The following is a 72089-nucleotide window of genomic DNA, read 5'->3' on the forward strand; positions in this document are numbered from 1 at the left end:
AAAGAAAGGGTGGTAACAGCAATGCAGCCACTTCTTATGGTTCTACTATGAGTGGCAAAACTTTTGTTCCCAATGCTTTTGTTGGCAGCACATCGTTGGGCAATTCTGGTGACAAGGGCAAAAAGAAGATGTGTTGCCATTATTGTAAAGCTAATGATCACTTGATCAAGTTGTGTCCTAAGTTGAAGGCCAAAGAGGCTAAGAAGAAAGAGGGTGGTTCCACTGCAAATGCTGGTTCCACTACAAATGCAGCCATTGTTGAGTCTTCTGTGAAAGGAGATTGTGTTGTTGATGTTCATGCAGAATGGGATTTTAGTGCAGAGTGCACTTACAATCCTATTGTCCATGATGCATGCATGCCAGTTGCTGCAGATTCACATGTATGGTACTTTGTGAAGGTTGTATTTTGGGTAAGATACAGCGTTCTAAGTTTCCAAAGGATGGTTCAGTTCGGGCCACATGCAGGTTGCAGCTTGTGCATAGTGATGTTTGTGGGCCCATGCAAACTCCGTCCTTGGGCAATTACCTTTACTTCGTGACTTTCATTGATGATTACTCCAAGCATGCATGGGTATTTTCGCTTAAAGCAAAGTCCGAAGTTTTTATGTGCTTCAAACAATTTCTGGCTATGGTTGAAAATGTCTCGAAATGTACTATGGGCACCCTCCGTTCCAATCGAGGGGAGGAGTATATGTCTCATGAATTCAATGCATTTTTGGCTAGTCGTGGGATAAAACACCAATGTACAGTGGCTTATACACCTCAGCAAAATGGTGTTGTTGAGAGGAAAAACAGGTCACTTACGGAAATGGCACGATGTATGGTCGAAAGTCAAGCTTTGCCGTTTTCTTTTTGGCTTGAGGCCATCATGTGTGCCACTTATGTACTAAACAGGTGTCCTACGAAGCATGGCATGATAGAAAGCCTTCTATTGAGCACATGCGTGTTTTTGGATGTTTGGCATATGCTTTGGTGCCACAAATATAGCGCAGAAAATTGGATGATAAGGCTGTCAAATGTATTTTTGTTCGTTATAGTGCTGAAAGCAAAGGTTACAGGTTGTATCATCCGCAAACAAAACGAATTTTGTTTTCACGAGATGTAGTGTTTGTGGAAGATTATGTTCAGTCCTTGCTGTCATGTACTAGAGACAGTAATGTAAGCTCACAGGACATTTATGACACCTTGTTGCCTCTTTTCAATGGTGGAAATACGAATGTAAGTTCCAATGAGGCAAATGTACAGCCTATGGGGGTTTCTAAAAATGTTCCAGATCCGTCTGTTACTGAAGCAGATGTACATGATGTACTTGATGAGGAAAGGGCTTAAAATGAGCAGGCTAGAGGTATGCCAAAATGGCTGGTGCACACTTTGCGTGACAATAAATTGTTTGCACCTTTGTCTAGTCGTACTCGTTCAGGCTCTCGCCATGCATCTTATGCATCAGATTCTTATGCTTTGGCTGTGTCTAGCTTACATGATGTTGAGGAGCCTCTGTCTTTTGATGAACCACAGAAATCAAAAAATTGGATGGCTGCCATGCAATCGGAATATGATGCACTTATAGAAAATGGCACATGGACTTTATGTGTTTTGCCTCCTGGGAAAAAGGCCATTGGTACGAAGTGGGTTTACAAGTTGAAACGCAAGCCGGATGGTGAGATCGATCGCCATAAGGCTCGACTTGTTGCAAAGGGTTATGCACAGGAAAAAAGCATAGATTATGAAGAGACTTTTGCTTCCACTTGTCGTATGACTACTGTGCGTTTTCTATGTGCATTGGTAGCTCATTTTGGTTGGGATGTACATCAATCAAACATTGTTACTGCTTTCTTAAGTGGTGATATATTTGAGGAAGTTTATGTAACGTAGCCTCGCGGTTTTGTCAAGAAAGGACAAGAGGACAAAGTGTGCAAATGTAAGAAAGCTTTGTATGGGTTGAAGCAATCTTCTTGTGCTGGGTATGAGAAAGCTGATACTTATTTGGTCAAACAAAGATTTCGTAACAGTCCAACAGAAAGCACATTGTATGTAAAGCGTGAGGGTGATGTACTTCTCATTGTGGTTCTTTATGCAGATGATTTGCTGGCCACTGGACCAAATGAGAGACATATTGTTGAATTTAAGGCTGATTTGAATGCTACTTTCAAGATGAAAGATTTGGGGTTGCTGCATCATTATTTGGGCATACAGTTTAAACAATGTGATGGTGGTATTACCTTGTGTCAGAAAAGTTACATAGAGACATCGCTATGTAAGTTTGGACTTGAGGATTGCAAACCTATTGCCACTCCCATGGAAACACGTTTGAAGTTGAGTCTACATGATGCTAGCGATCCTGCTGTTGTCACTCTTTACCAAACTGCTGTAGGCTGCCTCATTTATGTATGCAACACGAGGCAAGATATTCAGTTTGCAGTCTCACAGGTCAACAGATTTATGCATAGCACAGGGTCTAAGAATTGGCAGGCTGTCAAGAGGATTTTTCGCTACCTTAGTGGCACTTTGCATCTTGGCTTTTTTTATCCCAAGGGGGGATCATTGCCGCCAGACTTACATGCTTTTTCGGACTCAGATTGGACTGGTTGTTTTGACACGCGAGTGTCCACAATTGGTTTTTGTTTCATGCTTGGCAGTTCATGTATATCATGGTTGAGCAAAAAGCAACCTATTGTGGCCACTTCGAGTTGTGAGGCTAAGTACAGGGCAGTCAGTCTTCACAGCTACAGTTGAGTGTGTATGGCTCAGACGCCTTATGGTCTATTTGGGTGTTGGACGAGACATTGCCAACAATATCTACACTGACAGTCAGAGCGCATTGGCAGTTGCGAGGAACCCAAATTTTCATGCTCGCACAAAGCACATTGAGGTACATTATCACTATGTTAGGGAGAGGCTCTCAGCAGGAGAGATCAGCTTGCTTATGTGCCAACACAGAACAACCTTACAGATCTTTTCACAAAGACATTGTCTCGTGAGAAGCTTGAAGCTTTCCGCAAAGCTTTGGGCTTACTCCCCTTTGTGGACTGATCATGTCCTCGGGACACGGCACTTCCCTTCACTCATGTGCTAGCTCTCGTTCACCGCATTACTCCAGGGGGGGATTTGTTACCATACACATGTGGTAGTGATGTGTGTAAACACACTAAGACCACTAGGGCTAATTTTTCCTCTTTAGGAGGTTTTTTTTCGAGCATTGTAAATACGCCCATCACTCTAGGGTTATCTATCTTTCCATTGCACACTAACACACTCTCTATTGTATGCCTTGAACTTCTTTCGTTTTCTCCAAGCTGTGTGCGTTTCTCTACAACCCTAATTCCAACAAAGAGGGGTTCACTATGTATAAATTATGTATATCACATGCGTTGAGAAAAAATTTCAAAAGTCTTTATCTGCGAGTTTTAGAGAAATAAAGCACCCTTTTTCTATTCAATTTATAAACTTTTTTACCAATTCTATTTTACGAATCCCTTCTATATGTGTGAATGTGAAAAAAAATAGAATTAATCAACTCCTACTACACTCACATGATAGTCACATAAATATAGTGCAACTCACTACCATACTTTTGTATGGCACTTTTGCATGACATAAACTTTACATTTAACATCTTCACTTTACACAACTGTAAAATGAGATTATTTAACTATTCACATTACTTTTGTGTAGCTTGACACAAATATTGTCATCTGCCTTGGACAATTGGACGACACCCGTACACAATTATTAGGTCGATAGTGCAATTCAATTTTTATGGTTTGTTGATGCTTTTTATGATTTTTGAGTTTACCAATGCTTACTTAAGTTTAGTTTAGCTACATGTTTTTCTCGCTAGTATATGTTCAATCTCAATCATATCTATATATCAAATAGAGACACTTCTTTCCTCATAGTTGAGCAATAGAGGTAACCTATCATCACATATGCAATTCACTTTAAACGTTCGTCAATGCACTTTGTACTTGTTTACTTCAATGCTAGATGCTTAATGTCAACCTCTGTATTTCTTGTTAGATGCTAGATGATTGATGTCAACCTACGTATGTCTTGTTCTAGATATTCTATAGCAACGCCCACTGAGCAAGACTAGGTGCTTTTTAAGTGCATGTTTACTTTTTTTTGGCTTATGTGGATGGCGCAGATTGCCTCCCTGGGGACTTTTTTTAATACCCCTTGGTAAATATTCCTCCACACGCAAGCAATGTTGTCCACCGTCCAGACTTCGATTGAAATCCGAGGGAGTAGCATTGACCTTGTCTAGGGACATATTCAGACGGCTCTCTCATTCTATGAGAATTCAGCTATGCAGTGTTAGCGTTCCATGGAATCACTTAAGACGCTGTGCACATGTCCAAAATCTTCCACCGCGTGCCTCACAATAACCCACTGAACAGCTCTTCGTAGCTCCTGACAATTCCCTCAGAGAGAGACACACACACACACAGAGAGAGAGAGAGAGAGAGAGAGAGAGAGAGATCTGAGATCAAGACCCATTGAACATTGAATCAAGAGATATTTCTGATTCTCTTTTTCCCAGCAGTCAATCTGCGCTGGACAGATTACAGCATACATGCAGGAATTCAGGCTTTCACATTTGACATTGAAAGTATGTCAAATGTGAGGTGAACCGGCTTGACTTGGCCAACCATTGCGACAGAAACTTTATCACGAGAGCAGCGGCTCTGCCATCAATATGGGACTTTCACCGTAAGTGATTCTTTGGTTAATCGTCTCGTTTTTTAGTAGGCTTCCTCAGCTGTGAAAAATAACATGCACCCTTTCGATTAGTGGTACGACCTTTCACCACTTCAAACATCATATCAATTGGCACCCTTGGATCTCATCATAAATTCAAGCCTCGGTTTGGATTGACATTGGCAAGAAGAAAACACTGAATCATTTGATTGATAAAACTGATGTGCTTTCTTCTGGGGTTGTTGGCATCAAGAACGTTTTCAACGTAGGCAGAAATTTCTTGGCAGGAGAATTTTGCACCGGTCTCTCTTTTTGAGACAAGATCTTTCTAGCTGGAGAAGACCTGGTGGTGCCTGCCAGCTGAGAGAGCAATTTTCTTTCCTCTGCATAAATGCATGCACAACTTGAATTAATATTCAATCTTTGAATGATTGAAGTAAAATATTTGGCAGCCCATTAATTACCTCGCCGTATCTCAAGTTCCTGTTGTAGTTCTTCCTTCCACAGCCTTTGTCGCTCGAATGAGTTAAGAGAGCTGTCCAAGCATGGCATAGTTGCAATTTTGTAGTTTTCAAGACAATAAAGCTTACATGGAATTTTAACTCATACCTTGGACTACGCAAGGGCTGTTGAGTTTCTAGCAGCAACCTTTTCAGTTCATTCAGCCTTGGGGATTCCGAACTCACAGTTGCCTCACTTTCGCGGCTGCAAGCTATGGATAGTGCACTGCGGCAACTCTTTTTGCTTGACGACCGACTACTACTTGGAGCAGCCAATAGGGACTCTGACACAAACTTTGTACTATCAGCAATGAGATCTGCCTTTTCCTGCATAATGATATCTCCTCTTTTCTCAGTATGCCTTCCTCCAACATTCCAAAAGCTCTTAAACTCCACATATAGGGGTGTTTGCAGCCTCTTTAACTCCAAGGCCTGCAAAATTACAACCCAGTCCTACTTTAATATGTAGGTACACTTTGATACAGAACTGGAACATTGATTATGATCACTCAAAAATAACATGAATGCCAATTGCAAATGCTTTTGGTCCATACAGGCTGGAAAACACTTAATACCTTCTCATGTAAAAAGGCCTTTATCTTTGATTCTGTAACTTCATCATCGTCACCATCATTTTCTGCAGGAATGCACTGAAATGAAAAATCAGCATCTTTTCTATAAGAATCTGATAATATGGTAGGAACCAGGATGTTTTCATCCCTCCTGTTTTCCTTAAGTTCTGGGCTGGAAAGGTTGCACCATCCATCATCCACATCAGGGAACTCATGCATAGGGATGGAACTGGAGGGTTCTGACACGGGGTTGTAGATAGATTGGCATTCCCATCCAGAGACCTTGGAGGGTCCATGACATGCTGACTTGAAGCTCTAGAAACACAATCGTTTTAAATCATGGGCAGACCAACCCAGTGAAGCAATCATCCGCATAAAAAATTGTAACAACTTGGTTACCTTTTCCACATAGCTATCACAATCTAAATTTGCAAAGCAATTCAAGTCCAAATCACAAGACTCCTGAGAGAAGTCTCCTTTGACTGACCGGAACTCCAATGAGTTGAACTGGTCCATGGAAGACTTTCGAGAAACCAATTGAGATCGCTTTATGCCCGACTTCTCCTCCACAGGATTTTGTGACCTGTTTTATTACTGAGATGCTAAAATCAGAAGCTACAAAGATTTCAATGAAGTCAGCCAATCCAAATTTACTGGGCAAAGCAGAAACTTACAAAGGTCTCTTTTTGCAGTTCTGAAAGATTTGAGAATGATCTGTCCCTTGAGTATCCTGTTCACACCAAGCCATGAACATTGTTTTGGGTACCTGTGTTCATGAACACATGAGCAAAGAGAAAGCAAAGCGTTCATCATGAAGTACCTGGCTTGGCCTAGATGCATTGTCCGTTCTGATGAAAGCATGCTGCATATAGAACAGTCAACCCATGGGTATCGTTCATTTTAGAATCAAACATCTGCACAATGAACTTTTTACCTCAAGAAGTTCTGACGCTGTGGACCGAAGATGTGGCTCCCTGTATGAAGCAATTAATGTCAACAAACAAGCCAGAAACTTTTTTGTCTAAATCTTATCATCTCAAACATAGATTGTAAGCACAGAAGGTGTCCTCAAAAGTTGGCTGGGACTTACTTCCGTAAGCATTTGCGAAGAAAATCTTGCGCTTCACGAGAAAGATGCTCTGGAATCGGTGGATGGGATTTTGTGGTTCCAATATGAAAGAGTGCAGCCACCTGCTTGCCCATTGCAACAATAAATTACTACAGCATGAGGATTTGCATGCATGCAACTGCCGTCTCATGAGACAGCCAGGATGATAAGAGCAGGTCCTGAATCATTTTGATGTTAAGAGATACAGCCAAGTCTTGCCCAAACACAAGGCAAATCAGAAACAGCCAAACAAGGGGAAGACGACTAAAACTCAAGGGCTTGAAAAGCAATAGCCAAACAAGGCAGCAGATAAACAGAAGACAACAGCCAGACAAGCCAATCACAAGGGATGTGGCATACGCATGGATGGGAGACGCTCAATCGAGGGTCGGGGACCCTGGGATATTCCCCCTGCATCTGGTAACGTGGCCGTTTGCAGAATTTTTCAATTATTTTGCCCCTTCTACAGTTTTTGGCTCCTTGGGGCTCAAATGAATTCCACACATTCTCAACATAAGGCAGGTCCTTCCTCCCATTGTCTCACTGAACCGTGTGTGTGTTTTAAGTGTTAATCCCCGTCGCAGGTTTCCTTTGCAAGTTCTCTCTGTGTGTCTAAAGTAAAGAATTTCGGGTGAAAGCCAGAGCCTACCACCCCACGCACCGGTTTCAAGGTTCCGTTGCCGGGACATAAATCACTTTTTCCTCAAGAAGTCAGCCTCGGTTGTTTTGGGTAAAGACACAGTACAGAAACGCGGGATTACACTATGGCCAACAAAAAGGAAGGGCATTATGGAAGAGGGTTCCTCTTCGAAGGACAAAGAGGAAATTCCTATGGTGTTCGAGATTGGCGAGTTCACGGCCACGACTGTCTGTACCTCTTTTTGATGTGAATGTTCCTCCAGTACAAGGCTTTATGACTGGGCAACTTGAGGATGTTGCGTTCAGGACTCAGTTAGTTGCCACGGTGAATGTGTTTTCACAACTGGTGCAAAACCCAAGGTTTATGGAGTTCTTGCAAGCGCCACCAGTGCCACAGCAAAATAGGCAACCTGCACCGCGACCAGAGCTTGTTGAAGCAAGCCCAAGTACTCCATGCGCCCCAACAGGATAGGGAGCACTCGAATGTTGCGGAGTCGGGGGCTCCAAAGCAGGTTCCTCCCGCCCTTGAACAGGTGGTTAGAACGCCTATTTTACAGGCTATGCCAGTTCAACCCACCACCTTTCAGAGCCCGCATACTGTCTTTAATGGACAGGGAACTGGTTACCAGGCGATACATCCAGTTTTTCCACCACCTACGATACATCTTGGGTATTTCGGGGGTGGATCTGTGTTCCAGATATGGCTGGTTATGTGCTTGGAAGCAAGCCGTACATGCCAGGAACAGTGTTTGGGGGTATGCAAGGCATGATGCCAAACCCCATGTATGGTAGCATCGGCATGCAGCAAGGCTTTCAGAGCAACACGGGCCAGTTTGGGGTGCCACAGGGTCATTTTGGCATGGCTGGTTTATCTGGACAGCAGCCAGATATGGCACCTATGACGCAAAATGTCAATGGCCAAGACGCGCCGATGATTCCTACTACAGAGCCCATGTTGCAGACAATTCCCTATGACAATTTGGGGGCACTGGAAAAGCTGAAAGCTTAAAAAGAAGGTGGTGCAGCTATAAAGTTTAGCACTTTCAGCGGCTTCGAGGATAAGGCAAAGGCTCTTACTTTCCTCCAGCAATTTGATATAGCTTATGCAGGAGGGAATTTTATAGGTCAGGAAAGCTGCCACTTTCTTGAAAGACAATGCACTTACATGGTGGACGACATTGTTAATGCAAGGACAAGCATCCGCCACTTGGGTCTACTTCAAACAAATGTTTGCATCTACTTGGCTGTCAAATGAATTTGCAGCCGACGTCACGACAGATTGGCACAAACTCACTGCGGCTACTTGCAAGAGCCTACAGCAGTACGATTGGAGGTTTTGTAAAGCATTACCCTCAGTAACCTCCTACAAATTTGTGACATTGACAGAGCAAATAGAGAAGTATTGTTGTGGGTTGCCTAAAGGGCTTTGGGACTATTGTACCAAGAACAGAGTGGCTACCCTCACCCAACTCATGGAAGTTGCTTACACTGGTCTTGCCTTGTTGAAAGGTGAGGACAGTGGGTTTCCGAGCAACGAAAAAGGAGGGCAGCAAAAGAAAAATTCAGCGAAGAAGCCCCTTGTGAAAATCGCTCCTGAAGCGTCACAGGGGTCAGAAAAGGCTAATAAGGATAAGGACTCAGCCAGGACTTCTGGAGCGCAGGCAAAGAAACAGAAAGGAAGCCTTTTGTGTGTAAGTCGCTCGAGGAAAAGAAGGTCTTAATGGCTGAAAACAAATGCTTTATATGCGAGCAGCCTGGTCACTTTGCTACCAATTGTCCACAAAGGAAAAGACCAGCTGACTTGAATGATAAAGCGGACCAGAAACGCAAGAAGCCTAAACCCACGGCAGGTTTGGTGCCAGATATGGTGGGTGACAGGCCCAATACAGATGCCAACGAGTTATACAAAGCATGGGGTAAAGTTAGAGATCAGACGGCACTCATCTTCTTTGATCCAAGTGCCAAAGCAAACTTCATCTCACCAGAGTTAGCTATGAAGCTGGGTATCAGAGCTGAAGAGATGGGGTACACGGTAGAGGCAGGGTTGACATGTTCTGGCCACTCAGAGTGTGTTACTTGTCACAAAGTGATGACGTGGCTGCCTGAAACCCTAATTCTGTTGAAACCGTAACCCTAAAATCAAAAACCCTAATTCTGCTCTAACCCTAATCTTAACCCTACCCCTGATTTGTTGACGTGGCGAGCTAACACGAGGCTTGCTATACAGACACGAGGCTTGCTGTACGGACACCAACGTAATTTACGAAAAGCTGGGCAGATTTTGGCTTTAGCTTTTACTCAACGCAAGAGATGAGAGAGAGAGAAGCTTTTGCTTTTATATAAGCATAGAAGAATGAGAGAGAAAAAGCTTCTGCTTTATTTTAAAAGCTTTTGATTGGACAGATTTTTGGAACTTGCTTTAATTATAAGCAAGCAAGAGAAAGAGCCTTTGCTTTATTTACGGGCTTTTGATTTTCAGCTTTTAGGGCTCTGCTTTTGGCATCCCTTGTAACTTTAAATCTGTGAGCAGGCCTCTGTAACAAACTGCTGACGTGTCGACCTACTAAAGAACGGAGCTACCGGCCGAGGGGCCTAAACCCTAAGAAGAACAAGTAACAGAAGAAGTGTCACAAAGTGATGACGTGGTTGCCCGAGAGCAGAAACGCTAACCCTAATTTCTGCCAAAAACCCTAACTGCTGAAACCCTAATTCTGAAAACCCTAACCCTAAAACCTGCAAACCCTAAAACCCTAAAACTTGCAAACCCTAATTCTGCAAAAACCCTAACCCTAACCCTAAGGGCAGCAAGGAGATTTCCAAAAATTGCGCTGTCTGATGATGTGGCAGGCTGTACGGATTTCTATGATTTACGCCGGCAAATTTTTGGCTTTGCTTTTGGACCATAAGCTTTTGAGTTTTAAAGGCTTCTTACTGTAACTGCTTTTCAGGCTAAGGGCCTTTAAATATGAGGCTAGGGCTCATTCTCTCGCATGCTTCCTCGCAAAGGTGCAGAGTTTGAGTATCGGCTTGTACTGTGTTGATGCAATATAAAGAAATACTGAAAGGGGCGCCAAGGTTTGGGGCCAATACTCTCAGGGGTGGAATTCCGCCACTCAGTGTCTCGTGTTGTCTCTCTCTCTCTTTCAATTCAGTTGCTATTTGAAGTGCTTAAAGTTGTTCAGTCGTTCTTTTCTATTGGCACGTAGTGCCCGCCTTGTGACAGTGGTGCAAGTTTCAGGATGGAAAGTCAATCAACTTTTCGAGCTCGACTAATGTCGAGATTGCTTTTTAAAGTTTGAAATCTGTTTGAGAACTTGTTTGGTGATCCTGTTTGGAATTTGTTTTAAAATGGATGGTATCTGTTTTGAACCTGTCTTGGTGCCGATTTGAATTGTTTTGACTCTGGTTTGGTACTGGTTTCAATGATTGGTGATTTTACTCCCGAGTGGAGTAGCGAGAAATTATGTTTGAGAATGTACGAGGGGAGTATTGTTGTTGTGACTCCTGGCCCGGACCTGGATGGTTATGCGGGAGGAGTATTAAGAAGTCTGAGTAGTAGTTGCTCTCAACACCTCCAAACGACGCAAGCTGCGTCTAGGGGACCTTTGGTTGTAAAAGGCCTCTATATCTCCCGGCTTCGACCTTTTTAGGTTATGCGGGAGGAGTGATGAGGGAGTCGTTGAATATCTCCTTGGCCCGAACCTTGTTAGGTTATGCGGGAGGAGTATTCATCGGCGACTTTATGTTTCTATGTCTTGTAACATGCATATGTGAGCATTTGTGTTGCATTGTGATGTGCCAATTACTGAATATTCCTAGTTGGATGAGATTGCTTGGGTATGTAATTTTAGTGCATCAAGACACGCGTGGAAGATCAGTACGGTCTAGGTGTGATGGCTAATTTTACTGCGCCGGAATATCAAGAGTTCCGATCTGGACGAAAGGAGAAGCTAACTCCTTGATCAAAAGAGCCGAAAGGAAAAGCTAACTCCTTAACAAAAACAGCAAACTGATTGTCCCTCGGAATGTCCCCCGAAAATTTTTGAGCTAACTTGAGTTGTTGTTGTAATCGAGGACGATTACTCTCTTTCAAGAAGGGGAGATGTTACAAACTGCTGACATGTCGACCTACTAAGGAACGGAGCAACCGGCCGAGGGGCCTAAACCCTAAGAAGAACAAGTAACAAAAGAAGTGTCACAAAGTGATGACGTGGTTGCCCGAGAGCAGAAACCCTAACCCTAATTTCTATCAGAAACCCTAATTGCTGAAAACCTAATTCTAGAAACCCTAACCCTAAAAACCTGCAAACCCTAATTCTCGAAACCCTAACCTTCAAACTTGCAAACCCTAATTCTGCAAAAACCTTAACCCTAACCCTAAGGGCAGCAAGGAGATTTCCGAAAAATGCACTGGCTGATAACGTGGCAGATTGTATGGATTTCCGTGATTTACGCTGGCAGCTTTTTGGCTTTGCTTTAGCACCAGAAGCTTTTGAGTTTTAAAGGCCTTTACTGTGACTGCTTTTCAGGCCAAGGGCCTTTAAATATGAGGCTAGGGCTTATTCTCTTGCATGCTTCCTGGCGAAGGTGCAGAGTCTGAGTACCGGCTTGTACTGTGTTGATGCAATATAAAGAAATACCGAAAGCAGCGCCAAGGTTTGGGGCCAATACTCTCAGGGGTGGAATTCCGCCACTCCGTGTCTCGTATTTTCTCTCTCTTTCAGTTCAATTGCTATTTGAAGAGCTTAAAGTTGTTCAGTCTGTTCTTTTCTATTGGCACGTGGTGCCCGCCTTGTGACAGCCTCTCACAACTCAGAGCATCTAGACGCAGAGTCTGAGTGTGAGTGTTTGCCCGCACTCTTGTACTTTGAACTCTGATTAATACGAAAAGAAATACCGAAAGGGGCGCCAGTCTTTGGGGCCAATATCTATAGGCACGGAACTCCGCCGACGGGCCCGTGTCGTATAAATTGTGAACTGTTGTGAACTGTTTTGAAGTGGTTATTTGGTGCTGTCGCGGTAGATTCTTGACTTGGAGTGTCTAGGTCTATTACAGTGGTATCAGAGCACGGCCAATTTTTCTCTTCTATGGGAAATCCGATCCCAATTTTTTTTTTCGCAGCACCTATGGCTTCAGGCAACGATCAATCGACTCCCCTTGCATCCGAAGATGGAGGAAGGGATCACAATGAAGATTCAGGCAAGGAGTATGGCCCGCCTCGGCCTACTCAGGCGGAGCGTCAAGAGATGGAGCGCCAACAGTTGATCGGCGATGCAACAAAGATGATGCTTAATTTTGCCAAGGACCCGAAAATGGCAAAATATATGAGCAAGACCTCTTTCGAGGAGGTGCAGACGGAGTGGCGGCAGACCACAGTACCACCCAAGAAAGCTCCTACTTCCAGGATGTAAACAGAGAAGGAATTAGAAAGGTGGTTGATGCACAAATTGCTCAGCTTTTTGACGCGCAAATCAAGGCTGAATGAAAAGCACGGCAAAAAGCAAAAGAAAGGTATTGACTTCCCGGGCTATTTGGGTCGTCATACAACATTTGAAAAGGCAAAGAAACAGAAGAAGCATGTTCAATTCGAAGGAGTACCCAGTTCTTCTTCTTCTTCTGACACTTCTTCTAGCTCATATGATTCGAGCGAAGAAGATAGAAAAGGCAAAAAGCGAAGCAAGAAGCAACGCTTCGGAAAGGGCAAGAAAAAGGCAAAGAAGCCAAAATCTCGCCCGTGAGTGGCAGTTCTACAGAGGACTCGTCTACGGACAGTTCAGACTCTGATGAGAGCAACTTTTATGCAAAGAAGAAGAATATTTACAAAGCCAACCAGTATGACTTTCTCGAAGACAAAAGCAAGAAAGTCTGAGAGTTTAAGGAAGGTGGACAATCAATTAAATTTGACACAGTTTCTGGTTATAGAGATGCTTCGAATGCTTTGTCTTTTGTACAACAATTTGACATCGCTTTCGCGGGAGGGCATTACTCAAAGCACTCTAAGATTCGGAGAGTTGCCTCTTACTTTAAGGGGAATGCAAAACTTGGTGGTCCACGCTTCTATTAAACAAGACTGTGCGAATTAAATGGCTGAAATCAAGAGGCTTTTTATTTCTTCTTGGCTGACTCGAGAGTAAAAACGCGATATACGAACAGCTCGGAACCATCTTCGGATGACCAAGAAGGATACAGTGGACGCTTATTCCGAGAGATTTTGGATCTCTTTTCTACCCGCCTCTTCATTTAAGAAGATCTCGTTCAAGGAACAGATTGAGCGGTTTACCTTGGGTCTTCCTACAGAGATCCGAGATCACTGCTTGGAACAAAAGTCAGCTTCCATTCAGGAGTTGATGAGTCATGCGAAACGGGGTTTTGCCATTCACTCTAGCAGTCTGACCTACCCCACAGATGAGATCATGACACAAAGAGCCAAACAGACTTCGAAAAATGAAAGTAGAAAAAGAAAGAGCAACCCAGAACAGAAAGAAAAGGATGCACGACCCAAGCTTACTCCTCAAGAGAGGACTCTCTACATAAAGGGGGAAACTGGACATATCTCCGCGAAGTGCCCTAACAAGGCACCGAATGAACAGGATGAAGAAAGGCCAGAAAGTTCTAAAGCAACTGAGGGACGTGGTAGAAAAGGCAGATAACAAGCAAAATTGGTACCACATTGCGTGGCACCCAAACCGAATCAAATGAATGAAAGTACAAACTTTGCCACTTTTCGGGCAAAGGGAAAGATCAGGAAGCTCTTTTGAGGAAGCCAAGGCCAACTTCTTGAATTGGCGGCTCAATTTGGAATTACGCCTCACAGGCTGAGGCCACAGGCGGAGGTAGTTCGAGCGGCACCCAGACGGGATGTTGCCATTACACCGAGCATTGGCAAACTTCATTTGCAATGACAGGGGTGTTTAGGACACACGGAGTTTTACATAATTGCCTTGGAAGGTTGTGACGTCCTACTCAAAATCCCTCGGTACCACAAGAACAATGCCGTGGTTGACTACCGAGCCGAGAATGCGACTTGGATAAATGAAGGGCTCAGAGATTGTACTTGATGAACTTCAATTTCTTTACTCGCTTTTTTTTTGGAGAGAACTAACGATGGATGAAGGTCGAATATGTTTTGACCTGAACAAAAGAACGCCAAGGTTTTGAAGGAACTGTGCAGGAGAGAAGAGGAAGGAGAAGAGCACACGACACACAGATATGGGTGGGGAGACTCAATCAGTGAGCAGCCCCCTATACACTTATGCTATGTATAAGGTATACAAGTCAGTGGGCGCCCAGACTCTGGGCGGCCGGACAAGGCACAGGCGCCTATACCCCAACAACCTCCCAGTTAAAGGCGACTGTGCCTTTAAGCAAGGGAACCTAGTCTAAAGACTACAAAAGGCGAGAGAAAATCGCTCTCAACCGATGCCCACTGGCTGGCTATGATCGTGTGCATCCGGTTGTCCTGCTTCCATGTAAGTCCATACACCACCAGACGTACCGCACACGTACTGCAAGTATGTACGCAATACCTGCATATCTCCCTCGTACACTATGCCATCATCAGTCAACAAACGACTGACAACCCCAACTGCAAATGCTCCCACTGCAGCTGCGATATCCGGTCTCAAGATCAGCATCTCATACATGAGACCACCGAATGCCGATGCAATGCTAGCGGGCCCTGCTAGCTCTACGGAGCATGCATCAACATATATATCCCTGGAAATAGGCATCTCTGACTGACAAGGCGTGTCAGCCACATTCATCTCCTGACTGTCCGCAAAAGACGCATCAACCTGTCGTGCAACCTCAGAGCAAACCAGCTGCTCTAGGTGTCTATTGGAAGACATATCCTGCACAACTATATCCCCATGCTCACTGTCGAGCATAGAAAGGAATGACTGCATAATCGTTGACATCTCAGCCTCCTCTGCAATCATCCACTGCAAACATGACCACTCAATCTGTTGTGACTCACTAGAGCTCTCATACTCTAACTCCTTCTGCATAGACTCTTGCACAACGTCCTCCTGTTGTGACTCACTAGAGCAAGACCGCTCTACCTGTCTATCCTGCATAGAAGTATCTCGCACAACTGACTCTCTGCTTTGCTCAGTCACTAGCAAAGCATGCATGTCTGACTCTGTCACCTCTCTGTGTGACTGCTCAAATCGTGCCCCAACTGTGTGCACAACGAGCTCACTATTGTGCACTCCATGCAAAGCACCCTGCAACCCATGAGCAAAAGAGACTGTCCGGGTCTCTCGCTCTCTGCATGGTTGTAACAAGATTGAGACTCGACCATCTCGCACCAGTACTACGTGCAATGGGTACCATGTGCCAACTCTAGCACCTCTCGCAATCACTAGCGAACCCAAATGCAACGCAAAAGATCGCTCAAGCAGCAATACCCGACATCCACTATCCCTGAGCTGACCAACGGAGATCAAACTCATCGTCAAATCTGGCACATGACGCACATCTCTCAGCTCGTACGATGCACCGCTCGGTAATGACAGTCTCGCATCTCCTGAACCAACAATCTCATGCAGTGACCCATCTGCCAATCGAACACTACCATGCACTCTGCTAGAATAGCTACTGAACCAGTCACGATACAGAGTGACATGAAAAGTAGCGTCCCTGTCTAGCACCCACTGCAAAAGAAGTGCACTATCCTCAGACGTCAAAAAATCAGAAGTAATACAAGAAGCAAATGTGACCTCACTGTCACTAGGGTACTCAGACACTGTATCTGATTCTGCAATTGTCAAGTCAACGGAGCCTATAGCATCTACTGCATCCTTGAGACTAGCCTGTCTCCTGTGCTGTCTCATACGACGAAAGCATCGCCGTCTAATGTGCCCTGTGTGACCACAATGCCAACATCTCAAGTGTCGACACGAACGAGAACGCCGTCTCTCATGAGTCATTATCCTAGACTCGAAAGTCTCACACATATTGACTACTATAAGTGAATGTCAAAAATAACCAAGAGCTGTAACTCTACTCTAGGTACGGTAGCAATGAAATGCACTCAACTAATCCAAAAGAAGCAACCTGCAACGAGAAAATGCTCTCAAAAAAAGAGCTCACCAGCACCTACAATGCTCATGCGAATCCACGCATAAAATCTCTCGCAGTAGTGTAACCACACTGTGCTCCACAAATGGCAATGATGCAAATCCCAAATGCCAAGTGTACGAGGCTCCAGTAGAGTAAACCAAGCTCCTATATGGCTGTAAAATATAGCTACAAATCAACCCCAAAACAGCCCCAAAATTCAGCTCTTAAACAGCTGCATAAACAAGTCACAAACGTGTCCCAGATCAGCCTACAACTGAGCCATACATGGACACCTTCAAAGAGGAAACAATGGCTGAAAATTCAGCGCCCAAATAAGCCCTCAAACCTGCCTGTACACTTGTAAACCTGTAGCTAAAACCTGTTGAAAAACCTCAAGTCATTAGTGCTCGAATCCGGCTACCTAGCTCGTAGACACACAAGCATACATCACAATATTCACTCTTGTGAGTGTGCCAAGATAACCTGTACACCTGTCAAACCGTGAGCTAATCACCAAGCCCACACTGTGCGGTATCGATGCATACATGCACTAAGCTCCCACCTACAGAGAACACCGCACGTAATCACTGAGTGCAATCGCAATCACAACCTGGATCGCATCAACTTATGCGCATAAAACTCCTGGGAAAATTTCGCCAGAGTTTCGACGCACAATGGCTATCAGCACAAAATAACCATTGTCCTGCAAGCTCAATACAATGAGCAATCAATGCGCATCAAACTACACTCAACATACATGCATAAGCTCTGCAAACCTGTGTCCAACAAATGCTCACAAAGAGTACCACAGGTGACCATACATATCATCCACAACCAACCTCTGCGCTTGCTCACAAGATCTACTGCTCACCACATAAGCATACATAGAGCATTACCCACTCAAAGACCATTTGAAAGCCACAACACTGCAGAAGAACCACTCAACTGCAAACTGGACAAGAGCACACGACACACAGATATGGGTGGGCAGACTCAATCAGTGAGCAACCCCCTATACACTTATGCTATGTATAAGGTATACAAGTCAGTGGGCGCCCAGACTCTGGGCAGTCGAGCAAGGCACAGGCGCCTATACCCCAACAGGTTTTCTCCACACTCATGCCAATTGCCTTTCAGAGGGCCTGTCAGGCGAGTTACCACCCACTCGTCCTACGAATCATACCATTGATCTGATACCTGGAAGCACGCCACCTTATCGTGTGAGCCGAGCCCAGAACGAAGAGATTATGAACCAAATGAAAGACCTCTTGGAAAAAGGTCTTGTCCAGCCTAGTACTTCACCGTATTGCTCTCCAGTGTTATTGGTTTTGGAAAAAAAAAAAGACGGATCTTGAAGAATGTGCATGGAGTATAGAGCTCTCAACAAAATCACCATCAAGAACAGATTTCCGATTCCTAGCATCGATGATATACTCGACAGACTACAGCGATCCTCGTGTTTTAGCAGGATTGATTTGAAGAGTGGATATCATCAGATCCGAATCGTGCCGGGAGACGTCTACAAGACAACCTTTCGGACGACTTTTGGGTTATTTGAGCTTTTGGTGATGCCTTTTGGCCTAACCAATGCTCCTGCAGCATTTAACCGGATGATGGATACGATTTTTCGAGAGTACAAACTAATTGTTGGCACTTTCTTTGACGACAACATTGTTTTCTCCAAGGATGAGACAAAACATAGAGATCATCTGCTTCAAGTCTTTCAGGCATTACGAGATCACAAGTTAGAGATTAATGCGAAGAAAAGTGAATTTTTCCTACCAAAGATGCACTTTTTGGGTGTCAGCAACAGGAGTGCATATGGATCCGGCCAAGATAGACACTATCCGTGATTGGCCTGATTTGAAGAATGTCCATGAAGTTAGAAGCTTCTAGGGATTGTGTTCCTACTACAGGCGGTCATTAAAAGTTTGCAGAGGTTGCTTCCCCTTTGCATATCTTGACACAGAAAGGAGTCCCTTTCTCGTGGGGACCCACAGAAGTGACTGCCTTTCAGGAATTGAAAATGAATTTGACTACAAAACCAGTTTTTGACTTGGCTTGATTTGCAAAAGTCGTTTGAAGTATATTGTGATACTTGTGGTTGTAGTCTAGATGCGGTCTTAATGCAAGAAGGCCAATGTCATTGCCTATGAGAGCCGATTGTTTTCAAGGCCGGAATTGACAGCACAAATTTGTGAGAAAGAGCTTTTGGCAGCTATCCATGCTCTTATTCAGTGGCGACATTACCTACTCGATCCACTCTTCAAATCAATCCGGCTAAAAAAGAGGATCATTGTAGTCTATCGAGTATATTATCAGATCCGAAACGCGCCGGGAGACGTCTACAAGACAGCCTTTCGGACGACTTTTGGGTTATTTGAGCTTTTGGTGATGCCTTTTGGCCTAACCAATGCTCCTGCGACATTTAACCGGATGATGGATACGACTTTTCGAGAGTACAAACTAATTGTTGACACTTTCTTTGACAACAACATTGTTTTCTCCAAGGATGAGGCAGAACATAGAGATCATCTGCTTCAAGTCTTTCAGATATTACGAGATCACAAGTTAGAGATTAATGCGAAGAAAAGTGAATTTTTCCTACCAGAGATACACTTTTTGGGTGTCAACTTTTTGGGTGTCAGCAACAGGAGTGCATATGGATCCGGCCAAGATAGACACTATCCGTGATTGGCCCGATTTGAAGAATGTCCATGAAGTTAGAAGCTTCTAGGGATTGTGTTCCTACTACAAGCGGTTCATTAGAAAGTTTGCAGAGGTTGCTTCCCCTTTGCATATCTTGACACAGAAAGGAGTCCCTTTCTCGTGGGGACCCACAGAAGTGACTGCCTTTCAGGAATTGAAACAGAATTTGACTACAAAACCAGTTTTTGACTTTGCCGGATTTGCAAAAGTCGTTTGAACTATATTGTGATACTTGTGGTCGTAGTCTAGATGCGGTCTTACCGCAAGAAGGTGAAGGTCATTGCCTTTGAGAGCCGATTGTTTTCAAGGCCGGAATTGACAGCACAACTTTGTGAGAAAGAGCTTTTGGCAGCTATCCATGCTCTTATTCAGTGGCGACATTAAATACTCGATCCACTCTTCAAATCAATCATGCTAAAACACGAGGATCCCTGTAGTCTGTCGAGTATATCATCAGATCCAAATCGCGTCGGGAGACGTCTACAAAACAGCCTTTCGGACGACTTTTGGATTATTTGAGCTTTTGGTGATGCCTTTTGGCCTAACCAATGCTCCTGCGACATTTAACCGGATGATGGATACGATTTTTCGAGAGTACAAACTAATTGTTGGCACTTTCTTTGACGACAACATTGTTTTCTCCAAGGATGAGGCAAAACATAGAGATCATCTGCTTCAAGTCTTTCAGGCATTACCAGATCACAAGTTAGAGATTAATGCGAAGAAAAGTGAATTTTTCCTACCAGAGACACTTTTTGGGTGTCAGCAGCAGGAGTGCATATGGATCCGGCCAAGATAGACACTATCCGTGATTGGCCCGATTTGAAGAATGTCCATGAAGTTAGAAGCTTCTAGGGATTGTGTTCCTACTACAGGCGGTTCATTAGAAAGTTTGCAGAGGTTGCTTCCCCTTTGCATATCTTGACACAGAAAGGAGTCCCTTTCTCGTGGGGACCCACAGAAGTGACTGCCTTTCAGGAATTGAAACAGAATTTGACTACAAAACCAGTTTTTGACTTGGCCTGATTTGCAAAAGTCGTTTGAAGTATATTGTGATACTTGTGGTCGTAGTCTAGATGCGGTCTTAATGCAAGAAGGCCAATGTCATTGCCTATGAGAGCCGATTGTTTTCAAGGCCGGAATTGACAGCACAAATTTGTGAGAAAGAGCTTTTGGCAGGTATCCATGCTCTTATTCAGTGGCGACATTACCTACTCGATCCACTCTTCAAATCAATCCTGCTAAAACACGAGGATCGTTGTAGTCTGTCGAGTATATCATCAGATCCGAAACGCGCCGGGAGACGTCTACAAGACAGCCTTTCGGACGACTTTTGGGTTATTTGAGCTTTTGGTGATGCCTTTTGGCCTAACCAATGCTCCTGCGACATTTAACCGGATGATGGATACGATTTTTCGAGAGTACAAACTAATTGTTGGCACTTTCTTTGACGACAACATTGTTTTCTCCAAGGATGAGGCAGAACATAGAGATCATCTGCTTCAAGTCTTTCAGGCATTACAAGATCACAAGTTAGAGATTAATGCGAAGAAAAGTGAATTTTTCCTACCAGAGATACACTTTTTGGGTGTCAGCAACAACAAGAGTGCATATGGATCCGGCCAAGATAGACACTATCCGTGATTGGCCCGATTTGAAGAATGTCCATGAAGTTAGAAGCTTCTAGGGATTGTGTTCCTACTACAGGCGGTTCATTAGAAAGTTTGCAGAGGTTGCTTCTCCTTTGCATATCTTGACACAGAAAGGAGTCCCTTTCTCGTGGGGACCCACAGAAGTGACTGCCTTTCAGGAATTGAAACAGAATTTGACTACAAAACCAGTTTTTGACTTTGCCGGATTTGCAAAAGTCGTTTGAACTATATTGTGATACTTGTCGTCGTAGTCTAGATGCGGTCTTAATGCAAGAAGGCCAATGTCATTGCCTATGAGAGCCGATGTTTTCAAGGCCGGAATTGATAGCACAAATTTGTGAGAAAGAGCTTTTGGCAGCTATCCATGCTCTTATTCAGTGGCGACATTACCTACTCGAAGCCGATTTTACGGTTTCCACAGATGATGGGAGTTTACGCTACTTCTTGTCACAGAAGCAGCTATCGGAAAAGCAGCTGCGGTCGGCAAACATCTTGTCACAGTTAACTTCCGGATTGTCCATGTGCAGGGATAGAAGAAATTGGTGGCAAATACCTTGTCCCGAAAGCCGTTGGTTCTGGCTATTTTCCGCGATACATCATAGGAACTTTAAAGATATGGTCGGTCAGTACGCCACAGAACAGATTTCGCATATGTATTCAGTTGAATACAGAAAGGGGAGATAGTAGCGGACTATTCCATTCGGAATGGCTACTTAATGAAGAAAACCATGTTGTGCATTACACAGCCATTGAGGGAAAAGGTTCTAACCGAATGCCACTGTCCACCTTTTACGGGTCACTGATGCATTGCTACCACCTTGAAAGGGATAGAGACATACTTCTTTTAGTCGAGACTCAAGACAGATGTGCACGAGTTTGTGTGCAGTTGCTTGGTATGCCCGAAGGTCAAGTTTGACATGCATAAAGCACAAGGATTGTTACAGCATTTACCCATACCCACCCGCCCCTGGGAAAGTTTTGAATGGATTTCATCTCCTGAGAACACAGCATGGGTACGACTATTTATTGCCCAGGTCTTTAGATTACATGGCATGCCTGAGACGATTGTCTCCGACAGGGACCCCAGGTTGACAAGTTTGTTTTCGGACGCCTATTTGGGGAGAACATAGGCACGCGGTTGCAGTTCTCGTCATCGTTCCACCCGCAGACTGACGGGCAATCAGAGATTGCTAATTCAGTGAAACACGTTTGACTCTAGGATGGGGAAGATGCCATTTCTACGAAGGTTTTCTACCCTTCCTTAGCACGAAAGATAAGATTTTTCTTTGAAGCCGATCAGTTCATGAGGGACTTGGTCCGGAAGGCTTTGCAAAAATTTCATGAAAGACAGAAAAAGGTAACAAATCGCCATCGTCGCGATTTGAATTGAAGGAGAATGATTGGGTGCTCTTACGTTTTGAGAAGGCACGCATGAGAAGGGAAAGGAGAGGCTTCTTTGAAAGCTTAACATGAAATGGTGTAGACCTTCCAGATTTTCCGAAAAGATGAATGATATCTCCTTTCGACTGAAGCTGCCAGAATACTTTGAGGATTCACAATGTTTTTCATGTGAGTCTCTTGAAGCCTTTTGAAGGCGATGTGCCTGATGTTCATCATCAGGCGATGTGCCTGATGATGAACAACTCGAATTGGACGAAAACGAGCAAATACTCGTTCCAAAACAAAAATTGACACAGAAAGAAAGAAAGAAGGTAAAGCGAACTGACGGTTTCTTGGTTAAATTCAAGACCTACTTCACATTGGATGCGAAGCGAATGGAGAAGGAAGACCTAGCAGATATTCCTCGGAATGTGAATCTTTACCTTGAAGCTTTTGGTTTAGCATAGTCTACTCCAAATGGAACCCAAAATTCAGCTTAGCCGGAGATCTGGTGCTGTGGGTTTGGATAAGAGGGGAGTTACTCCGCTCCTTTGTCAACAGATGCCTCGATTTTTGAATACTAGAGTCACTGATGTCTCTTTGAGCTTCAGGGATACTGAGAGCTGACAGTATTCTACTAAATGACTTTATGAAATGGAATTCCAGAATATGAAACTGATTTGTTCTTGACTTGTTTTTAAGTGCAAGAACTGATAGACGAAATGACTGCAGCATTTTGGTCTAATTGTTCTCGAATAGACATGGTTGCAATAGGGGTTAGTCAATCGGGCATCAATGAGGTCCCGATTGGATCTAGATGCGATCGCTAGCTACATTGCCGATAAATCATGGTCTAAGATCCGAATGAATGTTGAATGTCCTGTGATGTCTTGTGATGTCGTGTGAAGTGACTCTCGATTGGTACATGTGCTAGATGTGTGTTCCTAGTACGTAGGTACTAACAATCAGTGTCTGCTAAGACGGTTCATGGCCTCTGTCTGTTTTGCAGGCGTAATCGAGGGCGATTACAATGCTTTCAAGAGGGGGGTATGTCACAAAGTGATGACGTGGCTGCCCGAAACCCTAATTTTACTGAAACCCTAACCCGAAAATCAGAAACCCTGATTTTGCTCTAACCCTAACCCTGATTTGCTTACGTGGCGGACTGACACGCGGCCTGCTGTACGGACACCAACGTGATTTACGAAAAGCTGGGCAGATTTTGGCTTTTGCTTTTACTCAACGCAAGAGATGAGAGGGAGAGAAGCTTTTACTTTTATTTTATAAAAGCATAGACAAATGAGAGAGAAAAAGCTTCTGCTTTATTCTAAAAGCTTTTGATTGGACAGCTTTTTGGAACTTGCTTTATTTTATAAGCAAGAGAGAGAAAGAGCCTTTGCTTTATTTATGGGCTTTTGATTTTCAGCTTTTGGGGCTCTGCTTTTGGCATCCCTTGTAACTTTAAATATGTGAGCAGGCCTCTCACAACTCAGAGCATTTGGACACAGTCTGAGTGTGAGCGTCTGACCGCACTCTTGTACTTTGAACTCAGATTAATACAAAAAGAAATACCGAAAGGGGCGCCAGTCTTTGGGGCAAATATCTCTAGGCACGAAACTCCGTCGGGCCAGTGTCGAATAAATTGTGAACTGTGAATTGTTTGAAGTGGTTATTTGGTGCTGTCGCAATAGATTCTTGACTTGGGAGTATCCAAGTCTGTTACATTACTCCCATTATTGGAAATTTGCGTCTGCATATCCAATCATATGTAGACACAAAAGAATTTTATATCATGCCATTGGAAGGGTGAGATGCGCTACTTGGAATTCCGTGGATGTTCAGAGTACATGGCGTGTTGGATGCCTTCGGCAAGACGATCACCCTTCAGCATAGGGGCAAAACTCATGTTTTGGATGTAAAGCTCAAAGGGAAGTTTGTCCCTATTGTATCTGCTTCGGCTATCACTTCTGTAATACAGAATCATCTTTTTGTGTACTTGATTTTTGCACGTGATGTCTCAGATAATTATCAGTCAAATTTATCAGTGTTAGATTAAGAAAGGTCAGCATTTTTGCGAGAGTTTAGTGACTATTTTTCTGATTCATTACTGTCGATTGCCGCTAGAGAGACCTGAGGACCATCGGATAGATTTGGTGCCAAGGTGTAGCCCACCAGATAGACCTTCCTATAGGGTTAGCGCGGCGCAGCAGAAAGAGATTAGGGCCAGGTTGAGGAGTTATTAGAGAAGGGGCTGATACCCTTTTGCTCCCAAGTGCTCCTAGTACAAAAAAAAGGATAATTACTTTGCGTTAAATAAAAATACCATCAAGAATAGGTTTCCTATTCCAAGGATTGATGATATTCTTCATCGTTCAGAGGGTGCTGCAATTTTTAACAGGATAGACCTTAAGAGTGGGTACCATCAGATTCGTATAAGGCCAGAGGATGTGCACAAGACTGCGTTCAGAACGACATTGATCTTTATGAGTTCTTAGTGATGCCATTTGGTCTAACGAATGCTCCTGCCACATTCAACAGGATGATGGACCAGATTTTCCGCTCGCATCAACAGTTTGTTGGGACATTCTTCGATGACATGATAGTCTGTTCGAAGAATGAAGAGGAGCATAGGCGTCACTTGACCATTGTGTTTGAAGAGCTGCGAAGTCACAGGCTACTTGTCAATCCTAAGAAAAGTGAATTCTTCCTGGAAGAGATCCACTTTCTAGGCCACATAATCTGAAAGGATGGTGTAAGAATGGATCCTGCAAAGGTCGAAGCTATCAAAACATGGCCAAAGTTGAAGACTGTGCACGATGTCAAAAGCTTCTTAGGATTATGTTCCTACTATAGAAGGTTTATCAAGAATCTTGCAGAGATAGCATCACCTCTTCACGCTTTGCAAAAGAAAGAGGTCACTTTCAGACGGACCCAAAAAGAGATTTCAGCTTTTAGTCTGTTAAAGGAAAAGTTGACTTCGGACCCAGTAATTGTTTTGCCAAATTTCAGGAAGTCATTTCTGGTCCAGTGTGACGCGTGTGGCAGTAGCATAGGAGCACTGCTAATGCAAGATGGACAAGTAATAGCTTATGAAAGCCGAATTTTGCAAGGGCCAGAGAAGACTATGCAAGCCTATGAGAAAGAGCTCTTGGTCGTGATTCATGCGATTTCTAGTTGGAAGCACTACCTCTTAGGTGCTGATTTTGTTGTCCAAACAGATCATCAAACCTTGCGATACTTCTTGAAATAGTCAAAGTTATCCGAAAAGCATATGCGATGGGCAAATATTCTTTCTATGTTCCACTTCCAAATTATGCATGTGGAAGGAAAGAAGAATGTTGTGGCTGATGCGTTATCAAGAAAGCCACAAATTTCAGTTGTGTCAATTCCTTATCATTATGAGCTTGATGACATGAAGGAACAGTATGCTACTGATGAAGATTTTGCAAGGATCTTTGAACAGTTGCAAGAGGGGCAACACATGAGCATTACCTCCTCAGAGATGGTTTTATGATGATGCATGGCAGACTTTGTATCACTAGGCCATTGCGACATAAGGTGGTAGAAAGTCACGTCCCACCGTATGCAGGGCATCGTGGTATTGATGCGACAGTTAAAGCGGTAGACATCCTTTTATTGGCCTACTTTGAGAAGAGATGTGGATGCATTAGTGCGAGCATGCGTGATTTGCCAAAAGGTCAAGTTTGACACGCAAAAGGCACCAGGGTTGTTACAACCATTGCCGATTCCAGATAAGCCATGGGAAAGCATTGCTATGGACTTTATCTTTGATCTTCCAAGAACGCCGACGGGGAATGATGGTATATGGACCATTCTCTACAGGTTCACCAAGCAGGCTCATTTAAAATTTGATCAAATGGCACACACCATGGTATGCCACAATCGATTATCAGTGGTCGTGATCCTCGCATGACAAGTTTATTTTGGAGAGGATTGTTTGATGACAGGGGCACTACGCTCAAATTCTCTTCTTCGTTTCATCCACAAACTGATGGACAGTCAAAAGAGGCTAATTTAAATGTCTTAGATCTGGTCAAATGCTATTTGTCAGATGATAAGGGCAAGTGGGAACAATATTTGCCCATGCTTGAGTATGCGTACAACAATACGATGCATTCGTCGACTAGCAAGGCACCTTTTGAGATTGTTGAAGGCGGCAAATAGGTTTCTCCCATTTTACATACAAAGAACAAAATCTTTGAGACAGATCGAATCTCGATATGTTGAGAACATGGATGAAATGTAAGATAATTAAAGTTGCCTTGGAGAAGACTCAGGCAAAGCAGAAAAAGGCTGCTGATCGTCACCGTCGTGAATTGCTGTTATGACCTGGTGATTGGGTTCTGTTAATGTTTGAGAAGGCAAGGTTAAAGAAGATGAAGGGCAAGGAATGGTTGTTTCCTAAGCTCAGCATGCGTTACTATGGGCCATTTCAAGTGCTTGATATGATCAGCGACGTGGCTTACAGACTGAAATTGCATGATGCGTGGAAGACTCACAATGCGTTTCACGCGAGTCTTCTAAGACCCTTCGTGGGTGATGTGCCAGAAGATATGCCAGATGAGGATCAACCAAAAGTTGAGGAACTTAATGAGATCCTGGTACCTAAGCAAGTTTTGGCACATAAGGACAGAAAAGTTAAAGAACAGGTTGCAAGACGCTACTTGGTGAAGTTCAAGAACTATCCACCTATGGATGCAAAGTGGATGGAAGAGCATGAACTGTCAGAGTCACCAAACGTATTGCAGATGTACCTTGATGCCTTTGGGTTACAGCCTACTTATGCCCCAACCCAGATGTGCAAAGGAGGGGTAATGATAGAGCTAGCACATCATATGTACATATGAATTCAGTGTAGTAGATGGAAATGACCAAAGTATGAGGGTCTCATTAAGTCATTTGTATGTATCTGCTACAACCTTTCTTGCGGATACATGCGATGATAAAAGAGTGCTAACAACACAAGATCATCAGTGGCATGTATTTTTGGTATTAAATCGAGGACATTTGCGATTTCAAAAGGGGGATATGTCACGAGAATGTGGCAACTATTAACTATGTCACGAGGACGTGGCAACTGCTAATGTTAATTGATGGTTTCTTTCCAATGATTTTTTGTCACGTGACACATCCCAACCCTATGTGTCCGTGGACAAGCTATACCACAGCAAGGTTCAGTCAGTCCAGTCAGTTTAGATTAGCAGTGATCTAGCACTTTTGTGAGTCTATTCGTAGACCGTGCATGCCCAGTCACTTAGCATAGATGCATATCCTCCGGTTGCACACGCATGATCATCGGAATTCCCATCAGAATCCATTAGCATCAGTTAGGGGAATTTTCCAGTGCATTTAGCCTAATTTCCTATTTATTGGGATTTTCACTTATTATTTTTAAGTGACTTTCCTACAAAAGTAGGTAGGGCAATTTTGCTAAGTTAATATATAAGCAAACCCAACTTAGCACTTTCTAGCAGAAGAGGCAACAGGAGCTTCCCGCTCAACAGGTCCCTTCTCAGCAGTACCCTCCAGAGCCTAGCGTTTTTGGATAAAGACCTCCGCCGGTGAGTCCTCCTGCACTACCGCGGCAACCCCAGATTTCCCGCATCTTTTCCCCCTTGCATCATCGCCAAGACCATCAGCAGAATAGCGTTTTGCTCACCTACAGCCTGGCCTATGCAGCGTTTTTACTAACGCTAGGCCTTTGCATCAGATTAGCCAAATTCAGCCCCTTCCAGGGCAGCGTTTTCAGCCGATGTTCCTCAACTTGGGCAGCGTTTTCAGCAGGTGCAATTCACCCTAAAAACGCAGCCAAAGGGAGCAGATTTTCAGCGTTTTGTTTTCAGCATCTCAGCGTTTTTGATCTGCAGTTCAGCCCCTTGGAGGAACGCAGATTTTTAGCCTCGGACTCCGTAGCAGATTCCCCCCAAGAAGGTTGCAGATGGTTCCCCATTTTCAGCCATAAAAACACAGCCCAAAACAGTCATTTTCAACCATCGAAACAGTCCCCGAATTCAGCGATTAGAAGCCTACAAATTTCAGCCATCGAGTCGTCGTCGTCATCACCATCGTCGTCATCGGCATAGTCCCATTGCATTCGCATTGTACGCCTTAGTGCAATCAAAGTAAACCACTCTCGCCAACGAGAGTGGGGCCTTCGGAGGAGGGTTTTACAACCTCTCGGTGTCGTATCTCTTCTCTCTCCTTCTCTCAGTCTCATTCACTTGCACGCACAATATCCACTCACTTTGTTCGTGACCATAGCACTCTCCATGAGACGGAAAGCTCTCTCTTTCCCTAAGAACTAAAAGAAACCTTGAGCAATAAAGATCACCAATCTTGAGAAAATACAACATTCATTCCGCTGCACCTAACATTGGTATCAGAGCTTTGGAAGTGTTCTGCATTACTCAAGGGAAGAACCACAAGTTTTTTTTTTTGCTTGTTGCGATCGCACGAACCCAAGTTTACGTGGGCGTGGCAATTCCTAATCGTGTTTTGTTGAAGAGTGACAAGAATCCCAAGAAAGAAGGGCTTTCCCCTTGTGTCTCTTTTCACTCATTGAGAGCGGACCGTGCACTTAGCGGCCGGCCAATCGACGTGAGGTGGGAAAAAGCAACCTTGGTGTGAGCGCAAGGCCACCAAGGGGTGCGCCTGCAGAAAAGGGTAGAACTCGAGTGAAGAGAAGATCCTTCTCCAATGCGATTTGCAAGCAAAAGAAAACCTCAAGAACCCAAGACCCTCAAGACTCAAGAACCTCAAGAACCCTAGATTCTCACGAATAAAGGACCTCAAGAACCTCAAGACCCTCAAGAACCCAAGTTCCTCGCGAGCTTAAGACCCCAAGATCATAGTGCATGGTCGTCACCCGAAGCGGCATGGATACTTCGCATTCAGGTGATGAGCATGAGAGAGGCGACGAAGGATTCTCCCCACCAAGAGATTTTTCCAACCCTACCCCTTCGCCATCTACGCCAGACCCTATGGAGGCAATGATGAAGCAAATAATGGCCATGATGGATAAACAGGAAGACAAGCGCCTTGCTTTAGAACGCGAACGCGACGCAAGAAAAGAACTCAGGAAGGAAGAAGCGGCAGCAAGACACGCAGCATTGGAGGCCAAGCGTGAAGCTCAACGAGAGCTACGCACTCAAAAATTGCTTGCCCAAGTTCTCGTCTCGAAGATCGAACCACCCAAAGGTCATGGGAGTTCCTCTCGTGGTGCAAGCCACGACGCGGATTCCAACCATCCAGTTACAGAAAAGTTGATTTTCATTAAGTATGACGGTAAGATGGATGCTACAGTGATTCATTCTTGGTTGCATCAATTTAATGCTTATTTTGCGACAACTAAGAAGACGAGCAATAGCAAAGTTTTGACGGTAGCTATGTACCTTGCCGGTGATGCCATTAATTGGTACCACGCATGGCAAGAGGCACAGCTAGCGGCGCACCTAGAGGCAGCCGCCGATTTCACGCCCCCCTCTTTCAGTTGGGCTCATTTCCAAGACAAGCTCAGAGCGCGGTTTATGCCACCTCAGTACCTTGCACGGTTGAAAGACGATTGGCGCGCTCTAAAGCAAAATGGTATGCCGGTTATGTCTTTTTCTGATCGTGTTTTGCAGCTAGGTACTCAATTACGCATGTCGGATGAAGATCAAGTACGATGTCAAGGTACTCGACCCAATCGATCTCAACAAGGCGGTAGCGATTGCTCTCGCACAGGAGATGAAGCACAACAACGGAAAGCCTAAGGAGAACAAGACTTCCACAAGTACCTCGCAGACTCCTCACAACGGTAAGAACGGTAAGAATGGTAAGCATGATAACTCTTCTCACCAATCTTCCAACAGTATCTCATCAAAGAATTCTTCCAATGAATCTAAGGGTAAGGCTAACACAACTGCTAAACCTAAGCTTACTCCAGATGAAAAGGTAGCACAAGGAATTGTAGGAGGATACATCACGTCGGAAGAACAAAGCACTTATTCTAAGGAAGGTCGTTGTTTTCATTGTCACATTAAGGGTCACATAAAAAGAACATGTCCTAAGCCTGAATCGAATGAATCTAAAGAACCCACAACACCCACTACATCTGTCAATGCAATGAATGATAACACGATTGTGCACAAAGTTTCTCAGGACCCTCCCATTGATGATTCTCTCATTAAATGTTATGGTCGTACGTCGGGGCACCGTTTTGTCATATTGTTTGACCCAGGTAGTATGCATGATGTGATCAGTTCCTCTCTTGTTGAGAGAGCCCGCCTCGAAGTTAGTCCGAGATCTCCTATCGAGGTCTTTGGCTTTCGTCCCGATATGGACACTCTCATCACCGAGGAATGCCTTGATGTGTTATTTGCAATTCAACAGACTGCCTTCACTAGAAGATTTGTTGTTTCTCCTCTCTCAGGATGTGATATGATTTTGGACATTCGATGGTTTCGTGATAACGACGCTCTCATGGATTTTCTGACTAACACTATAACTCTCGATGCCAAAAGTGATTCTCCTATTATCATTCATGGAGAGGACATTGCTCATTCTCCATCTCTCATTGCTAATATGCAGGACAAGATTGAAAGGATTCGGGATAAGGAGATTCTCTCAATCTCTCTTTCTCCACAGCATGACACATATGATTTGCATGATTGTGTGAAGCATGATAATGATTTGATTGACCATGATTTGCATGATGATTTATGTCACCAGCCAGTGGCAATTCCATTTTTGTTTATTTCTCTTTCTTTGGGGAATTTTGTTTGTTTTACCTTTTGGAAACACCCCTCTGGAAATCTAACTGCCCTGCATTGCATAGCCAGTGTGGAACTGTTCAGAGAGAGTCCAGGCCTGAGGGCTAAAGAGCACTAAGGTTGGACAAGGACTATAGTTAGCCAAAGTGGGGTCATTGGCCAGCCAAAGCGGAATCCTTTGCTACATAGACTACATTTCAGTTCTGGGTGTGGCTGCAGTGTACAAAGAGGGTCAGATGACTTAGAAGAATGTAATGGCAAAAACTCCTAAATTTTAGGGACTGCTATTTTTGGATGGGAAAATGTCTTCGCGTCATTACGTGCAGTTTGACATGGGGATCATTTTGTTACTCTGTGGCCAAGTCAACACAGGCTGCAGGTGAGATATTTTTAGACCCAAGGATCTAAAGCGGGAAAATGCACAAATGAGTGACACTTGGCACTCTGAGGCCAGTTTACTACTTAAAGAGAAGGCAAAAACGTGATTTTCAGTTGTGAGCTCGTTTTTGAGTGTTGTCACAAGTGGGAGAGCTTCAATGGAGTGTTGGCTTACCCTCTATGTACAGTGAGGTGCAGGATGTCATGACTTGTATACCTCTCACTGCTCTCTCTCTCCCCTATTCTTTATGGTTATGCCCCTCTAGTGGGCTCATCAGATTGACCAATGTACAGTTGTGTGGGTTCATGCGCGATTGCCGAGGCAAGAGCCTCTTGCACAGGTACTGGATTAGCTAGTGGCTAATCCTCCACAGATACAGGTGATTCGGAGAGGTTTCACGTGCGAAATCTCATCCGATTCAAAGTGCAAGTAGCCCTACAGGTGCGGGAGCTCGAGGTCTTGCTACAGATGCGACCGGCACGCGAAACGGAGCCCAAAACAGTGAATTACAGCCTGCTGTGTATTTTTGCAGGTTTAGGGTTTTGGCCCTAAACGGACCCTAATACCCCCAAGAGGTTCGGGGACGCAAAGGGACCGCTGTACAGGTGATCTGGCGCATTTTCGGGGCAGAAAACAGAGAATTCAGCGTGCTGCAGATTCTCGCCAGGTTTTGCAAAGTGTCCGTATGCGTCGGGAAAGTCATCTAATGCGTGGGGATACTGACTGTGAAGGGTCCTAGTACAGTTATGCTGCAGAAATCGGGCCAGAACAGAAGAAATTCAGTCCAGATTGTGCGGGGCAGCTTGTAGGGAACCACAGCTTTTATTCCCTCTTTTAAAGAATAAAGAAATACCGAAAGGAGCGCCTATTTAGGGGCCAATCTGGTGTCTGACTCGCATACAGATGCATTCTAGCATCTGTATCCCATTCCCCTCTCTTGTGTCATTATAGCACAGGTAGAATAGACGACTAATAATGGGTGAAAGCTAAATCAAGGTTTGAAGTAAAGTCTACCGCCCTTTTTGAAGTTAACAGGCCGGTTTCAATTTGCATGATCAAGATGTGATTTCTCACAAGCATGATGAGTTGCATGAAGAAGATGTGATTGTTCACAAGAATGATGTGTTAGTTGATGCTTTTTTTAGCGACGCTAACCTCGTTGTAGATTCGATCAATCACCAAGAATCGATCTTCGCTTTCGAGTCGAGGTCCACAGATCTCCCACAAGAAAATTCGATAGATCCCGAAGAAGCGATCTTGGCTCTCGAGCCTTGGTCCAAAGAACCATAACAGGAAGTATTATGTGTTCGCATGATTGTTACGCACGCATTATTCGAGTGTGTCATTCGTGACGGTTTCCTGTATTTTAGTCAACATTGTTATGTGATCCCTTTTCCTAAGCATGACATACTGTATGTTGAGCACGTTTCTCTCATGGATGAGCACGAATATATGCGGATTGTTCATGAAAAGTTGAAAAGTTTGTATGTAAGGAAGTCACATTCCATGTCGCTTCCTTGGCATGACACAGTTTCCGAAAGAGCACATGATTGTATGAGCACCAAGCATGGGCATTTCCATTGTGATTTGCCACAGTTGATTGATTTCGATCAAACAAAAAAGATTCAAGCGCATTGTTTGCATGTGTTTGATGAACGGGTTGTCACTCCGTCTCTATGTTCATCTACATTGCATGCACAGTCTTTAGAGAAGACAATATTTTTTTCCTTCACTTTAAATGGAATGAGGATGTTCATGGTTTTGTGTTGGAGATGGTTTCAGGAATTTTCAGCCATGGAGATTCTTGAAGACGAAAGAAGCAGTTCTCTAGACGAAGTTGACGCAAGAAAGGAGTCACAAAAGACTTTGAGTCGATTTCGGCGCGGCCCAAAGAAGCAAGCGTTGCAGACCTTTATGAAGTTCAAGTACCGCACGACCCACACAGCAGAGTGGGCCGGCAAAGAGTCCCTTTCAGGATTCCGGATGCTGTTGGCAATCTCCCTCGACGCCATACAGTTCGGTACCAGTACCTCACTTTGAAAAGGAGAGGATGTCACGCGACACATCCCAACCCTATGTGTCCGTGGACAAGCTATACCACAGCAGGGTTCAGTCAGTCCAATCAGTTTAGATTAGCAGTGATCTGGCACTTTTGTGAGTCTATTCGTAAACCGTGCAAGCCCAGTCACTTAGCATAGATGCATATCCTCCGGTTGCACACGGCATGATCATCGGAATTCCCATCAGAATCCATTAGCATCAGTTAGGGGAATTTTCCAGTGCATTTAGCCTAATTTCCTATTTATTGGGATTTTCACTTATTATTTTTAAGTGACTTTCCTACAAAAGTAGGTAGGGCAATTTTGCTAAGTTAATATATAAGCAAACCCAACTTAGCACTTTCTAGCAGAAGAGGCAGCAGGAGCTTCCCGCTCAACAGGTCCCTTCTCAACAGTACCCTCCAGAGCCTAGCGTTTTTGGATAAAGACCTCCGCCGGTGAGTCCTCCTGCACTACCGCGGCAACCCCAGATTTCCCGCATCTTTTCCCCCTTGCATCATCGCCAAGACCATCAGCAGAATAGCGTTTTGCTCACCTGCAGCCTGGCCTATGCAGCGTTTTTACTAACGCTAGGCCTTTGCATCAGATTAGCCAAATTCAGCCCCTTCCAGGGCAACGTTTTCAGCAGATGTTCCTCAACTTGGGCAGCGTTTTCAGCAGGTGCAATTCACCCTAAAAACGCAGCCAAAGGGAGCAGATTTTCAGCGTTTTGTTTTCAGAATCTCAGCGTTTTTGATCTGCAGTTCAGCCCCTTGGAGGAACACAGATTTTCAGCCTCAGACTCCGTAGCAGATTCCCCCCAAGAAGGTTGCAGATGGTTCCCCATTTTCAGCCATAAAAACACAGCCCAAAACAGTCATTTTCAGCCATCGAAATAGTCCCCGAATTCAGCGATTAGAAGCCTACAGATTTCAGCCATCGAGTCGTCGTCGTCATCACCGTCGTCGTCATCGGCATAGTCCAATTGCATTAGTCCATTGCATTCGCATTGTACGCCTTAGTGCAATCAAAGTAGACCACTCTCGCCGACGAGAGTGGGGCCTTCGGAGGAGGGTTTTACAACCTCTCGGTGTCGTATCTCTTCTCTCTCCTTCTCTCAGTCTCATTCACTTGCACGCGCAATATCCACTCACTTTGTTCGTGACCATAGCACTCTCCATAAGACGGAAAGCTCTCTCTTTCCCTAAGAACTAAAAGGAACCTTGAGCAATAAAGATCACTAATCTTGAGAAAATACAACATTCATTCCGCTGCACCTAACATTTTTGTTTAATTTTTGAGACCCTCTTTTTGAAGTTGCAAATGGTCGGACATTGTATGGCCAATGTGAACGGTAGTTTCACTCGTAGACGGGAAGTTGGTCGGCACTGGAACTCATATAGTAAAAGGATGTCTACGCTCAGTTCAAAGTCATCTAGGTCCCCTCGCCGCACTTAATAAGTTGGTGGATACTATGAAATTAACTCCATAGAGGCACAGTGACAAGGTGGGGTCACCCAGAGAAAATCACCCGAGAACTGGGCTACATAGCATTTTTGGATGTAGTCCCAGTGGTGAAAGATGGTCATATGACCAGTGAGAGTCCAATGGAAGCATCTCCTAAAATTTAGGGAATTGCTATTTTGGGCGATGAAAACTGTTCGCGTCATTAGCTCCGGAATGACAAGAGGAACATTATATTACCAGAAGATCCAAAGCGGAGAATTAATACATAAGTGCCACTTGGCACATTTTTGGAAGTTTTTACAACTTGAGAGAGAGAAGCATTAAAACAAAACATGGGCTGCATTTTTCAGCCGTATGGTGGATTGTTGCAGGTACCAAAGCTACTGTGTGCTTGCCTACCCTCTATGTACAGTGAAGTGCAAGAACTGAAGACTTGCACAACATTCACTGCTCTCTCTCTCTCCCCTCCATGCAGCTATAGCTCCTCTCACTCAAGCGAAGAAGACAGAAAAGGCAAAAAGTGAAGCAAAAAGCAAAGCTTTGGAAAGGGCAAGAAAAAGGCAAAGAAGCCTATATCTCGCCCAGTTGTTGATAGTTCTACTCAGGACTCGTCTTCGGATAGTTCAGACTCTGACGACAGCAGCTTTTATGCAAAGAAGAAGAATTTTTATAAAGCCAACCAGTAACACTTTCTGGAAGATAAAAGCAAGAAAGTCCGAGAGTTTAAGGAAGGTGGACAGTCAATTAAATTTGACACATTTTCTGGTTATAGAGATGCTTCGAAGGCTTTGTCTTTTGTGAAAGACCAAGAAGCCCTGATCTTGTGAAAGACCAAGAAGCCCTGATCTTCTTTGATGGAGGAGCCAAGGCCAACTTCATTTCACCTGAACTGGTGGTGCATCGGATGGGACCACTAGCAGAGGCAGTTCTAGCGGCACCGGGTAGGAACATAGCCATTACACCTATCATTGGCAAACTTCGGTTGCATTGTCAGGGGTATTTGGGGCATGAGGACTTCTACATAATGCCTTTGAAAGGTTGTGATGTCCTCTTGGGAATTCCCTGGTACCACAAGAACAACGCCATTCTTGACTATCGGACGAAGAAAGCAACTTTGACTACAGAGAAGGGCAGAACCATTGCACTTGATGTAAAACTTAAGGACGAGTCTGTCCCTATTGTATCGGCTTCGGCCATTTCAAAATCAATGAAATCCAGTCTCTTTGTTTACTCAATCTTTTTGAAAGAGTTGAATGATGAGGATAGGACAAATATGTCTGAACTTGATAAAGAACGCCAAGATTTTCTCCACACTCATGCCGATTGCTTCTCAGAGGGCCTGCCAGACAAGTTACCACCCACCCGTCCTGAGCATCATACCATTGATCTGATACTTGGAAGCACACCACCGAACTGGCCAGCTTACTGTGTGAGCCGAGCCTAGAACGAAGAAATTATGAACCAAGTGAAAGACCTCTTGGAAAAGGGTCTTGTCCAGCCTAGTACTTCCGTACTGCTCTTTGTATTGTTAGTTTTAAAGAAAGACGAATCTTGGAGAATGTACATCGATTATAGAGCTCTCAACAAAATCACCATCAAGAAACGATGATATACTTGACCGACTACAGAGATCCTCGTGTTTTAGCAGGATCAACTTGAAGAGCGCATATTATCAGATCCAAATCGCGTCGGGAGATGTCTACAAGACAGCCTTTCGGACGACTTTTGGGTTATTTGAGTTTTTGGTGATGCCTTTTGGCCTAACCAATGCTCCTGCGACATTTAACCGAATGAGGAACAGGATTTTTCGAGATTATAGACTATTTGTTGGCACTTTCTTTAACGATATCATTGTTTTCTCCAAGGATGAGGCAAAACATAGAGAGTATCTGCTTCAGGTCTTTCAAGCATTACGAGATCACAAGTTAGTGATTAATATGAAGAAAAGTAAATTTTTCCTACCAGAGATACACTTTTTGGGACACATTGTCACATTGTCTTAGCAGCAAGAGTGCACATGGACCCGGCCAAGATAGACACTTTCCGTGATTAGCCCGATTTGAAGAATGTCCATGAAGTTATAAGCTTCTTGGGATTGTGTTCGTACTACAGGCGGTTGATTAGAAAGTTTGCAGAGGTTGCTTTCCCTTTGCATATCTTGACACAGAAAGGAATCCCTTTCTCGTGGGGACCCACAGAGGTGACTGCCTTTCAGACTTTGAAAGAGAAATTGACTACAGGACCAGTTTTGACTTTGTCGGACTTGCAGAAGTCATTTGAAGTATATTGTGATGCTTGTGGTCATAGTCTGGGTGCGGTCTTAATGCAAGAAGGCCATGTCATTGCTTACGAGAGCCGATTGTTCTAAAGGCCGAAATTGACAGCACAAATTTATGAGAAAGATCTTTTGGCAGTTATCCATGCTCTTACTCAGTGGGGCGGCATTACCTACTCGGAGCGGACTTTACTGTCTTTACAGACCATCAGAGTTTACGCTACTTCTTGTCACAAAAGCAGCTATCGGAAAAGCAAATGCGGTGGGCGAACATCTTGTCACAGTTTCACTTCTAGATTGTCCATGTGCTGGGACAGAAGAATTTGGTGGCGGATGCTTTGTCTCGGAAGCCGTTGGTTCTGGCTATTTCCGCGATACATCATAGGAGCTTCGAGGATATGGTCGATCAGTATGCCACGGATACAGATTTTGCAAACATTTTTTCACAGATATAGGATGGGAGACAATAGCGGGATATTCCATTCAGGATGGCTACTTAATGAGGAAAACCATGTTGTACGTTACACAGCCGTTGAGGGAAAAGGTTATGACTGAATGCCATTGTCTGCCTTTTACGGGTCACCGCAGCATTGCTACCACCTTGAAAGGGGTAGAGAGATACTTCTTTTGGCTGAGACTCAAGAAGGATGTGGACGAGTCTGTGCGCAGTTGCTTGGTATGCCAGAAGGTCAAGTTTGACAAACATAAAGCACAAGGATTGTTACAGCCTTTGCCCATCCCCACCCGCCCCTGGGAAAGTATTGCAATGGATTTCATTTTTTATCTCCCAAGAACACAGAGTGGTCACGATGGTATCTGGACTGTTATTGACAGATTTAGCAAGCAGGCTCATTTCATTCCAATGAAGAAAACAGTCAAGCCGGATCACTTAGCGAGACTGTTTGTGGCCCAGATCTTCAGATTACATGGCATGCCCGAGACGATTTTCTCTGACACAAGGTTGCATCCGTATGTACGTACGGAGCCGTACAGTACGGTTCCGTACGTACGGATAGGTAGTGTACGGTTTTTTTTTGTTCCTCCCCCCCCCTCCCCAAATTTTTTTTGTTTTTTTGTTTTTTTAGGGACATCTTTCCATTAGTATCTATATTTTAGACATATTCAATCGAATACAAAATGGGGAGGTAGTAGCGGGATATTCCATTCGGGATGGCTACTTGATGAAAAAAACGTTGTTGTGCGTTACACAGCCGTTGAGATTGTTTTTAGGAACCAGATTGAAGCAGTATCTAATGGATGTTTGAAGTAGTATCTAGGTCTAGACTCTATGTAGTTCCTAGTATGTATAGGCTGAAAAAGGCTAAAGTCACTATTCTTTTTGTTGTTACAAATGTTACGTACTGATCACGTACCTTAAAGGCCGATCCGTACAGAAGTACGTACCTTACGTACTGATTACGTACCGTACATTCCGTACCTTTCCACCTTGCTCTGACAGGGACCCCAGATTTATGAGTTTGTATAGAAAGGCTATTTGGGAGAACATTGGCACGCGGTTGTAATTCTCGTCATCTTTCCACCCGCAGACTGAGATTGCCAATTCAGTGATACTAAATTTATTGAAGTCTTACATCTCGGATCAAAAGACTCAATGGGAAAAGTATTTACCTTTGGTGGAATTTTCCTACAACAACACGATACACTCTTCGACGGGGAAGGCACCATTTGAGATTATTGAAGGTGCTCGTCATCTTTCCATCCGCAGACTAACGGGCAATCTGAGATTGCCAATTCAGTGGTACTAGATATATTGAAGTCTTACATCTCGGATCAAAAGACTCAATGGGAAAAGTATTTACCTTTGGTGGAATTTTCCTACAACAACACGATACACTCTTCGACGGGGAAGACACCATTTGAGATTATTGAAGGTGCTGCGAAGGTTCCACCCTTCCTAAGCACAAAAGATAAGATTTTTGAAGCCGATGAGTACACGCGAGACTTAGACATGGCTTTTGCCAAGGTCCGCGAGGCTTTGCAGAAATCCCAGGCAAGACAGAAAAAGGCAGCAGATCGCCATCGTCGCGATTGAAATTGATGGAGAATGATTGGGTGCTCTTACGTTTTGAGAAGGCACGCCTGAGAAAGAAAAAGGGAAAGGAGAGGCTTTACCCAAAGCTTAGTATGCGATACTACGGACCTTTCCAGATCTCCGAAAAGATAAATGATATCTCCTTCCGACTGAAACTGCCAAACTCTTGGAGGAATTTTCCTACAACAACACGATACACTCTTCGACGGGGAAGGCACCATTTGAGATTATTGAAGGTGCTGCGAAGGTTCCACCCTTCCTAAGCACAAAAGATAAGATTTTTGAAGCCGATGAGTACACGCGAGACTTAGACACAGCTTTTGCCAAGGTCCGCGAGGCTTTGCAGAAATCCCAGGCAAGACAGAAAAAGGCAACAGATCGCCATCGTCGCGATTGAAATTGATGGAGAATGATTGGGTGCTCTTACGTTTTGAGAAGGCACGCCTGAGAAAGAAAAAGGGAAAGGAGAGGCTTTACCCAAAGCTTAGTATGCGATACTACGGACCTTTCCAGATCTCCGAAAAGATAAATGATGTCTCCTTCCGACTGAAACTGCCAAACTCTTGGAGGATTCACAATGCTTTTCATGTGAGTCTCCTAAAGCCTTTTATAGGCGATGTGCCCGATGATGGGGAGCCTGATGAGCAACCCGAAGTGGAAGAAAACAAGGAGATCCTTGTTCCAGAATAGATCTTGGCACATAAGGACAGAAAGATTAAGGGTAAAGTGAGAAGGCGGTTCTTGGTTAAATTCAAGAACTATCCTCTGTATTCGATGCGAAGTGGATGGAGGAGGAGGACCTAGCAGATACTCCTCAGATTGTGAAACTTTACCTTGAAGCTTTTGGTTTAGCATAGTCTATTCCAAATGGAGCCCTGAATTCAGCTTGGCCGGATATTTGGTGCAGTGGGTATGCACAAGAGGGAATTTACTCCGCTCCTTTGTCAACAGATGCCTCGAATTTTTGATACTAGAGTCACTGATGTCTCTTTGAGCTTCAGGGATACTAAGAGCTAACAGTATTCTGTTGTATGACTTTATGAAATGGAATTCCGGAAAATATGATACTGATTTGTTTGTGACTTGTTTAAGTGCAGGAACTGATAGACGAAATGACTGCAGCATTTTGATCTGAATGATCTCGATAGACATGTTAGTCAATCGGGCATCTATGAGGTCTTGACTCGATCTAGATGAGATTGCTAATTGCATTGCCCATAAATCATGGTCTGAGATCCGAATGAATGTTGAATGTGATTTGTCATGTGATGTCTTGTGATGTCTTGTGATGTCAAGTGATGTCCTGTGATGTCGTGTGATATGACTGTCGATTGATACATGTGCTAGATGTGTGTTCCTAGTGCGTCGGTACTAACAGTTAGTGTCTGCTAAGACAGTTTATGTCTTCTGTCTATTTTGCAGGCGTAATCGAGGGCGATTACAATGCTTTCAAGAGCGGGGTATGTCACAAACTGGTGACGTGGCCTGTACACACACACACTACCCCTAGGCATGGACAGTCCCCGCGGGAAAACCCCTACAGCAGTGACGTGGCAGGCCTGTCCGGAAATCACGACGCAAATTGCGATGCAGATCACGGACATCCGTACTGCTAACGTGGCAACTTTTTGCAGCATATTTTGGGCTGCTTTCTTGGCTACGCAGATTGGCTTTCTTTTGTTACGCAAGAGAATCACACACACACACACACAGCTCTTTTGCTTTATTTTTAAAAGCTTTTGATTTACCAGCTTTTGGGGCTCTGCTTTTGTAACAGACTTGGACACTCCAAGTCAAGAATCAACCGCGACAGCACCAAATAACCACTTCAAAACAATTCACAGATCACAATAGATTTGCACTGGCCCGGCGGAGTTCCGTGCCTAGAGATATTGGCCCCAAAGACTGGCGCCCCTTTCGGTATTTCTTTTTGTATTAATCAATCATCAAAGTACAAGAGAGCGGTTAGGGTTTCACTCTCAGACTCTGCGTCCAGATGCTCTGAGAAGTGAGGCCCTCACCACTAATTTAAAGGTTACAAGGGATGCCCAAAAGCAGAGCCCCAAAAGCTTTTAAAATCAAAAGCATCAATTCTCTCTCTCTTAGAGAGTCTTTTCTCTTTTTTTTATAAAAAAAAGCAAAAGCAAAATTCGCGTCGCTCATCATTTTTCAAAAAAAAAAAAAATTTAATAATCCGCCTCCGCAATTTCCGGAATTTAGGGTTTTTGGCAAAAATTAGGGTTTGCAGGAATTTTAGGGTTTCTGGCAGAAATTAGGGTTTTTGTTGTTCGCCACGTCATCACTTTGTGACATACCCCCCTCTTGAAAGCATTGTAATCGACCGCGATTAAGCCTGCAAAACCGACAAAAGCCATAAACCGTCTTAGCAGACACTGACTGTTAGTACCTACGTACTAGGAACACACATCTAGCACATGTACAAAATCGACAGTCACATCACACGACATCATAGGACATCACCAGACATCACAGGACATCACATGACATTCAACATTCATTCGGATCTTAGACCATGATTTATCGGCAATGTAGCTAGCAATCACATCTAGGTCCAATCGGGACCTCATCGATGTCCGATTGACTAACCCCTATTGCAACCATGTCTATTCGAGATCAAGTAGACCAAAATGCTGCAGTCATTTCGTCTACCAGTTCCTGCACTCACAAGAAGTCAAGAACAAATCAGTATCGTAATCAGGAATTCCATTTCATAAAGTCATCCAGCAGAATATTGTGAGCTCTCAGTATCCCTGAAGCTCAAAGAGACATCAGTGACTTTAGTATCAAAATCGAGGCATCTGTTGACAAAGGAGTGGAGTGACTCCCCTCTTGTGCATCCCACTGCACCAGATCTTCGGCCAAGCTGAGTTTCTGGGTTCCGTTTGGAGTAGACTATGCTAAACCAAAACATCGAGGTAAAGTTTCACAATCCGAGGAGTATCTGCTAGGTTCTCCTTCTCCATCCATTTCGCATCAAATGCAGGAAAGTTCTTGAACTTAACCAAGAACCCGCCTTCGGACTTTACCTTTCTTCGTATCATTATGTGCCAAAATCTGTTCAGGAACAAGGATCTCCTCGTTTTCTTCCACTTTGGGTTGCTCATCAGGCTCCCCATCATCAGGCACATCACCCTTAACAGGTTTCAAGAGACTCACATGCAATGCATTGTGAATCCTCCAAGTATCTGGCAGTTTCAATCGGAAGGAGACATCATTTATCTTGTCAGTAATCTGGAAAGGTCCGTAGTATCACATACTAAGCTTTGGAAAAAGCCTCTCCTTTCCCTTTTTTTTCTTAGGCGTGCCTTCTCAAATGTAAGAGCACCCAATCATCCTCCTTCAGTTTCCAGTCGCGACGATGGCGATCCGCTGCCTTTTTCTGTCGTTCTTGAGACTCCTGCAAAGTCTCGCGAACCTTGGCAAAAGCCGTATCCAAATCTCGCGAACATTCATCCGCTTCAAATTTCTAATCTTTTGTGCTCAGGAAGGATGAAACCTTCGCAGCAGTTTCAACAATCTCACATGACGTCTTCCCCGTCAAAGAGTGTATCGTGTTATTGTAGGCAAATTCCACCAAAGGTAAGTTCTTTTCCCATTGAGTCTTCTGATGCGAGATACAAGACTTCAATAAATCTAAAATCACTGAATTGGCAATCTCAGATTGCCCGTCAGTCTGCAAGTGGAACGATGACGAGAACTGCAACCGCGTGCCAATGTTCTCCCAAATTGCCTTCCAAAACAATCTCATAAATCTGGGGTCTCTGTCAGAGACAATCGTCTCAGGCGTGCCATGTAATCGGAAAATCATCGTGATCATTCTGTATTCTCGGGAGATCAAAAAAATGAAATCCATTTCAATATTTTCCCAGGGGCGGGTGGGTATGGGTAAAGGCTGTAACAATCCCTGTGCCTTATGCCTGTCAAACTTGACCTTCTGGCATACCAAGCAACTGCGCACAAACTCTTCCATATCCTTCTTCAGTCTCCGCCAAAAGAAATCTCTCTCTACCCCTTTCATGGTGGTAGCAATGCCGCGGTGACCCGTAAAAGGTGGACAGTGGCAATCAGTCATAACCTTTTCCCTCAACGGCTGTGTAACGCACAACATAGTCTTTTTCATCAAGTAGCCTTCCCGAAGGGAGTATCCAGCTATTGTCTCCCCATCCCGTATCCATGTGAAAATATCTACAAAATCTGTATCTGTGGCACACTGATCGACCATATCCTCGAAGCTCCTATGATGTATCGCGGAAATAGCCAGAACCAACGGGTTCCGAGACAAAGCATCTGCCACCACATTCTTCTGTCCCTGCACATGGACAATCTGGAAGTGGAACTGTGACAAGATGTTCACCTACCGCATCTGCTTTTCCGAAAGCTGCTTCTGTGACAAGAAGTAGCGCAAACTCTGATGGTCTGTAAAGACAGTAAAATCCGCTCCGATGCCGCCACTGAGTAAGAGCGTGGATAACCGCCAAAAGCTCTTTCCCATAGATCTGTGCTGTCATCTCCGGCCTAGAGAACAAACGGCTCTCGTAAGCTATGACATGGCCTTCTTGCATCAAGACCGTACCCAGACTACGACCACAAGCATCACAAAATACTTCAAATGACTTCTGCAAGTCCGACAAAGTCAAATCTGGTCCTGTAGTGAATTTCTCTTTCAACGTCTGAAAGGCAGTCACCTCTATGGGTCCCCACGAAAAAGGTACTCCTTTCTGTGTCAAGGTATGCAAAGGGGAAGCAACCTCTGCAAATTTTCGTATGAACCGCCTGTAGTACGAACACAGTCCCAAGAAGCTTCTAACTTCATGGACATTCCTCAAATCGGGCCAATCACAGATAGTCTCTATCTTGGCGGGGTTCATTTGCACTCCTGCTGTTGACACAATGTGTCCCAAAAAGTGTATCTTTGGTAGGAACAATTCACTTTTCTTAGCATTAATCACTAATGTGTGATCTCGTAATGCCTGAAAGACTTGAAGCAGATGATCTCTGTGTTCTGCCTCATTCTTCGAGAAAACAATGATGTCGTCAAAGAAAGTGCCAACAAATAGCCTGTACTCTCGAAAAATCCTATCCATCATCCGGTTAAATGTCGCAGGAGCATTGGTTAAGCCAAAAGGCATCACCAAAAACTCAAATAACCCAAAAGTCGTCCGAAAAGCTGTCTTGTAGACATCTCCTGGCGCTATCCTGATCCGATGATATCCACTCTTCAAGTCAATCCTGCTAAAGCACGAGGATCCCTGTAACCTGTCGAGTATATCATCGATCCTAGGAATCGGAAATCTGTTCTTGATGGTGATTTCGTTGAGAGTGCTATAATCGATGCACATTCTCCAAGATTCGTCTTTCTTCAAAACCAACACTGGAGAGCAATACGGTGAAGTACTAGGCTGGACAAGATCCTTTTCCAAGAGGTCTTTCACTGAGTTCATAATCTTTTCATTCTGTACTCGGCTCACACGATAAGGTGGCCGATTCGGTGGCGTGCTTCCAGATTTCAGATCAATGGTATGATCTTCAGGCCCTCTCAAAAGCAATCGACATGAGCGTGGAGAAAAAAAATCTTGGCGTTCTTTTCTTCAGATCAAAACATTTTCAACTTTTATCCATCGTTCAGTTCTCCCAAAAGAATGAGTAAGAAAACTGAAGTTCATCAAGTACAATCTCTAAGCCCTTCATTTATCAAAGTCGCTTTCTCGGCCCGGTAGTCAACCACGGCGTAGTTCTTGTGGTACCAAGGGATCCCGAGTAGAACGTCACTCGCGTGCCCTGAACACCCCTGTCATTGCAAACGAAGTTTGCCAATGCTCGGTGTAATGGCAACATCCCATCCGGGTGCCGGTCGAACTACCTCCGCCTATGGCGTCAGTCTGTCGGGCGTAGTTCCAAATCGAGCCGCCAATTCCAAGTGAAAAGAAGTTGGCCTTGGCTCCTTCAAAAGAGCTTCCTGATCCTTCACTTTGCCCCAAAAAAAAAACGGCAAAGTTTGTACTTTCATTCATTTGATTCGGTGCAAGTCCCACGCCATGTGGTACCAATTCTACTTTTCTATCTGCCTTTTTTGCCACATTCCTCAGCTGCTCTCAAACTCTTAGGCCTGTCGTCGTCTTTATCATTCTGTTCTTTCTGTGCCTTATCAGGGCACTCTGCGGAGATATGTCCATGTTCCCCGCATCCAAAGCACTTCCCCTCTCTGATGAAGCGAGCTCTCTCCTCAGGAGTAAGCTTGGGTCGTGTATCCTTTTTTTTCTCTAGGTTGCTCTTTTTCATTCTACTTTCATTCCCAGAAGTCTGTTCGGCTCGTTGTGTCATGGCCTTATCTGTGGGGTAGGTCAAACTGCCAGAGTGAATGGCAAAGCCCCGCTTCGCATGACTCATCAACTCCTGAATAGAAGCTGACTTCTGTTCCAAGCAGTGATCTCGGATCTCTGTAGGTAGACCCAAGGTAAACCGCTCAATCTGTTCTCTGAACGAGATCTTCTTGAATGAAGAGGCGGGTAGAAAAGAGTTCCAGAATCTTTCACAATAAGCATTGATTGTATCTTTCTTGGTCATCCGAAGATGGTTCCAAGCAGCTCGTACATCTCGTTCATATTCTTGCATCAACCAAGAAGAAATAAAAAGCTTCTTAAATTTCAGCCATTTAACTGGCGCAGTCTTGTTTAAAAGAAGCGCGGACCACCAAGTACGAGCATTCCCCTTAAAGTAAGAGGCAGCTCTCCGAATCTTGGAGTGCTCTGAATAGCGTCCTCCCGCGAAAGCGATGTCAAACTACTGTATAAAAGACAAAGCCTTCGAAGCATCTGAGTATCCTGAAAAGTATCAAACTTGATCGAGTGGCCACCTTCCTTAAACTCTCGGACTTTCTTGCTTTTATCTTCGAGAAAGTCATACTGGTTGGCTTTGTAAAAATTCTTCTTGTTCGCATAAAACTTTCCGTCATCGGAATCTGAGCTGTCTGTAGACGAGTCCTCAGTAGAACTGTCAGTCTCTGGGCGAGATGTAGCCTTCTTTGCCTTTTTCTTGCCCTTTCCGAAGCTTTGTGTCTTGCTTCGCTTTTTGCTTTTTCTGTCTTCTTTGCTCTAATCCGAGGAGCTAGAAGAACTGTCAGAAGAAGAAGAAGAACTGGGTAGGCCTTCAAACTTGACGCGCTTCTTCAGTTTCTTTGCTTTGTCGAATGTCGACTGACGACCCAAATATCCCGGGAAGTCAGTACCTTTGTTCTGCTTTTTGCCGTGCTTTTTGCCTTTCTTTTGCACGTCGAAAAGCTGAGCAATCCGTGCATCAACCACGTTCTCCAGTTCCTTCTCCGTATATTTCTTGGAGGCAGAAGGTTTCTTGAGAGCGGGTTTCGGGAGTGGTGTTGTGGTTCTCTGCCACTCCATCTGTACCTCTTCCAAAGAGGTCTGGTTCATATATTTTGCCATCTTCGGGTCCTTGGCAAAATTGAGCATCATCTTTGTTGCATCGCCGATCAACTGGCAACGCTCTATCTCTCGCCGCTCCGCCTAAGTAGGCCAAGGCGGGCCATACTCTCTGCCTGAATCTTCGTTGTGATCCCAGCCCGCATCTCCAGATGCAGAGGGAGTCGACTGATCATTGCTTGAAGCCATAGGTGCCGCGGGAAAAAAAAATTCGGGGATCGGATTTCCCGTAGAAGAGAAATCGGTTGTGCTCTGATACCACTGTAACAGACTTGGACACTCCAAGTCAAGAATCAACCGCGACAGCACCAAATAACCACTTCAAAACAATTCACAGATCACAATAGATTTGCACTGGCCCGGCGGAGTTCCGTGCCTAGAGATATTGGCCCCAAAGACTGGCGCCCCTTTCGGTATTTCTTTTTGTATTAATCAATCATCAAAGTACAAGAGAGCGGTTAGGGTTTCACTCTCAGACTCTGCGTCCAAATGCTCTGAGAAGTGAGACCCTCACCACTAATTTAAAGGTTACAAGGGATGCCCAAAAGCAGAGCCCCAAAAGCTTTTAAAATCAAAAGCATCAGTTCTCTCTCTCTCTTAGAGAGTCTTTTCTCTTTTTTTTATAAAAAAAAGCAAAATTCGCGTCGCTCATCATTTTCCAAAAAAAAAAATAATAATAATCCGCCTCCGCGATTTCCGGAATTTAGGGTTTTTGGCAAAAATTAGGGTTTGCAAGAATTTTAGGGTTTCTGGCAGAAATTAGGGTTTCTGTTGTCCGCCACGTCATCACTTTGTGACAGCTTTTGGCATCCCTTGTAAACCCTTTAAATAAGTGGGCAAGCTTCCCACTTCTCAGAGCATCTGGACGCAGAGTCTGAGAGTGAGAGCCTCCCACTCACTTGTACTTTCGCAACAAATTAATACAAAAAGAAATACCGACAGGGGCGCCAGTCTTTGGGGCCAATATCTCTAGGCACGGAACTCTGCCGGGCCAATGTCGAATCAATTGTAAACTGTGAACTGTTTTGAAGGGAATTCTTGTGGTGTCGCGGTAGAATCTCGACTTGGAGTGTCCAAGTCTGTTTTACAGGACAAACCCGAAAATAGTGCCTGAAAGACTCGAGCTCCAAAGTACATCTCTTACAAGTTGGACCATGACCAGTGACTGTCCACCAAGTGCCTAGAGGCAATCCAACATGTGTTATCATCCACATGAAAAAACATATCCATCCTACGGGCTGATCCGGAGGGTCCAGATACATGACCAAGACTGTCGTTGGAAAGCAGATGTGTTCATCCTGCCACACCTCTGATTGGCATGGACAATGAGGTGGACACAAGTCTCAACCAAGGTTGTCCACGTCCGTCGAACGGAACGATCCGTCCGTTCTGTCCCGTCCCGTCCGTTTTGTTCGGGTTGCGTCCAATTAAAAAAAAAATGACCGTTGGCGGACTTTTTTGACCGTTTTTACACCGGTTTTGTAGTGCTACGTGCTGGCAGTTTTTGAACGCTAAAACTTGAACATTGGGGGCCTTGGAGCCTTGGCCCTTGGGGCATCATAAGCCAATGTGCCATCCCACCCCCAACATCCACACACACACACACACACACACAAATGTCAAAGCCACATGGGCCATGGCCATGGCACATGGAATTTGAATTTTGAAGCATGCTCTCTCTTTAACTCTTCTCCCTCTCTCCTCAAAACCTATATAAGGTTGCCCACCCTCTCTTCTTCTCCATATATCCCTCAAGCTCTCTCATTCATCTCCTTCCCTACTCAAGCTCCCTCAAGCTCTCTCCATTCATCAAGGGCCAAGGCTTCAAGCTTTGGCACTCCATCAAGGCTTCAAGCTCCCTTCATCTCCTTCAAGCTCTCCATTATTCCTTCAAGCTCCCTTCATCTCCTTCAAGCTCTCCATTGTTCCTTCAAGCTCTATTCATCTCCTTCAAGCTCTCCATTATTCCTTAAGCTCCCTTCATCTCCATCCATCTCCTTCAAGCTCTCCATTACTCTAAAGTTCTCTCATCACTCCCCATCCCTCAAGCTCTCCATAATGCCGCCCGCTCTTCATGAAGCCTTCAACAAGCATTGCCGCTACTTTGAAAGGGTGAAGAACAAGCGAAATGTTTGCAAATGGTATTGCAAATATTGCCCGAAGACCATGACCTCAAGCTCCACCCGCCTTATCATCCACTTGACCAAGATGGGAGGGGAAGCGGGTCCTTGTCCGAATATCCCCGACGACATTCTCCAAGAGTGCAAAGCAAAGTATCTCCCCTTGAAGACGCGCAAGGGGGTTGCAAAGGCATCGGAGGAGGTGGTTCCGCCCGACCATGATCTCTCCGATTCGGGAGAGGATGCTTCTCCATCAATGTCCGTTGCATCCGGCGCCGCTACCATGGCCTCCACCGAGGGTGGTAGCGTCTCAAAGAAGAGCAAAAGAAGTCATGGTGGGCGACCTCCAAAGCAAGCTACTCTTGCACAAACGGTGGGTGGAACTTCCGGTCCATTGTCTTTCCTCAAAGAGAGGCAACGATAAGCGGAGATAGAGATTGCACGCACCATCATTGAGTGCAATCTCTCTTTTCATATTCTTCGCACGGATCGTTGGAAACGCATGGTGAAGGCTATTGCCGCGGTTGGTCCATGTGAAGGGTGGACGGGAGTGTCATACCATGACATGCGCACCAAGAAGCTTGATGAAGAGAGGGCACGAATCGACAAGTCTCTTGACCCCGTGCGTGCCGGATGGGTAAAGTATGGTTGCTCTATTCTCACCGATGGATGGAGTGACCGCAAGAAGAGGGGAATCATTAATATCCTTGTCTCATGCCCTCTTAGCACCTACTTCTTGCGAGCGGTTGATGCGGGAACAAGGAAATAAAAGGTCACAGGTGCCTTCATTTACCGCCACATTCGTCAAGCCATAAAAGAGGTAAAAAAATTTATTCCACTCTCAAGTATCTACTATTTTCAATTTTGTCTTTTGCTTTGGCTCTTCTCACTTTCCCTTCTTTCTCCGTATGTAGATCGGTCCAAGCAACGTCATTCAAGTAATCACCGACAATGCCTCCAATTGTGCTTCCATGGCCAAAAAGCTAGAGGCGGAGTATCCACACATAGTATGGACTCCATGTGCATCACATTGCATTGACCTCCTCTTGGAGAACATTGGCGACCTACCTTGGGTGAAGGACATTCTATCCCAAGCCCTCTCCATCGTCAACTTCATCAACAAAAAGGTGAGAGTACTTGCGATATATCGCACTTACTCTGGCTTGGAGTTGAAGAAGCCTTCCGCCACACGCTTTGCCGCTATGTGGCTCCTCCTTGAGCGCCTCTATGATGTGCAAACCAACTTGCAAAAGACAATGGTCTCGGATGAGTTCAAAGCATGGATTGAAGAAGAGACCCAATCATCCCAACAAGATGCAAAGACCATCCAACGGCTTTGCTTGAAGGAGGAGTTTTGGCAAGAGGTCAAGGGTCTTGTCATGGTGGTATTGCCATTGTATAAGGTGCTTCGGATGACCGACATGGAAGGGTCTACCATAGGTCTCCTTTACCACTTCATGGAGGAGGCTTACAAGGAGATTGAGAGATCCACCATTCTTGATGGAGCACCCGATGGTTCACGGTAAACATTTCACCTTATGATTTATGTACATTGTAAGTTGTCTTTTTCCATCTACGGTTCTACCCTTCCATGCTTGACTATCTTTCTCTCTCTTTGTAGTGATGTGTTGGAGGACTCTCCAAAGAGAGATGACATTCTCTTCCTTGTTAAAAAGCGGTGGGATTGGATGAGGCGACCAATCCATGGCTTTGCTGGCCTCTTGCATCCGGCTTTCAAAAAGCCATCCATCTTTGCGGATCAAGCACTTCAAGAGGAGCGCGACAAGTACCTTCCAAAGATACTCAATGAAGAACACCATGGAGAGTTTCTCCAAGAGCTCATCAACTATGGAGACCAAAGAGGCACGGCATTCGCTTCCTCGGTGTGTTGGAAGAGGGATTCGTTAGTGAAGCCTCTTTTTTGGTGGGAATGTTTTGGCTATCAATTGCCTCACATTCAAAGGGTGGCATTGAGGGTTCTTGGACAGGTATATCATATATATTAATAATTATACATAATACCATACCATAAATTATAAATTTATAATCTCAATCATGTCATCATTTGACATTCATCATTCAGGTGACATAAGTCACCTCTCAATTCCCACAATTCAAATCTCATGCCTCTCTTCTATCATCTATGTGCTCTAGGATTGCTCATCGGGTGCATGTCAGCGGAATTGGTCGGCGTATATACACACCAAGATCCGCAACAAGCTTTCTACAAAGCAATTGGAGCGGCTTATCTATTGTCGCTCCAATTTACGCATGTTGAGGTCCATGCATGAGATGCCAATGGCTAGGCAGGTAATTGAGTTGGCTACATCATACTCTTTATTTATGCTTTCACATGTATGATGTAATATGTATGATGTATCATGTGCTCATATTTTTGGCATGCCAAATTGCTAACTCCATTTATCTTCTTGCATGTTGTAAATGACAAATAGGTGAATGTAGATGAATGCAAGCTCTCCATTGAGACTCTTAAGAGTCTCAACAAAGATCGCGATCCAGAGGAGCAAATATTTCGAGACCTCTACTTAGAGTTGGAGGAGATTGATCGCCGTGTCTCTCGCACACGGTCCCGCAAGAAGGTGGTTGTGCGAGCTTTGGCAACTACAGGTAGAGGAGCTTCCACTTCGGTTGCTCGTGGGACTGGAAGAGCGTCGGCACAAACACCCAAGACCTATGTGCGGCGAGGCTCGGGTAGCGGATCTACTATGGCGGACACCACTTTGGAGAATGTGTCCATTTCTAGGCCTGCGGATCCTAGAGAGCCAGAGTTTGATGATGAGGGCAACATCCTTAGTGAGGGAGATTATGGTCTTGCATCTAGTGCATCTGATGCAAGTAGTGATGAGGATGATGCAGCTACCTCTAGCTCAAGCTCTAGCTCAAGCTCTAGCTCAAGCTCGGACCACAACTCCGGTGATGAGAGCGATATGAGCACTTAGAACTCTCTCTTTATGCTTTAAAGTTTTCACCCATGGGCCATGAGACTATGAGTTGTGTCACTACTTTTTGTCACTTGTATCTCTCGAGCCTCGACTCTCTACTTATGTAATGAGTTATGAAATCAAATGCAATCATGATCATCTTTTTTCGAACATTGCCGTTTCCAATGTCCATGGCCAAATCTTTAATGTTCTTACTTGTAAGACATCTCCTTTAAGTTGTATGTACTTAATACTAAGTAGTTACTCATAATAGAGTAAAAGCTCTTAAAAATATATGATTTATTTTTTTGCATCGTACGTTACTTCAACGTACGTCTAATTTTTTTTAGTTCGATTAGTACCGCACGTCTTCGTACGTGTAACCATCGTACGTGACCGTATGTGTCAACTATGGTCTCAACGATGCTAAAGACTGAAGAATACTAAAGGGCGAGCCCACTGCCTAAGGAAAACTCTGCAGCACTCTCTTGCTGCCCTAGAAGAGCCAGCTGATGTATCCCATTGATTGCAAGAAGTGTGCAGAAAGCTCCGACCATATCTCAACATAAGTTAGACATCCCGGAAGGAGTAGCACTCAAACATCTAGCCCTCCAAATAATCCACGAAGTAATACTTGTATCATGACGAAGACAATGCCCTGGGTGGGGGTCAAAATCATTAACCATAGATGGCAGCACGTCCAGCGTGCCCTGTTTACATCCCAAGTTTGTGAGCAAGAAAACCGGACCTATTGTTGCCCCCTCGTACAACAATTGTGACCCCGAAAACGCTGTAGCCAAGTGGCAGCCCACCAAGCCTATGAGCAACAGAACCGGATTTGTTTTTGCCCCCTCCTGTGTGACCTATTGTTGCCCCCTCGTACAACAATTGTGACCCCGAAACGTTGTAGCCAAGTGGCAGCCCACCAAGCCTATGAGCAACAGAACCGGATTTGTTTTTGCCCCCTCCTGTGTGACCCCAATTCTACGAGCAAAGCCCCATTTGTTGCTTCCCCCTCATACAGCAAGTATGACCCGGGTAAATGCTCTAGCCTTTCAGATAATCACAAAGTAATATTGCTACGTGACAAAGATGATGCCTAGGGGTGGGGATCATAGGAGGCAACATGCCAAACATGCTCTGTCTATATCCCAAGTCTCACATGTGAGAAAAAAAATGGGGTTCTATTGCTGCTCCCTCATATGGCCAGTGCGACCCGAGAAAATTTTCTAGTCTAGTGACAGCCTCCAGGTCACAAGCCATGCTACAAACTAGCTGAACATGAAAGCATGCAAACTTCCTGCCAACAAAATGGGCAAGACGGGCATACCGAGAAGAAATGTCGCAAACACTCACCAGTCGGTAATATACATCGCTCACAAGTCAGGTCATACCCAAACTGGGCATTCCAAGTGCCATTTGGTAGTTCCTGATGAGGTAGCATCCACATCAAGTATGGGCAAGACGGGCATACCGAGAAGGAATGTCGCAAACACTCGCCTGCCTGTAATATACATCGCTCACAAGTCGGGTCATGTCCAAACTGCGCATTCCAAGTGCCGATTGGTAGTTCCTAATGAGGTAGCATCCACATCAAGTATGAAATGAGCCTACTGATACCCACATCCTAGATGGATGACTCGAAATTTAAAAGGAAGCATGTGAATCTGTTGAACAAGCAAACCATGCATCCTTCAAGACACACAGAGGCCTATCAATACGAAGCAAGATGGACCTCCCAATGCGCACACAATATTCAAAATGAGAGGCAGAAGCTCTTGGAGTGTCACAAGAGGGCCACCTCCACTCTGCTAGATCCCAAGTCACTCAAGACAGAGAGCGACCCTCCCATATGCACAGGTCATCCTCATAAGGAAACATTGAATCCACACATGCCCTCTTGCCATAGGAACCAACTACTTGAATGAGTTGCAAAGTGAGATGAGGAAAATGGGCAAGGGTGCTCAATCTCCTAAAAGCTCAACTTGTAGTGCCATGGCTGGCCATCCTCAAGGGCCAAAAAACCATGGAGCCACACAAGCTGCATGCAAATATAGGGCTAGTAGGCTAGTAGGAGGAGCAAAGAATACCCACCATCCAGCATGTCCCTCTCCCCACGAATAGCAACATGCCAAGCACCGAGAATAGCTGCATCAATCTCAGCCATATGTATAGCAATCCCTCTGCACATCCCAAGGCCGATAAACTTAGCATCTATCACAGTAGCCTCAGACCAACGAAGCACAAAGCGGGCAGGTCCCTCATCCCATCTGGCCCAATCAATATGAGTCCTCTCTCCCAACTGATGGCCATCCTGGATCATCCGTCCAACTGGTGATTACACAGGTCTCACCCAAATTCAAGGAAAATCGGAAACGGACAAACAAGGGGGAGATCAGACTAAAACTAAATGATTTAAAAAGCAATAGCCAGACAATGCAGCAAATAAACAGAAGAGGGACAGGGAACTAGGAGGAAAGAGTCCATTAAGTGCTAAATTCAAATGGATAAATAACTTTCTTTCGCAACCACTCAACACAGCCTTCTAAGTTATGTTCAAAGAAATTGCAAAGTTAGTGAGGATGAGGGAGGAAGGGGAAAAAGCCTGAATCAGAGATTCTTCAAAGGGAGATCATTCTCTTCGAAGACACTCAGGGACATCAAGACAAATGTCACAAAGCTAAAAAAACAAGTAGATTTTGTAAACTGTCCTTGTGCAGCAAATCAACACAAAGCCAAGACAAACCTCACAAAGCTAAAAAATAATAGATTTTGTAAACTGTGCTTGCGCAGCAAATCAACACAAAGCCAAGTCAAATTTCAGAAAGCTACAAAATAAGTAGATTTTTGTAATCTGTGCATGCGCAGTAAGAATTGCAGAGAAAAAAACAGACATTGTTTTATTTGCACCCAAGAAGTGGACACAATTCCCCCGCTTGCTCTGGGAAAAAACCCGGCGAGTGTAAAACGAAAAATGAGCATTGTTTCTTTTCTAAGTTCTTTACAAATTCAATCCATAAACACTTATAAGGGGAGCTACCCCATTGATTTGATTGCATCTAGCAACTTGGGTGTCTGCTCCAATTTGAAAGGCATTTGGAGGGCATACTTACAACTATGTGAGCTCTAATCTTTTCCTAATCACAATCACAGTAGGAACGACAAATATCTATGAAGACTATGTTATAGTCTCTATACTGTCCAAGCAATCAATTGTGGAAAACCTTTTTTCCTTATCCAAGGTAATAGACCAAAGATATGCTTTTCCATACTCAATTACAGCTCCATCTTGGCTGTGGAATCATATTTTTGTTAAAAACTTAAAAGCCCTATTTCCCTAATGCAAAGTAACAAACCAAAGATGAGCTTTGTTCCATGCTACAACTACAGCTCCACCTTGGTTGTGACATCATATTCTTGAAAGATGAAGGTATTTTATGGTTTCAACGGACTCTCATACTAACCCATTCGACAGAGCTTGTATATATACCTCTTGAAACTGTTGACTCCATGGAGCTTTGCCAGTTGCCATCTCAATTATGGTGCATCCAACACTCCAAATATCTGCAGGTCTATCGGCTAAAGAAAAGTTAGAGATGACACACTAACAAGATAAAGTAAGACTGTGTCAGACCACTGAAAAGCCACAGAGACAAAGTTCTTACAAGCTGTGCCCAGTTTGCCTTATGACCTCTGGCGCCATCCAGTAAGGAGTTCCTTTCATCGACTTCGCTCCTGAAATAGTAACCTGCAGTCTCAAATCAGTTATGAGTGTGACATAACCCGGCAGCCGCTGCTGCTTTGGCAACATCAAGGTCAGTGAGCTTCGAGAAACTGACCAGCTCCACGACCTGCTTTGAGGCCCCAAAATCAGCAAGCTTGATAACACCTTTGTTGTCCACCAAGATATTGGCACCCTACAAAAGTCCTATCGTGACATCATCAGCTGCACAAAGAACTCTTGTCTTCTCTAATGCATGGTAGTAGTTCAAGGGTGCCTCGAAAAGTCTCTCCCTGTGGTCATGTCAAACAGGCATCGCACTTGCACATTGGGGCAATCCAACAAGATGATAGCTGTGCACTTGTTGCATTCAACCCAAACTCTTGTGCCAAGCGATGTTGATTCAATTTTCGATGGATAAACTAACCTTGATGTCTCGATGCATAATCCCATTTTTGTGTAGGTATTCCAAGCCTTGCAATAGTTGCCGGCTGTACATTCGGATAACCTGTATATGTGACACAATTTGAACAGACAATGTGTAAAACTATTGTGGGGGTCTCTCCTAAAAGAGAATATGAACAAGAGCAAAGAGCTTACCGACTCTGGGAAGGAGCCAAATTTTCCAAGAAGAGATGCAATAGACCCTCCAGGAACAAATTCCAGAAATATGTTGAGGGCACCATCCTCCCTTGCAGTTCCCAAGTATCTCTGCAATGGCACAAGATTAACATGAGGAGTCTTTATACCCATAGTGTGAGCTTCCATGACCTAAGTTTGGCCTTTACGTTTCTCTCTTGTAACAATGCCAGAGAAACCTCTAAAGTGTAAGTGTGTGTGTGTGTGTGTGCGTGTGTGTGTGTGTGTGTGTGTGTGTGTGTGTGTGTGTGTGTGTGTGTGTGTGAGAGAGAGAGAGAGAGAGAGAGAGAGAGAGCGCACCACAATATGAGGATGAGAGAGGTTTTGCAGCAGCTTGACTTCATCCTCCAATTCCTTTAGGTGTGCCTTCATTTAATTGATTGAAATCAAGAGACAGTAGTAGTTATGTTTGTTCAGGCCCAACCCTAACGCTTAGAATACCTGAGACTTCTCTCTGGTCACATTCTTAGCTGCAACCAGGACCTGCTTGACGGCCAAAAGCTCCCCTGAGTCAAGGTTCATGCCCATGTACACGCTGCCAAAAGCTCCCGCGCCAATAAGCTCACCCTTTCGCCATCGAATTGTGTTTGATCTGGGACTCGGACAAAGACTTTGGAGGTTCATAGTTTCTGCTGAGTCCATGGAATCCTTGAGAAGTTCGAACAGAGGGGGTCTAGTCTTCGCTGCAGGAGAAGAAGAACTCTTTTGGTTCAGCATGACGCAGAAGAGCAGCAGGCAGCTTGTTTTTAACGGTCGTCTCTCTTTTCCCCCCTCCCCCTCCTCCGCCCCAGCCCGCCAAGCCCCAACAAAACAAAAACACAATTCCAATTTCGACATATAAATGTTTACTTTGCTAAGGGTTAGTTCACATGGAAGAGTGGTTGCCAAACGGTTGCGAACCCAAGGAGTTCCCATTGTGACGCCCCAGTTTCTGGGCGCGTCGGGGAGGGGGCCCGGCGGGGATTTATACCCGCGCGCGGCGGAGGGGACTTCTGTCTTCAAGGGGCCCGGCGGGGATTTATACCCGCGCGCGGCCGAGGGGACTTCTACCTTCAAGGGCCCGGCGGGGATTTATACCCGCGCGCGGCCGAGGGACAAGGTGTTGCTTCAAGGGGTCCTGGCGCGGACGGCACCGGCTCGGACGGGACCGGCTCGGGCGTGGTTGCGTTCCATGGGTTGACGGCCGTTTGCGTTTCGCGGGTCTTCGCGGGTCTTGCGTTTCAGGTCCCTAGCCCCACGTAGCCTCAGGCTCCGCCGCACCGCCGACGGGTCATAGCGTGCCCCGGGGAACCTTGCGTGGAGTCCCCACGGTGCGCGAGTGCGTGGAGTGAGGCTACAGTGTCTAGGTGGGGGGTCCCCTCCCGTGGCCGGTCTTCGGGAGGCTCATACCCCTTATATACACCCCCGTTTGAAGAGAGTTCGACGACCGCGTCGAACGTGGGAAAAGAGTGCTCGGCTATGCATGAGGCCGTGGGGACAAAGGGGTGCATATAAGTGCAAGTGACAAAACTGTTCCCAAATGCAAGTAAGTCGGCATGCTTTGTTTTTGTCAATTTTGAAAATGAGTGAGTGAGTATTTTTGGGGTTTTGGCAGAAGGCTGAAAAAGTATGCTTTGAACACCCAAGTAGAATTCCCCGTACTTGAGCGTTCCCCGAATAGGTAACCCAGTGTGCGCGGAGCCACCTGCTGCGTTGGTCCGCGCGGAGGCTTCTTGAAAGCCGAATCTGAAAGAGCGTTCCGTCGCAATGCAGCACTTGCGAGTTGGTCCCTGTTTGGACGTCGTTTGGATCTTCAGCTCAGCATGGGCCACAAAACGTGGCCGGGGCGCGACGAACACCGTTGGCTTGGTTCGTCGCGTTTTTGGAGATTCTCTGTTTTTGTTATAAAGAGCCCTGTCTGGCTCGCATCTGCCTTTTCTTCATGTGGAGAGCCCTGTCTGGCTCACATCTTTGCTTTTTGTGTCTGGAGGTGCCCGGCTCGGATCGGGGCCGGCGCGGGTCACGGGTGACGGCCCGTTGTTCAGGGAACGCGTCACGGGGCGGAGGGCATGTGGTTGCTTTCTGGAGCTCTCTTCACCAGGATTTTGACGACCCGGGCCATTGCGGTTGGAGTCGTCGTGAGGATCGTGCGCGTCGGGCACGTCGATCTTCGGCTCGTTTCCAGGAGCTCGTTCTGGAGCTCTTATACCAAGTGTGACGCCCCAGTTTCTGGGCGCGTCGGGGAGGGGCCGTTTTCCTTTGCTCTGATACCAAATGTGACGCCCCAGTTTCTGGGCGCGTCGGGGAGGGGCCGTTTTCCTCACGGGTGGTTTTGTGCTGGTTGCAAACCTCACGTTGCCAACTGGTTGCCATCCTGCTCCATCCCTCGGAGGTGGAGCAAGAGTGCAACCACACTACAAGACAAACTGATCATGCCATTTTTCTATTAAGAAATACTAAGTTTAGACAAATGGTGGGGCTTAAATGAAGTTCTCTCTCTTCTTTCTTACCTTTCCAAAAAAATTCGACACTCACGTGAACAAAACACACTTCGGTTCTCGGTTGCCAATTGGTTCGCAACCATCTCTCTACGTGAAGTGACCCTAAGCCTAGGGTAAAGGGGCCCGCCACTCACGTGAACAAAACACACTTCGTTTCTCAGTTGCCAATTGGTTCACAACCATCTCTCCACGTGAAGTGACCCTAAGCCTAGGGTAAAGGGGCAAGACATGGGACGAGTGCCTTTCAAAAGTCCCCCCCTTGGAATATACTTTGGAATTTTGTTGATGTGTAAACTTGTGAATTGTTGATAAGTGTATTATTAAAGAGTCTTGAGTGTCTCTAAGCAATGAAAAACCTCAAATATAGCATTCAAATCAAATTAAAAAATATCAATCATGGTACTACCTAATTCGACTTTTCACGAGGAATATGTGCAATTTTGACATTTCACATCCGACGAGATTTGTAAAAACCCCCCCCAAAATTACGATTTTATTTTTTGAACTGGCCTAGAGGTGGCAGCTTGGCATGATCTAGGCCACTGCTAATCGCATGGCTAGCAACCTTAGGCTTACCACGTAAATAATGAACATTGGCCTTACATAGTCTTTTAATATCATCACCGCAACTCATGCAAACCCCAACGATAAGTTGAAAACATTCCCTCGTTTCGTTTCTAGAAGCCAACATTGATTGTTCTAACAGAGCATTAGCAAAGCTCATCATTGACCTCGCCCAAAAGAATGAGGAGGAGGAAAGGTTTCCCTAAAGCCTCAATCAAGATGTATGTTGAGCTTCCTCATTACTTCATCTAATTTTGCACACTAGTAGGCAAGTGGCACATGGTTGTGAGACAAGTAGGAGAGGTGTTGTGAATTGTTGTGTTGCAAGACCGTCCAATGCAGGTGCCCACACCCTCGCCTTCCGCCACTTCCTAAACTACGTCCCTCACACGCTCATATTTTGGAGCCGCATGTGACGAAGTCGATGAAGGAGAAGACCGAGACGAGAAACACCCATCCCCTGAGCCTCACAAATAAGAAATAGACCAAGGTGCAGAGTTGCAACGTATACCCTCTGAGCGCGAAAAAAAACAATGCAAAGCCAATGTGTATTGCATGAAGTGACACGAGAGTGACACCCTCTAAGCCCCAATCTAGCATTCTCAACAAAGAAGAGATAAAGAAGGCTGCCTCCCACCTATCAAAAGAGGAGATGAAAAAAGGTACCTCCTAGCTTGGAGAGATGAAGAGGGCTACCTCCCAACCAGTAAAAAAGTATATTTTCACAAAGATCCATCAAGAGGACGAACTTCTGTGGTTGAAAAATTATTGCATGCTCACATAAAAGGGCAAGAAGACCCAGGCAAAGGCCCGCACCAACCAAGTCACAGAGATGAAGATGGTGCTCTCCCGTCTATAAGAAGAGGAAGGAAATTGGACATGCAAACCCTAGCAAAGGCTCCATCCGACCTAGTCATGGAGATGAGAATGGCAAAGGCTTTGCTTTGCCGAGCCAAACAAATTATGAAGAGGGATGTCGCTTACCCAACCTCATTGGAGACAAAGATGGCAATCTACCTCCGCAATCCCTACTATGCTTGAACGTTGTGGATGAAGATGGAGAAGAAGGTAACCTCCTACCAAATCTAATAGGAGGCACTTGCAAGGACTCAATTCTATTGCATGAGAGATAGGATGTAGATAAGGTAACGTAAATTTGATGTTGCGGAGCACATTCTCTCATTGCTTTTACAGCAAGATGTTGGTTTCCTTCCAAATGCTATGGCTTCAATGTGTTATAAGCCGATCAACATTGTATGTTGCATTTCATCTTCCTGAATCGCATACCTCAACCTCGTGCGAAGATGAAAGGTGAGATGTTGTTGGTCCGATATTTCAAGTGCTTTTCTTGAACCCTAGATGTGCTCATCATATCACCTCAGGTGCCTCAGAATCACATCACCATATAGCTACTTCAAATATTGGTTGGTGGTCTAGTTCAAAATGTTAAACAAAGAGTTGATATTTGGCTTCTCACCACGGCCATTAAAACTGACAATGAGGCAATTTCAAAGAGTTTTTGCAGTGAAGCAGATCACTCATCATGAGCCCTCAACCCCACAAACACATGATGTCTCTCTTTTACTTGTCCAAGAACACCACCAACATCCAAAATTTATCTAATCGGGCCTTCAAGAAAAAAACACCCACGATGGTAAGCAAGCCCAATTCAAAAGCAGTAGCTCATGCAATCATGATGATTAATATGTATTCGTCTAGTGCCAAGAAGCCACGTCGGCTGTTTTGACAAAGTTTTAGTAAAAATCATCATCAATTTTGCCTTGACGAGAGAGAATGTTAAAGAGAGTGGCATTAAGCTTCTTGACTACTTCGTCAAAAGTTTACTCACTAGCATGAATGTTAATCTTCCCACTAAAAGCAAGCATGTAGATAAGGAGAAACACAAAAGTAAGCATTCAAATTCAACCTTCCTTGGGCTTTTTGTCCCTAATGATAGAGGGGGAATGAAAGATCTACAAAAGGATCTTGAGCATGACGCTAAGTTGAAAGAAGGGGAACAACACAGAAGCAGTGGTGATGGTAGACATGATAGAATAAGCGAACACAATGTTATGAGCGCGTATAGAGCTAGAAGAGAGCAAGAGGAGGCGCTCACAATGTACAAGAACTTGGATTTGATGATAAGCTTAATATTGATTACAAGACTTAATACTTTATTAAGAGAGCTAGATACAAGACTTGGATTACATGACTCGAGTACAAGACAAGGCTTGATTGCAAGGACAAGGCTTGAACATAAGAACTAGAAGAGGGATTTTCCTCATAGGAGGCTCACAACTGGTGTTGGCAAGACTGAGGAGCTTGTGGCCCAAGACCCCTATTTATACTAGTGCTCGAGGAGGTTAGTACTTTCTAGGTTCTTCTTGAGGAGGTTAGAATCTTCTAGAACCTTCTTGATCCTTCTAGTTCTTCTAGAACCTTCTTCAACTTTCTAGAGCTTTCCAGAAACTTCTAGCTTCTTTCGGAATCTTCTCCAAGCTTCTAGAAACTTCTTGATCCTTCTAGTTCTTCTAGATCCTTCTTCAACTTTCTAGAGCTTTCCAGAAACTTCTAGATTATTCCGGAATCTTCTCCATGCTTTTAGAAACTTCTAGAATCTCCTTGATACTTTTAAAACTTCTAGAATCTTCTAGAGCCTTCTAGCGATGATGTAGGCGATGACATAGGCGATGATGCAGGCAGCGACCGACTCTCAAGCATCCATGACATTACCCCCTCCTCTAGCGACGAGTTCCACGAGGAGCAGTGGTGTTCCTGAGTTGGGCTTCCATGGATGTTGTTGATGGAACTCTTGGACTTTGAGAGATGCATATTGTAGATTGTGTGCTGGTTCCTAGGTTCGTTCACTAACATCATAGCCTCTCCAATGCACCAAATACTGTAACCTGCCACGCGAAACTCGAGAATCTAGGACTTTCTCGACCTCATATTTGTCATGTCCTTGAATCTCAACCGAAGGAGGTGGTTGTAGGGCTCTTCTTGGGATCTTAGATGTGTGACAAGGTTCTAGGAGTGAGACATGAAAGACCGGATGGATTTTGATGGATGAGGGCAATCGGAGTCCATAGGTGACTGGATTGACTTGACGGATAATTTTAAACGAGCCAAGCCTTCGATAATCAAGCTTTTGACAGGGACGAGATGAACGCAGATCACGTCGGAGGAGCCACACTTTTTCCCCTTCTTTGTATTTTGGATGCTGCATGTGATGGAGATCTGCACTTTCCTTATACTTGGATTGAGCTTCTTTGATATGAATTGTAAGTTCTTTGTGAATTGCAGATAATTGTTGTGTAAGATGAATAGCAGCTGGAATCTTGACTTGATAGTGTCTGTGGATGTTGGAATTAGGGTTGTAGAGAAACACACACAGCTTGGAGAAGACGAAGAAAGCTCAAGGCACACAATAGAGAGTGTGTTACTTAGTGTGCAATGGAAAGATAGATAGCCCTAGAGTGATGGGCGTATATACAATGCACGAGGGAAAAAACCTCCTAAAGAGGGAAAAAATGCCCCGGTGGTCCTAGTGTGTTCACACACATCACTACCACATGTATATGGTAACAAATCCCCCCCTAGAGTGATGCGGTGAACGAGAGTTGGCACATGAGTAAAGGAAGTGCCATGCCCTGAGGACATGATCAGTCCACAAAGGGGAGTAAGCCCAAAGCTTTGTGGAAAGCTTCAAGCTTCTCACAAGACAATGCCTTTGTGAAAAGATCTGCAAGGTTGTCCTGTGTTGGCACATAAGCCAAGCTGATCTCACCTGTTGAGAGCCTTTCCCTGACATAGTGGTAATGCACCTCAATGTGCTTTGTGCGAGCATGAAAAATTGGGTTCCTCGCAACTGCCAATGCGCTCTGACTGTCAGTGTATATAGTGTTGGCAGTGTCCTGTCCAACACCCAAATCAGCCATAAGGCGTCTGAGCCATACACACTCAACCGTAGCTGTGAAGACTGCCCTGTATACTCAGCCTCACAACTCGAAGTGGCCACAGTAGGTTGCTTCTTGCTCAACCATGATATACATGAACTGCCAAGCATGAAACAAAAACCACTTGTGGACACTCGCATGTCAAAACAACTAGCCCAATCTGAGTCGAAAAAAGCATGTAAGTCTGGTGGTAAAACAAGCCAAGGTGTAAAGTGCCACTAAGGTAGCGAAAAATCCTCTTGACAGCCTGCCAATGCTTAGACCCTGGGCTATGCATGAATTTGCTGACTTGTGAGACTGCAAACTGAATAACTAGCCTCGTGTTGCATACATAAATGAGGCAGCCAACAGCAGTTTGGTAAAGAGTGACATCAGCAGGATCGCCAACATCATGTAGACTCAACTTTAAACTTGTTTCCATGGGAGTGGCAATACGTTTGCAATCCTCAAGTCCAAACTTACATAGCAATGTCTCTATGTAACGTTTCTGACACAAGGCAATACCACCATCACACTGCTTAAACTGTATACCCAAGTAATGATGCAACAGCCCCAAATCTTTCATCTTGAAAGTAGCATTCAAATCAGCCTTAAATTCAGCAATATGTCTCTCATTTGGTCCAGTGATCAACAAATCATCAACATAAAGAACCACAATGAGAAGTACATCACCCTCACGCTTTACATACAATGTGCTTTCTGTTGGACTGTTTTACAAAAGCCTCGTTTAACCAAATGGGTGTCAGCTTTCTCATACCAAGCATGAGGAGATTGCTTCAAACCATACAAAGCCTTCTTACATTTGCACACTTTGTCCTCTTGTCGTTTTACAACAAAACCGCGAGGCTATGTTACATAAACTTCCTCAAATATGTCACCATTCAAGAAAGCAGTAACAATGTCTAATTGATGTACATCCCAACCAAAATGAGCTGCCAATGCACATAGAAAACACAAAGTAGTCATACGACAAGTGGGAGCAAAAGTCTCTTCATAATCTATGCCTTTTTGCTGTGCATAACCCTTTGCAACAAGTCGAGTCGGTTTGCGTTTCAACTTGTAAAGCCACTTCGTACCAATGGCCTTTTTGCCAAGAGGAAAATCATATAAAGTCCATGTGTCATTTTCTATAAGTGCATCATATTCTGATTGCATGGCAGCCATCCAATTTTCTGAATTATGTGCTTCATCAAAAGATAGAGGCTCCTCAACATCATGTAAACTAGACACAACCAAAGCATAACAATCTGATGCATAAGATGCATGGTGAGAGCCTGAACGAGTACGACTAGACAAAGGTGCATCCAATTTACTGTCACGCAAAGTGTGCACCATCCATTTTGGCATACCTCTAGCCTGCTCATTTTCAGGCCTTTCCTCATCAAGTACATCATGTACATCTGCATCAGTAATAGGTTGATCTATAACATTTTCAGAAACCCCCATAGGTTGTACATTTGCCTCATTGGAAATTACATTCGTATTTCCACCACTAAAAAGAGGCAACAAAGTGTCATAAATGTCATGTGAGCTTACATTACTGTCTCTAGTACATGACAGCAAGGGCTGAACAGAATCTTCCACAAACACTACATCCCGTGAAACCAGAATACGTTTTGTTTGCAGATGATACAACCTGTAACCTTTGCTTTCAGCACTATAACCAACAAAAATACATTTGACAGCCTTATCATCCAATTTTTTGCACTGTGTTTGTGGCACCAAAGCATATGCCAAACAGCCAAAAACACGCATGTACTCAATAGAAGGCTTTCTATCATTCTATGCTTCATATGGAGTAATAGACTGCAAAGCTTTGGTAGGACACCTGTTAAGTACATAAGTGGCACACATGATGGCCTCAAGCCAAAAAGAATGCGGCGAAGCTTGACTTTTGACCATACATTGTGCCATTTCCGTAATTGACCTGTTTTTCCTCTCAGCAACACCATTTTGCTGAGGTGTATAAGGCATTGTACATTGGTGTTTTATCCCACGACTAGCCAGAAATGCATTAAATTCATGAGACATATACTCCCCCCCTCGATCGGAATGGAGGGTGCCCATAGTACATTTCGAGACATTTTCAGCCATAGCCAGAAATTGTTTAAGCACATAAAAACTTTGGACTTCTCTTTAAGAGGAAATACCCATGCATGCCTGGAGTAATCATCAATGAAAGTCACGAAGTAAAGGTAATTGTCCAAGGACGGGTTTGCATGGGCCCACAAACATCACTATGCACAAGCTACAACTTGCATGTGGCCCGAACTGAACCATCCTTTGGAAACTTAGAACGCTGCATCTTACCCAAAATTCAACCTTCACAAACATGTTTGACAGGTGCTTCAAGAGGCGGCAAAGAAGCAACCATATCAAATTTTTTCAAACGTAGCAAATTGGCAAAATTCAGATGACCAAAACGTGCATGCCAAAGTTTTGCATCTGAAATAGCCCTTGTATCTGCACAACAGCATTTACAAAATTTTGTCCACACTTGTCATACAAAGTAAGCTTATACAGCCCACGTCACAAAAGGCTAGATGCAACAATTTCATCACGAAAACTGCGATCATGAACTATACATCTGTCATCCACAAACTTGACCACAAGTCCAAGTCTAGTAAGTGCGTATACAGACAAGAGATTCTTCTTGATCCCAGGTACATAAAGTGCATCAACAAGTGTGAAAGAACTGCCATTAGCAGCATTAAGCATAAGCTTTCCAACTCCCTGAACTGGATAAGAGGCATTGTTGGCACAAGTGACTGAATTCCCATGAGGGACAAACTCGAGAGAGGTAAACAATTCACGATGTGAGGTAATGTGCTTTGTAGCACCATTGTCGAAATACCACACATGTGAATCTACAGCAACTGACAAGCGTGCATCATGGACAACAGGATTGTAAGTGCACTCTGTGCTAAAATCCCATTCTGCATCAACATCAGCATTACAGTCTCCTTTCACAAAAGGCTCAACAATGGCTGCATTTGTAGTGGAACCAACATTTGTAGTGGAACCACCCTCTTTCTTCTTAGCCTCTTTGGCCTTCAACTTAGGACACGACTTGATCAAGTGATCATTAGCTTGACAATAATGGCAACACATCTTCTTTTTGCACTTATCACCAGAATTTCCATACCAATTGTTGCCAGCAGAAGCATTAGGAGCAGAATTTTTGCCACTCGCAGCAGAACCATAAGAAGTGGCTGCATTACTGTTACCACCACCCTTTCTTTGAGAAGCAATAAAAGCATGTTCAACTGCACGCTGCCTAATCCTGTTTTTTCTAGAAAGCGACTCTTGCAACAGCAATGTGCATAATGCATCAAACTTGACAACTTCAGGATTTCCTTGGGTCATCAGTCTCCAAGTACTAGCAAAAGTTTGGTAGGAATCTGGTAAGGCATCAAGAACAGTCTGCACAAGGGAACTATTTGAAATTACTTCACGTGCAGAAATAAGTTGCTCATTGATATCCTTGACACTAGCAAGGAAAGTGTCTATATCATCTTCCTCATGCATAATCTTCGACTCCAGCTCTTTACGCAGCAAAGCAATTTTAGCCTCATTGCGGCTTGCATAAAGACCTGCTAGAATATCCCAAGCCTGTTTTGCAATATTTGTTGAACGGATATGAGGAACAATGGTGCGCTTCACAGACAACGCAATCAATGCATGAGCCTGCGCATCCTTTACATCCCAATGAGCTTGTTCTACCATAGGCAAAACAAGTCTAACAGCAGCAATCCTTGTAGCAAGACCTGCAACATCCTCAACATCGCCTACATCCTCAGAACTAGGACGTACATCAATGCCCTACACAATGTTCTAGACGCCCTTTGCCACAAGAACATGTTGCATCATATAAGCCCACATAGGGTAGTTGTGCCCATCCAACCTGTCCTCAACAACAAACATGTTGAACACATCTGTGTTGTTGTTGTCAGCCATGGTAAATGCTGCACCTGATGTGAAAACTACCTGAAAATAGGAGAAACGGAGCGAGAACAACACGTGCTATATAGCACAAACCATAGAAGACTATAAGGCACCTGTTATGTAGAAAACGGCACTGACAGAAATTCTACACAAAATGACGAAATAACATGTGCAGTACTGCCTGTAGTGGAAACGGAGGCCGAAATGAGCCCAAATAAAAAATCTGAGCAGACCGAACTCTACGAGCGTGCTCGAAATATTTGTTGACCAGCGAACGCTCACCAAAGCTCACTGAAAGCGGAGAAAGTGAGCAGGCGTGTACTGGAGCAGCTGGCGACTAAGCCCGGGAGGACGCAACCTGCTTTGATACCAATTGTTGGAATTAGGGTTGCACAGAAATGCACATAGCTTGGAGAAGATGAAGAAAGCTCAAGGCACACAATAGAGAGTGTGTTACTTAGTGTGCAATGGAAAGATAAATAGCCCTAGAGTGATGGGCGTATATACAATGCACGGGGGAAAAAACCTCCTAAAGAGGGAAAAAATGCCCCGGCGGTCCTAGTGTGTTCACACACATCACTACCACATGTGATGGAAGATCATGCTGTTGCTGAAGTACCTCCAAGCGTGTTGGTCCTGGCGGAATATAGAGAAGACCCTTATAGTAAATTAGTCCATCAATTTCTTGAAAGTCCTCATTAACCTCTTGTCCTTGTGGTTGTTGTCTAATATTCTGAGCAAGTGGGTCTTTGGCAATTTGCGTCTTCACTTTAGAAAGAAAAGTAGAATCTTTAGGAGCTTGGCTCATGGTGGCGTTTAGCTTAAGCTGTTCAGGTTTCAAAATCACTAACTCTTGTTGATCAAATGTTGCGTCGCCTTCTCTAGGTGCAAGGTAGGATCTTCTTGATAAGGCATCTGGCTTAGCTTGTTGACGGCTAGGTCTATAAGAGATAAGAAAATCAAACCTTGATATGATACCACTCCACCTGGCTTGGCGACAATTCAAGACGCGGGATGTCATGAAGTATTCCAAATTCTTGTGATTTGTATAGACAGTGATCTTATGAGGAGCTCCTTCAAGTAGGTGACGCCAAGTGTCAAAGGAGTCAATGATTGCTAAGAGCTCTTTGTCATGGATTTCATAATTGATTTCTTCAGCTCTGAGAACTTGTGGGAATGAAAAGCCACTGGATGTACTCGACCATCCTCTCCTACTTGGGATAGAATAGCGCCAAGGGCAAAATCTGAAGCGTCTGTTTCTAGGATGAAAGAATTTGTAGGATCTACGTGAATTAGAATGGGTGCGATCGTGAAAGCTTGCTTGAGAGTCTGAAATGCTTTCACGGCCTCTGAGTCCCAGACAAACTTATTATGGCATGTCAACCTTGTGAGTGTTGTAACCACCTTGGAGTATCCCTGTATAAAGATACGATAAAAATTTGCAAATCTGAGAAAACATTGAACATCTCTTACCGAAGTGGGTGTCTCCCAATCAAGGATGGTTTGAACCTTCTTTGGATCCATGGAGATTCCCTTTGTAGAAATTACATAACCAAGAAATTCCACCTTAGATTGATGAAAAGAGCACTTCTCCAACTTTGCATATAACCTTGATGCACGAAGCTTTTCAAGCACTAATCGTACATGGTGCTCATGCTCTTCTTGATCCTTGGAAAATATCAAGATATCATCCAAATATATTAAACAAAATAAACCAAATACTCCCGAAAGATATCGTTCATTAAATGCTGGGGCATTTGTGAGACCAAATGGCATGACGGTATATTCAATGTGGCCATACCTTGTCCGAAAGGCTGTCTTCCATTCATCACCTTCTTTGATTCTGACTAGGTTGTAAGCACCACGAAGATCTATTTTTTTAAATATTCTTGCCTTGCCAAGGCGCTCAAGAAGCTCTGGGATCAAGGGAAGGGGATAGCGATTCTTGACGGTGATCTTGTTTAGGCCCCTATAATCCACGCACATCTGGAGAGTCCCGTCCTTCTTTTTTACAAAGAGTATGGAGCTCCTGCTGGGGACTTTGAATGCCGTATGAGCCCCTTAGCAAGATTCTCATCAATTATTTTCCATAATTCTACCAATTCATCTTGAGATAGCTTGTATATTGGGCCAAAAGGGGGTTGGGTTCCCTCCTGAAGCTCTATAGCACAATCATAGGGTCGATGCTCTGGTAAGAGGTCTGCATTCTTCTTGTCAAAAACATCATTGTAATCTTGATATTGACGTGGCAATGCCTCCATGATTTTTTTTGTCGACGTGTCGGTTGGTGTTGCAAATATCAGGAAACTTGGATACTTTTTGGCTGCACGCATGAAGACCTTGGCTCCAAGATATTAGGCCTATTATGCCTTCCCTTCTTCTTTTGGACTTTTCGTGGTTCAATTCTCCGAGCCCTCCAATCGATGTCAGGATTATGTAATTCAAGCCACGGTAGCCCAATAACAATTGGATTGCTTGGGCTTTGTATAATATTGAACGCTATTCTTGAAACATGCTCCTGCAATGTTACTTTTATGGGGCGAGTTTCATACCTGACATCCTCTGAAGGGAGGGGATGACCATGAATGACTTCTACAGTTGCTGGATTAGACTTCTCCACAAGTGGTATGCCTTGTTCTTTTGCAAATTCTTTGTCCATGAAGCACACCGTTGCGCCTGAATCTAGTAATGCTTCACAATCCATGTGCCTACCCGGCATATGGATCTTGATTGGTAGCATAAAACTTGAAGTGGAATCAGCGGGAAGAAAGAGACCTTTTTTTGCTTGTCTTTTGTCCAACCGGTCGGTCTCTATTGGGGTTGGGCGTCCATGTTTTCTGAACACGTTGAGGCCATTGCACCATGAACCTTCATCCTTCTCTTCCTTGGACACTATTGAACTATGTGCCCCTACTCTCCACAATACATACATAAGCCATTAATGTGTCGCCTTTGCTTCTCCTGGGCTAAGAGAGGTTGAAACCGTGCTGAATCAATTTGCATGGGCTCAATGCTTGATTATGGCCCTGTTGAGGTGTGTAGCCATTATGTGTCACTTCTGTTTGGGGTCGCAATGGTGCCCCAAGATGTCTCTCTTGTCTCCTCTCAAATAGTCGATTATCACACTCTATTGCTTGAGAGATGAACTCGCTTAGTGTGTGAACCTGTGGCATAGTCAATAAAAGATCTTTTACGTCATCCTTTAATCCCCACCAAAATTGGCTAATGAAATATTCCTCATGCCAAGTCAGATCACAAGTGAGCTATTGAAATTCGGATGCATAGATGGATGCAGGTCTTGATCCTTGGCAGAGATTTTTAAGTTTGGTTTTAGCAACCCTTGCTCTATCAGTATCCCCAAAGGTTGCAGAGAACTCCCGCACAAAAGCTTCAAAGTCATGAACAAGAGGAGATTCTTTTTCAAGTAAGGGATCAAACCAGGAGAGAGCCGTACCCGAGAGGAGGGTCCCAATAAGGCCTACTTCAGAGGCATCCTCTGGATAACGCTCTCGTTGCATTCAAATGAAGAGACACACTTGTTGGAGAAAACCTCTAAACTTTGATCTAGTCCCATCAAAATTTTCAGGCATGCTGACCTTCGGCTCCTTCTTATGTTGTTGAGAATAGCTGGTTCTTGCAGCTTGTGCTTGTCTCTTGAAGCTCTTGAATTTGACGTTGAAGATTTTGCAACGCCGGTCCCAAGATTAGGGGTTGCCCTGCTTGAAGTTGAGCGTTACTCTCGCGAAGTTCTTGTAGCTGAGCTTGGATGCTTTGCAATGCGTTGATGACACCTTCCATCGTCAGCTCCATGATGGCTTGAGAAGATTAAGAGATGGTAGTATTGCCAAACTGTTATGAGCGCGTATAGAGCTAGAAGAGAGCAAGAGGAGGCGCTCACAATGTACAAGAACTTGGATCTGATGATAAGCTTAATATTGATTAAAAGACTTAATACTGTATTAAGAGAGCTAGATACAAGACTTGGATTACATGACTCGAGTACAAGACAAGGCTTGATTGCAAGGACAAGGCTTGAACATAAGAACTAGAAGAGGGATTTTCCTCATAGGAGGCTCACAACTGGTGTTGGCAAGACTGAGCCCAAGACCCCTATTTATACTAGTGCTTGAGGAGGTTACTTGAGGAGGTTAGGACTTTCTAGGTTCTTCTTGAGGAGGTTAGAATCTTCTAGAACCTTCTTGATCCTTCTAGTTCTTCTAGAACCTTCTTCAACTTTCTAGAGCTTTCCAGAAACTTCTAGATTCTTTCGGAATCTTCTCCATGCTTTTAGAAACTTCTAGAATCTCCTTGATACTTTTAGAACTTCTAGAATCTTCTAGATCCTTCTAGATTCTTCTAGAGCCTTCTAGCGATGATGTAGGCAATGATGCAGGCAGCGATTGACTCTCAAGCATCCATGACACACAACACTCAACACGATAGCAGAAGTCACAAAAGAGATGATGATGGTGATTGTAGTAGACATGATAGGCATGATAATGGAGATCGCGATTGACATGATCGGCATGAGAGAAGGTATGCAAAACGAAGAGACCATGACAAATAGGATGAATATAGAAGGGATCATAGTCATAGGGATTGTGATCAAAGGCCTCACAGAGAGCATGATGATCACTCGAATAGATACAATGGATATGCTAGCAGTGATAATGATGATGATGATGAGTGCAATGTTTACCAAGGTAGGGGCTCACATGTCATGGATCATGGCTACTTTGTGCATCTTTAAGTCTTTTCATGATTGACCGAAAGGGATTGTACATGTGTCACAAATTGCCAAACGTAAGATTGCTTTTGTAAAAGATGTTGTGAAAAGAGATCAAGAGGTATGGGTTGAGGTTGTTTCCATGACTGGAGATAAAATTAGCCTTTTGGTAAGGGATGTGGACCAAAAGATAGGACAAGATCTTCTATCGATGAAAAGAAGCTCTTACAATGAAG

General features: G+C 44.4%; 1 protein-coding gene and 1 pseudogene across 2 annotated transcripts; one reads left to right on the plus strand and one right to left on the minus strand.

Annotated features, from left to right (window-relative positions):
• Positions 1 to 4481: 4481 nt before the first annotated feature.
• LOC147435199 (mitogen-activated protein kinase kinase kinase NPK1-like) lies at positions 4482 to 56966 on the minus strand. The gene is made up of 16 exons (XM_086488305.1): positions 56624 to 56966; positions 56483 to 56548; positions 56144 to 56254; positions 55971 to 56051; positions 55662 to 55739; positions 55488 to 55570; positions 55313 to 55394; positions 6861 to 6961; positions 6705 to 6744; positions 6591 to 6632; positions 6445 to 6500; positions 6170 to 6353; positions 5774 to 6085; positions 5308 to 5630; positions 5163 to 5233; positions 4482 to 5081 (listed from the first exon to the last, which is right to left on the minus strand). Exons 1-16 carry the CDS (start codon positions 56897 to 56899, stop codon positions 4900 to 4902), a joined length of 2088 nt encoding a protein of 695 aa, XP_086344431.1. The 5' UTR covers positions 56900 to 56966; the 3' UTR covers positions 4482 to 4899.
• On the plus strand, positions 48346 to 51972 carry LOC147435200 (uncharacterized; annotated as a pseudogene). The gene is made up of 7 exons (XR_015185029.1): positions 48346 to 49502; positions 49569 to 49700; positions 49795 to 50007; positions 50134 to 50374; positions 50513 to 50868; positions 51035 to 51190; positions 51334 to 51972. The product of XR_015185029.1 is annotated as an uncharacterized LOC147435200 (transcript).
• Positions 56967 to 72089: the final 15123 nt, after the last annotated feature.

Source organism: Adiantum capillus-veneris, chromosome 18 (assembly GCF_014529385.1).
Source record: "Adiantum capillus-veneris isolate H3 chromosome 18, ASM1452938v2, whole genome shotgun sequence".
NCBI lineage: Eukaryota > Viridiplantae > Streptophyta > Polypodiopsida > Polypodiales > Pteridaceae > Adiantum > Adiantum capillus-veneris.

Bases quoted from the DNA above. Each gene is read 5' to 3' on its own strand.
- LOC147435199 (XM_086488305.1), bottom strand. From the start codon at position 56,899: ATGCTGAACCAAAAGAGTTCTTCTTCTCCTGCAGCGAAGACTAGACCC. The intron at 56,052-56,143 runs GTAAGCTCTTTG...TCACATATACAG, and splicing joins TTGGCTCCTTCCCAGAGTCG to GTTATCCGAATGTACAGCCG. The intron at 5,082-5,162 runs GTAATTAATGGG...GCATTTATGCAG, and splicing joins GGAACTTGAGATACGGCGAG to AGGAAAGAAAATTGCTCTCT.